Source organism: Limanda limanda, chromosome 8 (genome assembly GCF_963576545.1).
Source record: "Limanda limanda chromosome 8, fLimLim1.1, whole genome shotgun sequence".
Classification (NCBI taxonomy): domain Eukaryota; kingdom Metazoa; phylum Chordata; class Actinopteri; order Pleuronectiformes; family Pleuronectidae; genus Limanda; species Limanda limanda.
In genome coordinates, this window is record NC_083643.1 from 24326438 (window position 1) to 24398526 (window position 72089).

General features: G+C 42.2%; 4 protein-coding genes across 4 annotated transcripts; 2 read left to right on the top strand and 2 right to left on the bottom strand.

The window, feature by feature from the left end:
- Positions 1-405: 405 nt before the first annotated feature.
- Positions 406-39107, bottom strand: mon2 (MON2 homolog, regulator of endosome-to-Golgi trafficking). The gene is made up of 34 exons (XM_061075957.1): positions 38619-39107; positions 30443-30506; positions 27951-28078; positions 24741-24872; positions 24402-24531; positions 23965-24062; positions 23462-23587; positions 21956-22150; positions 21426-21550; positions 20723-20862; positions 20137-20290; positions 19027-19217; positions 18249-18330; positions 17750-17931; positions 16783-16895; positions 16522-16626; positions 15611-15691; positions 15430-15503; positions 15028-15118; positions 14667-14768; positions 12529-12639; positions 11969-12144; positions 11640-11802; positions 10879-11172; positions 10373-10571; positions 8940-9583; positions 8053-8196; positions 6452-6580; positions 3857-4047; positions 3703-3763; positions 3189-3312; positions 2728-2935; positions 1492-1574; positions 406-1083 (listed from the first exon to the last, which is right to left on the bottom strand). Exons 1-34 carry the CDS (start codon positions 38724-38726, stop codon positions 920-922), a joined length of 5112 nt encoding a protein of 1703 aa, XP_060931940.1. The 5' UTR covers positions 38727-39107; the 3' UTR covers positions 406-919.
- Positions 39108-47554: 8447 nt separating this feature from the next.
- LOC133009731 (lactose-binding lectin l-2-like) lies at positions 47555-48044 on the top strand. The gene is given in 1 exon segment (XM_061077266.1): positions 47555-48044. A coding segment is annotated over 1 exon segment (477 nt). The 5' UTR covers positions 47555-47567.
- A 9389-nt stretch (positions 48045-57433) lies between these two features.
- Positions 57434-57989, top strand: LOC133009496 (lactose-binding lectin l-2-like). The gene has a single exon (XM_061077009.1). The coding sequence runs from the start codon at positions 57498-57500 to the stop codon at positions 57987-57989; it is 492 nt and encodes a 163-aa protein (XP_060932992.1). The 5' UTR covers positions 57434-57497.
- A 4041-nt stretch (positions 57990-62030) lies between these two features.
- Positions 62031-62603, bottom strand: LOC133009732 (lactose-binding lectin l-2-like; the record flags this gene model as incomplete). The annotated part of the gene is made up of 1 exon (XM_061077268.1): positions 62031-62603. A coding segment is annotated over one exon (504 nt), but the record flags the coding sequence as incomplete, so codon positions are not given.
- Positions 62604-72089: the final 9486 nt, after the last annotated feature.

A 72089-nucleotide genomic window follows, 5' to 3' on the forward strand; every position in this document is an offset into this window, starting at 1 on the left:
CTACATATTCTGATGCAGTACCGGTCAGAAACAAGCCTCCTCCATGTTAGAGGATGGGACATAGACAAACTTAAAAAATGAAAGTATACAACAAATACATTTTCCTCAGATGATTTCTGTCATTTTAGGTTTTTCATATCACACTGATGTATGTTCAAGTGTTATTTTTCTGGTATGTTTGGTTTTAATTTATTTGGTTATTTGATGCTTTAAAAATGGGGTTTAATTTTATGATTGACAGTTGAAATGGACTCCCCATTGCTTGGGAGCATGTACCTGCGGGACCTCGATATAAACTCATCCTTTTTTCATCAGGACAGTCAAGAATAAATAGATTTTCAATGCATTTTTGTTGTATGTGAGGAACTTAACACACACTAATTGAGCACACTCACAGCACACAGCTGATTGTAGAATTGTCCCATTTATTTTACACAGACGAGTACATCCCCTCTCAGATGGCTGGCTAAAGGTGACATGGAATGTTACAGTTAGATTTGTTGTCTTGCATAAAATCCTCACTGTTGAAAATGTTGCAAAAGTCTAAATATTAATTTTTACGATCATTATAGCCCCAGTTTGTCTTTTTTTTGTTTTCATCAACATCACCACCACACACCCAGAGGCAACACTGCAATTTATTTTTATATCTCCGTAGTTAACACAAGATCGCAGTCATTCTGTATGAGAGTGGGGCGGGCAAAGGCATAATCAGCTCACATGAGAAGCATACGATGATGCAAATGAAGGGCGGGGAGCGGACCTCAGATCTCTCATCACTGTGTGGAGCTTCATGTCACCGTAGATGGGTCTCGCATGGAGTTCATGTCCGTGCACTTGTGAAGCACGTGGGTCGAGAAGACACATTCAAAGACTTCTTCATGATAAAAAAGGACCAAAGAGCTCAGAGGCTGCCTGGTCAGGACTCCCCGTTCTGGACCCTGGAGACCGGCGGCTGCATGAAGTCTTTAAAGGGCCCAAGGGCCTCTTTCAGGGCCGAGCTCACCTCAGAGGAGGAACACGTGATGCACTCCACCAGGGTGGGGTACAGGGCAATTACCTGAGCCCACGTGTTGCCATCCACTGCAGGGGGTAACCAAAAGAGTCGTAGAACAAGAGGAGCAAGAAATAGAAAGGAGGAGCGGGGATGGGAGAGAGAGAGAGAGAGAGGAAGAAAGAGAATATGAACGGTGACAGAAGGCAATCAAAGAAATCATTTCCTTTATGAAATTCCCACAGGCGAATGGAAATGAATCTTCAGAAATGTAATTTCCCCACGTCTCCTTCCAATCTACTGAGGATAAATAAATCACTTCTTGTAATTGACCTCGCTGGAAATATAAACAGTTCTTCACAGATTGGAAATAAAAACAGTCCCAACTGTACTATGACACATCCTGCGCTGGTATTATTGTGATTTTAAATCTTTTTTCCCCTTTGCGTCTCCTTTATCCAATTTCTATTTAATCCTTGACACAGTTTGATACTCACCATTTTCTGGCTGTGTCTTTTTAAGCGAGTCCATCAAAGTGCTGATCGCTTTCAAGACGAAGATGATCTCTGTCACTTGTTGCCTAAAATGCAAAATAAAAGACAAAGATATCATTTATAAAAACTGTAGATGTTACAAGGGCATCAGTAAATACAACAAAGAGAGAGTGAACATCAAAATCTGTTATTGTTTCTTTTCAACACGCTCTTATGAGTGAAATGACAGAATACATTAGGAAGAACAAAGGAATCATCAGTTTGTAAAAGCTGATGCGAAGATGTCTGAGGAAACTGACACAACACAGAGGATTTAGATCTGACAAGTAGGAAAAAAGGACAGAGAAAAGCATGTTGCTGAAACGATTCAATGAACTAAATGAGAAGATTATGACTTAATATATAATATAACTTAACATCAGAGAGATGAAATTTATATTAAAGTGGTCTGGTGAAATTAAAATTGAAAAGGAATCTGCCAATATTAAGATCAGCACAGTGTTTACAAGATGTCTGATTTATGTGAACAAAAATATTATTCGTATAATCAGGGTTATTTCCATTTCTACAAGCTAAGTAATTTAGGACTTTTTAAGTCATAATGAACCAAATGTGAAGTACGACACATAAGAAGGAATATCTGAGCTCAGCCAGGCTGATTGTACTAACATCGAAACAATGCTTTATAACAATGCTGATATCTGTGTCATTAATAAAGAACTACGAAACAGAGTCATTACAAACCATACATAGACTAATTTGAAAGGATGATGGAAAGAGTTAAATGAACATTACAATAAGTAAGACCTACCTCAATACATTGAAAATCGAGTACATACTGCTTTAAAGTATTAAGACTTTCAGATAATCTAATTTTTCACTTTTAAAGACCCCGCATAAATACTCATGTTACCGATGTCATTGTAAAACAATTTTAGTTTTCATATCTTCTTATTATGCCCTTTGAGTTAAGCATTACACTCTAAGACTGCAACCATGATTTTCTCTCTCTCAACATTTATATATAATTATGTGATTTTTCTGAACAACCCCCATCATCTCATTTTCTGTACTAATGCTGCTATTTCCCTCTGGACATCACTTAACTCTGTGTCCCTGCAGTTAAGAGTTACACCAACACTAAATCACAGAGGAGTACAGTGGTTTTGGGTTAAACATATTAGTGCTAAATCCTGGCGCTTACAGTACCAAGTGCCACAGTTCTATGGAAAGGCGTACCTGGGCAGGGGGCAGCGTCCACTCAGCCTCTCATCCTCCACGTAACGCCGCAGGACGTCCTGGGACCTCTTGAGGAGCACAGAGAGCGCCATACGAGAGATATAGCCCTCCTGGGGGGTGGACACCTTGTTGCTGAAGGAAAACTGCAGCAGCGTCTCAAAGCACACTTTGGAAAACTCCTCCCTCATCCGCACATCTATTTCTGCCTCTGAGGAAAGAGGGAACATTTACACTTTTAGACATTTAGCAGATTCCACTCTCTGGACTGATCTGTATTGACAGGACAGACTTCACTCTGTTTTTTAAAAGTGCTATAAGTTTATTACCTTCCTCACAGGGAACTTTTTTGCAACGAAGCCAAAGACTTTATCAATTGCTGTCTCCCAGGTGTCCCAGTAATGGCAGAAATACAAGTAATTAACATAGCGGCAATAATTTGAGCTGCCAGAGTCGCATCTTACCTGTGAACGAGGGAGACTGAGAGTGAATGGAACCTTTATTGAGCATAGTCATGATCTGGCCAACAAAGTCTTTGGGGATGAAATTGGCAAAAGGTAAAATCTCTGTGCTGATCAGCTGGACTACCTGAAATGAAGGAAACATAAAACAATAGTAAATCAGATAAATTCACTTTTCGTTTTCAGAACGAAAGAGGATGGGGTCTGGACTTTCTCCAGAGTTTGCCCTTCCCACATGGACGGCACAGCAGGAGACTCTCCACTCAGACCTGTTCAAAACAACACCGACATTCACTACGGACCCTTCAGGTGAGGGGTGGTACAGCAGGCAGCGGCAGGACGTAATGGTTTAATTCTGCTGCGGAGATCCCATGCTTCTATTTGCATCAAATCGATCTTATCACCAAAAGCTCTCTTGACATTTTCGCCGGTGTCTTGGACGTGTATGACACTGCCTTTTCATTATAAGATAAAACAATACATGTTGCTTTACTGGATGTTCAGAAGGAGAATTTACCTCTACATCCACGGCTTCATTCTTCTGAAATTCCTGGATAGACAGGTTGTCTGGGGATGTGCTATAGAAGCAAAAAAACAACAACAATAAGCCTCGTACATATACAATTATATATATACAGGCAGACTTGGTGTTAAGGCTTTCTATTCCGTACCTTTTGGTAAAAAGAAAGTCTTCAAAGGCATTGGCCAGTTCAGGCCACATGGTGTCGAACTTCCCAGATGAGGCATGCTGGCGTGCCACCGGCAGTCCAATAGACAAAACCCTTAGCAGGGACGAAACAGCAAGCTTCCAGGTGCTCTCTGACGGACAGGAATACTTCAAACCCAAGGGCATTTTTAAAGTCTTGAGGATAAAGGAGATAAACAGAAAGAAAGAGACATAAATTATAAATCATGAGCCTGTAACACAGAGCGAAGCCTCAAGTGAAAATCTATACAAATCATTGAGGTTATTGTGAAAGCCATTGACCTCCTCTTTCAAATTGGAATTTGGAGAGACTTGAATTCATAGAGTAAACATCAATGCAGTATTTGAATCGGGCAGAGGTCCAGTTCAGGTTTCATTCCTCCAAACCAGAATATGTAAGAGACCATCTTTTTAACAGTTTACTATTCAGAGAGCAGCTGGGTTCCCAAAGGCTTAGGTTTTTCAAGTGTCACTTTGTTCTTCGGAGACAAATAAAAAAGGATGGGGGTGAAATGATGTCTGTCCATTAGCAAACCTTCTGAAAAACATGAATTTTCAAGACCGTTGATGGCCCTTAGGCTGTAAGTATTTCTGGCTGTTAAAACACTTGTTGAAAAGCATTGGAGTCACCGGAGGTCACGTGTTAACAAATGTTGTTTGAGGAGTCACATGAGGCCAGGACATACTCTGACCTTCACCACTCACTGGAACAAAAGCACTGAGTAATCAGAAGCCTGCAACACAGAGTTGATAATATGCCAACAAGGAGCAAAAACACTTGAAGGAAGAACTTCAAACTTGTCTGTACCCGAAACGGACAAAACACTAACTCATGCTTCCAAATCTAGTTTGAAGAGACTATTTTCACTGAATAACTTCTCCAGGGACTTGTGGACAATTCTGCTAACGAGCCATTTAAACCATTTACCACAGTCACACCCCACACCAGTGCTCCCACTACAATAATCCTCCCTCAAAACTGTTAGCTTCATCTGTCGGCCTAAAAATAAAGAGACCTACACAGAACGGAACAAGCAATAGACAAATTAAACTTATTACACAGAATGTTTCTATAGAATTGAAATACTAATGAATATTATAGTTAATATATAAGAAAATGTATAAAACTAATAAAATACAACACTGATCTTTGGCTCTGTGATTAATTAATCTACAATCATTGTCAATACATAATTTTCCATTTTACAATAATCCAGAGTTGTAAATTGACTGAATCATCGCGTAGTTTTATTATTATGTGTAATCATGCTTATATGTTATAATTTAAAGTTCTAACAGCTCTTACAACCATCATTAGAAAAGTCAGGAGCATTCATGAACCAAGTGACATAACTGGTCTTGACAACGAGCCCAGAGAGTGAAATACCCGAGGCTACATCTACCCTTCAACTGTTCATACGTCTGCACATGATCGACACAACTACAATTACCGCACTGTGGTTGACACTGGTTGTTATGGGTAACTGTAACCTTTACATTTGACAACTGAAACACAGTGACATGAGGTCATTGTGACCTTAACCTTTGACCTCCAGGTACCAAAATCCAATCAGTTTATCTTTGAGTCCAAGTGAAAGTTTGTACTAAATTTGAAGTCATTGCCTCAACTGATCTTAAGATATCATGTTCAAGAAATGAATAAACATGCTTTTTGAAGCCACTGTGAACCTGACCTTTGACCTTAGGCTACAAAGATGAAATCTAAGCTCAAGTGTTCTGAAAGACTTCCTTCCAGTCGTTTCAGAAGAGCCACATTCATCAGGCAAAACTATTTAATATGTGAAGTCACAGTGACCTTTGACCACCAAAATTGAATCAGTACATTGTTGAGTACAAGTTAATATTTGTACATAATGTGAGGAAATTCCGTCAGGGCATTCTGGAGATATCGCGTTCACAGGAATATTACAGACAGATGTAGGGACGGGCGGACAACCCGAAAATATAATGCCTCCGGCCACTGGCTGTCGCCGGCGCCTGGTTTTGATAACTGTCACATAGATGTTGGTCTCCCAACAAGTAATTAATAACTAAAAAAACCTCTTTCTTTTTCAAACCTGTTCCATCGTGAGAGATCCAAACACAGGTGGACAGCCCCAAGCACATTTTTTTACATCTGGCTACATAATGTTTTCTAAATGAGTCTCCTGGGACCTTTTGTGATCCACGTACATCAGTTATGTTCCGTAAGAGTTACAAAGAGGGGAGAGAGCAGAGCCAACAGGGCCTGAGTGAATCAAACATCGAGAAAAACAAGATTTAACTCATTTGGAAAGAAAAAAATAACATCATTGTTGATATTGTATTTGGCTACATGCATCTCTGACCACCTTTGAATGTGGTCTGAGTGATTGCACCTCAGATACGTGCCCAATGCCTCTGGGTATGTTTCACACCAGAACTCAGAGTTGTCCACCTCTGATGTCACTACTCAGAATGGATGTTAACTCCAGAGATCAGAGCCTATGTCAGTTCACACCTGGCACCAGGAGTTATTGAACCTTGGAAACAGTGAAAAGCCAGTTCTAGTAAAACACACCTTGATGATGTTCTGCAGAACTTTCTCACTGATGACAGCTTTGTGGCACGCTGTTTTGTGGTACAGGTCCACCACTACCTCCAGGGAGCGCTCAGCAAAGGGCACATAGTTTAAGGCAACCCATTCCGCCTGGAAAGGAAAGAAGATTTAACAAAAGAAAAAGAAAACATTGATCGACATTAGACAAGGAAATCTAATAAAAACACTATCCATACCTTTTGGCAGAGCCACACTGAAAGCAGTTTTTAAAGACACACTTTGTACAAGTACCACACGTTCATTTTAAAGTTACATTGATATTAAGTCCGTGTTAAAATTTTAATATGCACATGAGTACAGCTGAAAAATTAAAGACAAACAAGAGTGAAAACAACAAAGTGTGTCTTTAAGAAATGATAAAACAAAACCACACGCGTGTATACGAACATCCAACAAACACTGAATCAACTGAAGATGGAACTGCACGGGGGCTGTGCACAGAGAGGCATCACCACCGGTTAGGCAGGCAGAGAGGGGGAGCATGGAGTGAGTGAGAGATGCAGATGAGACATGAGAGCCTACCATGCCATGTGATATCTGATATACCGCAGAGGGTAGGTAGGTCGTCACCATTCAGCACGGTTTAGTACAACTATAGAGGGGGCTGAAGGAGATTATGGAACTCACCGGTGCAAACAGCTGGATCTAAAAGGGTTATCCAATGAGTCGTCCCGAGAAACAGAACGAGAGAAGATTGCAATTAAACATGTGCTTGTTTGTTTTTTTGGGGATTAAATTGGCATTTGGTGGCATGTTGGCTCAATTAGACTCAATTATCAGGACGGATTCAGGGCAGAAACACTCACTCCCAGCACCAAGGACATTTGAGATGATCTGAGATCAGCAGATAAGATGCAAAAAGGCAGCAAATAGCGCACAACCCCATCTGTTGGGCTGGTCTGGGGATTTAGTTTGACCCTAAACAAACAGTTCAATGAGTCTGAGGCCCACGTATAAGACTCACAGACTGAGGGTCAGGATTTGAGATTTGTTGTGTGCAGCGATAACATTTCCTAGCATAATTGTACCAGGCTGTCGGTTGGATCAAGAGAATTGGAATCATCCCCCTGAAGGCAGAGCACACAGCAGCAAGGAGTGAGAAAGACACTGGTATCACGACGATGGTGCAAACGTCGGCTCCTCTCCACTTGTTTGCGGAGTGAATGTTAAACGGTGTTTGAGCTGCAAAGTAGTGAAACAAATCTCTGCCGTGTGGCCAGCATGATGAAGCATGAAGAAGGGGTAATATGAGGACAACATAGCCCGGGACTGCTGATGGGGGGGGGGGGGGGGGAGTCCAGAAAAGCCTGTCAATCTCATATGGCGCCATGATGGGGCTTTATAAGGCCCAGACAATAGGGGGGAGGAAGAAGAGGAGGAGGAGGGGGTTGCTTCATGAACATAAAAGAAAACGGATGATTTTGTTGAGAATGACCCGCGGAGAGAAGGATGATGGATAACAGTGAGCATCAACCAACGTTTTAATGAAACAAACATTAAAAAGCAAATAAATAGCAAATGAGAACTGAGCTGTTAGAAAGGGCCAAGTCTACACCCCCTACCTGGTTGTATTTGGCATTGGCCACGTGTTTGGTTTCCATCCTGCCATACTGAGGAGGCTTGCAGGAGAACTCCACGAAGAGTAGCAGCTGTTCAAAGATGGCTGGGTACATGACCTGCAGGTTCTCGGGGCCCACACAGATGGCCTGCAGCAGGGAGGAGAGAGAGGAACAAACACTGCTGACATCCACCGCACGACTGTGTGTTGCATAATTTAGCAGACTGACACGCTGCTTCATGGGCTGAGCTGACACAAAAATAACTTACACGTACAACTTCATATCTAGAAGACACAGTATTTATGACTGGAGTGGCAGTTTCCATTAAGGTGTTAAAAAAGGTAAAAAAAAAAATCTGTACTTAAGTATTTAAGCCAAAAGAAGGTCTGCTGGTTCCACACTCTAAGATTTAAGAATTTGCTGTTTTTCTCGGTTTGAAATTATTTGAGAACCAAATTTGATGTCACACTAAGGTTTCTGGTAAGACTAATGTATTTCCTTGATTGAGCCAATGTACTGAACTAAATGCCATAAAGCTGTGCATCTTCGAGTGTGCAATAATAGTAATAAAAACCCAGTCAACAGAAACACTAGAGTGCTTTTACAGGTACAGGAAGTGTTACGTATTGCACAGCTCATGTTGGCCCTGGGGTTGCTCTAACTTGATAACACGGCGCCGAAATGAAAAGCCGCACAAAATCAGAGGGTCTGTAATGCACATGAACCACTCCGGCGTCATTTGTGGCCTGGTTATTTGACCCCTGGGCCACAAGACAGCTCAACTGACTCTCATCTTAATGCTTTTTCAGATTCTGCATAAGGTTAAACATTTACTGTAAGAAATTCTTGTAAATTCTTTTTGTTTTCACTTTTCCATTTCCTTTGCCCACCTTCTGCAAAATATCCAGTGCGGTGAGCACAGCTTCCTGCAAGCTGGTGAGCACCGCCTCAGTGTAGGAGGGGAGGATGAAGGGTGAGGCATCACTGCTGATAGGCACAGACACAGCCCCGTGAAGGATGACCCCCAGCTTCTTCAGATCCTCCATGCTGAAGTTGGCCTTGATGTGCTGGTAGAGCGCTGGGAAAATCTGGATCAGCGCCGTGAGGAACGGCTGGCTGGGGATAAAGGAGAGCTTCTCTGTCGGGCCACTGGGGGGCCTCGTGCTGTCCGTTCCCGTTCGATACCACGTGTTCCACGCCGACCACCACAATGCAGAGTCCTCTAAGGCCGACTCCTCCCCTGGGGGAGGGGCCTGCAGTTCAGCACCGTTGTAACGCGTCAGCCGCTCGACGAGCGAATCTGAACGCACCAGGGGTCTGCCAGGGCCGGACGCCGAGAGAGGGTCTATGAGCACTGGGGGGACGCCCATAGCAGCGAGTGCATCGCATACTTTGTCCGAGTCTCTCACAGGTGTAACGATCTGCAGGATCTCTTGAAAGCTCTTGAGGGCGGCCAGGGAGACCTCGTTGTTTTTACTCAGAGCAGCCGACTGAATGTGGTTCAGCAGCACCTCCCACGCCTCAAAGAAATCACCTGTAGATACACAAGACGGGAGAATATGCGAATATCAGTTTGCTATAGTGTTACAGCTGTAGATAAAATGTGACAAACTTAACTAACCACATGGTCGGAACGATAAGATAGATCGATGATAAGAGAGAAAGAGATAGATAAGAGAGAGAAAGAGAGAGACTTCATCTTAATCTCCCCCTGTTTCCAAGTGTGCATCCTGTCACCAAAATACCAAATGCGCAGTTAGAATTTGACTGCACTTTGCACCGAGTGCTGTGGCTCCCAAGTTCCAAGTTTGACAGGTTGCTATTAAGGAACAAATTCATAACTCGTGGCCATGACTTATCTCGTTCCATGCAGACATGTGTCCCCCCCCAAACACTGATATTATATTACCAGCAGGTTATTTATTTTACCTGGGTTGTAAGTAGGAAGGGCAGGTTGGATTTTAAGTATAGCAGGTTGTTAATATGCTGGATATTAATCACCTTAAGCACCGGCTAAGATGAAGTTCGGGGCAATGAGAGGAATTAATAAGGAGCTCATGTTCTATCAGTTCTATCTCCCTGGAATGTTAATCCTTTCGGCAGGGGGCTTAATGCGACTTGATAGCTGGTAATATACATGTACAAACAGTCAGGGTGTTTGTAGAACTTTTCTACACTTGGCACAGATTTATGAATATTACTCAATATATCATTTTCATTGTTTACCATTCTTTGACAGCTGTAATAAAGTGCAGCGATGTGTCCCAGTATACTTTCTGTGCAGCTGCATTAGACACTGTCAGCGTAGATAATGAGTGCTCACCTAATTGCTGGAGGAGATACCGCCGCGTGTTGAAAATGCGCGCCACCCCGGCAAGTGTCAGCACCCACGTCTCCGCCCACTGCTTCTCTGCCGTGTCGCGTGAGTGGTGAATGAGGATGTTGCCGCCTCCGGACTCGATCTTCTCCTTGTCCGCCGTGCTGGAGGACGTCCTCACGCAGTCGAGCAGCGGGAACAGCACCTAGTGGAGACACCAGAGAAGTTAAACCAGGAGCCAGTTTTTCCTCAAAGTGGAAACTGGTGCATGATGAAAATGGATGAGTAGAGCAAATTTTAAAAAAAGGATAGAATTCACAAATATAGATTTAAAGTCGTCATTCACACGAAAATGTGATAAATAATATATATCCTAGATTTTGTCAGCCCGTAAATCTTAAATGAAATCCCGTTTGTAAATTTTAACAAAGTGACAATGTAGATGATGGCCTCCTCTTGTAAATTTAAAATTGTGTATCAAATTAAAATAAGAAAATATTCCTGCATGCTACCTTCCAGACGACAATATGCCATGTTGGCTGCTGCAGCAGGGTCCCGTGGGCAGCGATGGTGGAGAACAATGTCTGCCCGGCGCTTTTCCGAACAGCTGGCCGGGGGTCAACGCAGAGCTCGCCCAGCTTGGCGTAAAGGCACAGCCACAGGCAGTCGAAGGGGGGGGCGGGGTGAAACGGCCTGTTCAGGGTCTCTCCTTTCTCTTGCGCCTGCTTCTGCAACGCTTCTTCTTCCTTCTCCAACTCCTGCGTGATGACTTCGCCCCTTTGGAAGAAGTAGTCTGAAATGTTCCACTGTGGGTGAAAAAGGCAAGAAGGGGCAGAGAGTGGAGAGGGAGGTTGGTCAAATGCTTCAGGTAGTTTGTCTTTTTCTATTATCATAATGTAATCTTGTCAACTCACAGGAGCCGACACACACCCACAGAAATTATCCAGCAAACAACAGATCAATAAATGGCTTTGCATGTATTGAATACTGAATAAAGTATCAATGAAAATCAGAGCTGCAGTTTAATGCTGTTCAATTAGATACAATAATGTAAAATGAGACTTGTATGATGCTATAACTGTTAAAACCTATTCAAAAATATGTTTCAGCAACCTGACCACAACCTGACTCCATAGTGAACACTGGAATTGTTCAATAACAAAATGTCTCCTGGTCGCAAATCCTACTATGCGACAAGGAGCTGATAATGTACAACTTCCCTGTGGCTTTAAGCGCACAATTTTAAAAGTAAAGGCACAAGACATTATCTCACCAGTAGGCCGATGGAGGTGAGGCTGATGTTGAGCTCCTGGTTCTGCAGGCCGAAGCTGCCGGCTACATCCACCACTATCTGGAGGCACGTGCAAGGCATGGTGGGCAAAAAGTCTGTCACCACCAACTGCAGGCACTGAAAGGCTGTTCGGATCAATGACTCGCTGAAGGAGAAGAAGACAACATGACATTTTGGTCGAGTTTAGTTTTCTTAATTTACTTTTATTGCAACTGTGATTACAACATGAATAAAATATTAGCAATTTGCCGGAAAAACAAACTATTTCATCCATATAATGAGAATAAAGCTGTTTTCGTTCGGGCTCTTACCCTTGATCATTGCGGATGGCTCCTATAACCCCCAACACGAGGGGCCAGCCGGGCCCCAGGCTGTCACCCTGGCTCTGAAGGATCTGCAGGACACTCTCTAGCTGTTTCTGGCGGATGTCTGCATGGAGCACGTTGGACAACTCCTTCAAGGGGTTCAGCAACAGAAGCTGCAGCCGCTTGGGAATCAAGAGAGGGAAACAGTGACTGATGTGTCAGCTGTCAAACAAATATCTGCACATTGTTTTGTGGACTGTGCGGTTAAAGGGGCTTCTGCAATTTATGAATACATGAAGATCTAGGTTTTTTATATTTTTGAAAATTGTCATTCAATGTAAAGGGTATATATCATGTTTATATCCTTTGTGAGGGTTGAGACAAATCTTATATGCCAAAAGAGAGTAGCCTGGCTGGCACCTCGAATACAAAATATATAAGATAAATACAAAAGTCAACCTGTAACAGTGATTGACAGGATAAAGTGAGTTTTTCAGTGTAAGAATTTGGCCCACAAGCTATTCTGCTACTTGTGTTCATGAACACGTCCACTTAGTGTTACCGACCTGATTCTGGGCCAATGGGGGGTCATGTTTGAAGGCCAGTCCGGCTTTGATGAGCGCCGTCAACGCCTCAGCCCCCCACTCTCTCATCCTGGAGTTCGGGTGCTGGCACACCTGCAGGACATGACATTCATGCACACAAATGCACACACATGCCAGGAACAACGGAGATGATACAGAGGCTGTTCACAACAGTGTTTCCCAGCAGTGGTCACAGTGGGTGGGCGTGTGAAACAAGTGGGTGAAATAAACCATAGACTGTGTTTTAGAGGCTGGGATCCCCTTTGATAACAGGATATGCTGCGACAGGCCGTATAATCATGAGTGTGAGTACACACACAGAGAGACGAGGCGCCACAGAATGAATACTCTAGTTTGGTACAAAACCTGTCTTTGGCTTGAATAATCCCAATAAAAATTATATATTTAAACTCATCTGCAATCATAATGAATCATATTTAGTTTACATGGAAGTTCAAACTCTTATTTTATGAGAGTCAAACTGAATTCTAAGAGGAACCAACATGGTTAATGAAAACCTATTAAATAATTTATCATCCATAGATCTACATAATAATACATGCCTTATATTTGAATCTTTATCAATGGACATCTGTACATAGAGACACTATTTGAATTCGAAAAAGCCCTCGAGGAAAAATAAGCAGCATTTGATCTCGGCATGCAGTTCACTGTGCAGGTGCAGCTTTAGCTTCGGTGACAAATCAGAGCTTTATATTGCATTCTGCGCACCAGAACGTGAAAATCAAACACTGACAGCAAAGCAAATTCACTGTGGACACATTCTGACAGAGCAACCTCTCAATTCCAAAGCCTTGTTGCCAGACTGCGCAGGAAAGAGAAAAGATTGGAACAAATAGAGGGACGAGTAAGCTGATGATTATGGAGGAAGACATCTGAACTTACCTTCTGTAAAACAGGATTGCAAAAGAGAGAGAGAGGGGAGACAGACAGAGAAAATGTGAAGGAAACCTCAAAACACACCGTTACACACACATACAATATATAAAAAGACAACCCCACTGAATGAAGACAGGAGGAAAACAAATATGGAGTGTAGTAAAAACCAGTAAGTGTTAGTAACTGCTGTATCAGGTATTATCCATCCTACAGCAAGTATCTCCAAAATGTAGAAAAAAATATTTTATACTCTGCAGCCACAATGACACTGGTAAATTCATCAATATTAAATGTTAAGACGCAGGTATGATTCAAATTTTACTCTACGGGCTCATGAGCTACAGATTGAATGGAAAAAAGTTGAATTGGAGCCTCAGTACTGAGTAAAGTAAACAAACAGAACAGGACAATTATGTTGACATTCATTGAACGTCTAGCATTCATTATTTAAAATCATTCATGAAATCATCAGCGTTGAAAAAAGTGGCAATTTCTGTTGCAGCTTTTAGAATTAAATTCAAACAAATGTTTCTCTAGTCCTAATTTATTTATTTATTATTCCTAAATTTCCCTTGAGATCAATTAAGTATGTATTAGGGGTGTAACTATACAAAATCATCACGGTTGGGTACGTTTTCAGTAAAGTAGAAACAAGAACAGAATTTTTTTTTTATTATCTACTTATATTTTATTTATTTTGTTCAACCCTTACTACAAAAGTAAAATAGTAAAATAAATATCCATTAAGGTGCAGCATGTAGAAAATTAACTCTACTTAGACTTCACCGTTATTGTATTGTACGATTATCACTGGTAATTGTATTTGAAATTTTAACACACACTCCTGTTTGTCTGCAGCCGTTATGACCACAAGCCGACAGCACATCCGGTCCTTCACTAAATTTGTCCCTTGGAATTTGAGATCCGTCCGCACACATCTATGTTTGGCACGTGGACTTGTTGTCCCGAACCGAAAGGAGAGTATCTTGCAAAATATCTCGCAAAATAAAATGCCTTTTTTAAGTATTAGCAATAATATTCCTGTAAAACCTTGTTTGGACTGTATCTTGTATAGTACAGTGTATAGTGATGAAACAGTGATTTTAGAACAGATATTTTATCTCTACACTTAATGGGCTTCATATTTCTTTATAAGCTCCTTGAGTAAATCAGTGATTGTGATGTTGGGCTATATTAATAAAATGTCCTTGACATGTTACCTCAAGTAAGTGGCCAGTCAGAGGCCTCCACAAGATCTCTATACGATCCATGTTGACGAGACCAGTCTCCAAGAGCTTTGCCACCGCGAAAAGAGACGGCTCCTAAAACACAGACAGGAAAATAGAAACTGTCGTTGAACACTGGTTGAATTCATATAGAGAGGGTGTGTGCAAGTTTATTAACATGTTCCTTTAAGTCAAGTGCAAGGAGTGCAGTCATAGGCATCGGCACAATGTTAAAAGTTCTTAAAAAGTAAAGAGAACTATCACTTCTCAAGATAATTTCAGCAAAGTAAAATTATGCAGTATAAAAAACAACAAACCAAGTTTAACTTAATACTGAACTACACTAAGTCTTTACCTTGTTGTTTCCATAAGCCATTTCCATGGCTTCCACGGAGAGTGAACACAGAGCGTTTATCAGGTGATGCAGGGACACATCATCTAGGTATCTGGATTACACAAAAAATAAATGTTCTATACAGACTGATTTAGATGTTTAACAGGAAACACTTTTCTTTTTTAGAGCACAGTAGTTATTCTTTAGTTCATCCAATACTTTCGTAAGTAAATGAAGCGATCTTTTCAAAATAATCAAACTAATGTTTGTTCATTCATTTTACTACTTTGCAAACAAGAAATACAAATATTTGTATTCGCCAGATATGAATCACAGCACAGGCAATATTTCTATTTAGGTTAATAATTAGACTTTTGGTTTGTTGGTAGTGTTAGTTTTCACAGATAAAGCACTGGTCCTTACTGGGAGCTCTCAAAAAGTCTGGACAGGATGTTGGAGATGATGGGCAGGTCTGTCATCACTGCTGTGGTCAGCACCTGTTGAGGTAAAAGACACAAACACAAACTCGACAGTTAGCTCAACGCAAACAATGAGATGAGAAACTCACAGTAGAATGCATGTTAGGTTTCTAAAAAACACTCACTGTGCTGGGTCCCTCCACAGCTCGGCCGGGCTTCAGGGCACCGCCCACCCCCGGCTTCAGTCCCAGGATCCAGACCAAATGCTGGGTGAGAAAAGTGAGAAGCTTAAGGAAACTACATCAACATAATAAAAAAAAAATAAAGTATACTGAAATACTGTTGAATACGGCTAATTCAATTAGGAGAAATATAAATAGATGTCTAAACCTCCTCTTATCTATTTCATATAAAAGTACAAACTAAATAAAAGCTTCAGAACAGGTCAAGTAACACGCTTTGACATCTTGTTTATACTGAAAGTGCTTTCAGACATGCACTTAACTCTGGATGGTCTCCTCAAATGAGGAGCTGTATGTGGGAAGCACAAAAGTCAGTTCCTCCAGAGTTTCTCCTGCCAGAACCATACTAATAACGCAGAATGAGCCGTTGTGAAAATACAGAAGGATATAATCTGAAGGATTCATGAGCGAGTGTGCACGCTGCTGACATTTCTAGCACATTACGGACGCAAAAAAGAAAAAAGGAAAAAAATAAAAATATCTCAGGAGGATTAAAAAAGGGGCCAAACACTGAGAAGACACTGACAAAGATGTGAGTTTATAATCTCTGAGGTGGAATTTAGACCTTAAGTCCTAACTCCTCCTGCACCCATTGCCTGAACTCTCAACAGAAGATTTTCTGTTGTTGTAAACGTGTTTGAACGAGAATCTCCTGCTGCCTTGTTCATGTGTGAAAGGCAAACTCAGGTCAAAGTACAGACTCGATTGTACGGACATTTTCAGGAGTTCATGTCTAACATTTTGCCAGATTACCGGAGGGTGTGCACATATCTGAGAGAGATAATGGAGTGTCTAATCTGTCTTCTCTAGTTAGATAAAGATGTGTGCATTGATGTGTGTGGTGATTGTTGTACCTGCAGGGTGGCCAGTACCAGCTGCCAGGACGTGCCGAGCACCGCCCCGTGGCAGTGTGCGAGGTTCAACAGGGTTCGCATACACTGGATGTTCTTTGCCGTCAGCTGCAAACACAGGAACAAACAGTTACGCTATATTTTTGTGCACAAGCCATCAGGAAGTAAGGTGCTTCTACACACCAAGGTGAAATATATGAGCAGTAGTAAATGTCAAGTGTACCAACAGTGTGTTTATAACTGTGTGTGCATGCGTGTCCTTACCATCACCGTGCCCTGGGGCTGGGCGTTGAGCGGCTGCCCAACAGCCACCACCTGCTGATGAGATTCACTGGAGGGGCTGATAATCTGCACGGTCTGGCCCTGGATGGAGTAGGCTGCAGAGAATACACACATACACACACACACACACGGGAGTCAAGTCTTTCTGTGAGAGCCAGTACTACACACAAACTGGTTTTGTAACACGCTTACGACATGCAAGAAAAGCTTCCTTAATTAACTCCAAGGCAAACATCACAAGTTGAGACCCAATTTGCAGACTTAATCTCTACAAGCTAATATGCAAATAGTGAATCTCTAAGTGGTTGATTTGAGAGCAGCTGTGTGTGTGTGTGTGTGTGTGTGCGAGTGTGAGAGTGTGTGTCTACATTCCCCAGACACATTCTCCTTGGTGTTCCTAATTAGGAGCAACAGTGAAAAGTTATGGATTAATGCAATAAGAGCAGGGCTATAGGGACGGGCAGGGTGCCAGCAGTTTACATGCTAAGCTCAGTTTAACAGAATGCACGTCGAAACATATGGGAGCCGAGAGGTGCTCATTAATTTAACATAAATATACATGACCAGAGGCCATTCTCAGGGCTGGGAGAAGGAACTGGAAAGGATGGTTGTGTATTAGCATTATTTTTTTTTCTGTCATGATGCAGAAATACAAAACTTAGGCCTGAATAGTTTTTGTTTTCCAGAAAAGTAGAGAGAAAGAGAGACAAGTGGAGTCCCCGTATATATTATAAAGTGCACTTGTGTATTTGTATGAGGCGTCTGAGGCACTTCAGGAACTGTGGGAGAGAAGGACTCTCTTCGCACACAGACTTTGCCATTAAAACACAAACTAGAAGCCAGTTCCCCTCGACTCGGCTCATCTGGGATATTTCTGTTTCTGTGTGTGTGTATGTATAGGGGCAATGAGGTATTTCGTAAATCTTTGGGTCTCTATGCAGAACGGTACCTTTACTGGAGAGGTTGGCGGCATTGCAGCTCAGAAGAGTCAGAGCATAGTGCGGCGGCAGTGAGGCCTTGCAGATGGCTGTGATGAAGGCATCTCGGGGCGTCACCAGTCCCAGACGACCACACAGCGAGGCCATGGTCAGCTCCGCCTTCAGGATGTTCTCAGTTGCTGTCTCATCAGTGCTGAGAGACAAGAGGAACATGAGGATGGAAGACAGTGTGGTTTGATACTCACATTACATTAATAATATTTTTTGGAACGCATCAGCTTAACTCACATAGCTTTCACGTATCAGCATTGACTTACACTAACTGAGTGGGAATGTCCCAAAAAAATGTAATCAAGGCTGATTTTAATCATCATTAATGGAAGGTATCAGTATCTGTCATTATCTTTGTTTTGGGGGAAATTTTCCCCGACTTGAAACCCTGATGTGAAGAAGTCACATGACTGCTGACTACAGAGAGCACATCTATCAGAAGGCAACAGGCAGAATTACCTTGCGTCCAGCAGCAGAGAGAGAGCAGCCAGTAGACCACACCAACAGGCACTGACCATCTCCTCCCACACCAGGTGGGCTCCTGACACACACACACAAACTTAATGATATATCTTATTTGAAAAAGGTCAAGTTAAAGAGGCACTATCATGGCCCCCAGGGGTCATTACAGTGTTTTGAACAAGTGGCAATATATGTTTAGTTTCCGGAAGCAGAAGTAACCATATTTGGAGGAGGGGGTGGAGCCGCAGTGAGAGATTGGGGACACTGCACATCCACCTACACCTGTGACCTGCACCCAAATTGAAAGATGAACCTATTGAAGAAGTCTTAAAACTAGAGATTGAGGCCATAAGCTCCAACTGAAAAAGTTAACTGATGCTATAAATCAAATGAGAATAAGGTTAAATTACTCTTAGATTTCTAAGCGACTCGTTTGTTTTTGCTATCAGTGGAGTCGCCCTCTGCTGGTCATTCAAGAGAATATAGTCTGTGTCCATTTTTTTTTTTTAAGTCTATGGTCCCACCAATAATCTTTTAAGGGTTTGGTAATCATGCAGTTAAGTAAAAATACAAAACGTGTTGTAATTTCTCCTCAAGATCTTGCTTTTGAGTGAGATGCTGTAGCTCTTAGTCATTTATACAGTTAATATCTTTAACACACCACGCTACTGTGACTCTTAATTAAATTTAGTATGTACCCTCCTCTGAACAATACACTGCATTACGAGAGCTTGCTCGTCTATCGCCTGACTCTGGGCCACTTGCTCTTTCTCACCAGGTTGTGGCTGCCACTTCTGGTCAGGGTTAGCCTCCCGGAATTCAGCGGCCACCCCCTCCTCCGCAGCCAGTTCTCTCTCTATCATGGAAGTAATGCCTCTGACCAGGTCCAGCAGGGCACTGAAGGCCACAGACATGGCGTAGCCCTCGGGGATGGACGGAGGCTCCACCTTATCCAGCATCTCTAGACTGGTGGTGGAAAAAAGAGGGACAGGACAAATGAGATAATGGTGAAGTGGGTGTATGTGCTAGAATTAACAGCATTGTATGCATTAATTGTTCAAATGTAAGTATGACATTTTTTTTTTAAAGAAAAACTATATTTTGCTTAGCCATAAACATCCTGTACTGTCTGTTGATGGGTATACATCAGTTACTACATTTAAACACCACCGTCCCCTACAATAAGTACTCGAGTATGCCAGATGTCCCAAGTTTCCAGATTTATTTCATAATACTGATGTGCATCACTGTTATTTGAGCAGTTTGTCTACAAAACATGTCCGTTGCCCCTCAGCATCGTCTGACCCTTCCTGTCTGACCTTAGTGTCGGGAGAAATGCCTGAAGCTGTATCACGACCGCAGCTTTTTACCTGGATCCTGCTGCTTTGTCTCGTACAGAAAAAGCTGCCGCAGTGTTTGTCTAATTCTCCTTCATGCTGAGTCTGCTCCAAAATCACCACCAAGAATCTTAATTACAGTAAACTGACTATTACTGTTGGACAAGACAATTTGGAGAACACCTACCCTTTGTTACAAGAAGGCCTCTGGCAAAAACGTAACTCTCGAAATTTTAAACCTTGCTTTCCTGTGAAATATCAAAGCCTAATTCCAGCAGTGTTTTCACTCCTCGAGCAGGTTAAAGACCTTGATCATCTGTGGTTTGAAAAACATTTTGTTCTGCTGGATTACTGCTTCCAGGGTGAAACTAACTCAATTATTATACTGCAAACTCCATATACCCATGAGAAGCACAGAGGTGGTGTTTCCTACAACTTAACATATTCATTTGTTCTTTGTGTCTAAAGTCTCAAATTACACATGAAAGACTATGAATGAGGACGGGCAGAGAGGTGAATTATTAAGTATATGTGGAATCATGACTTACTAAGTGGCCTTGGCGCTTCCCTGGACACTAACAGTCATGAGGGGGATCCAGGTACCGCGGTATTCAAATGCAGCCTGGGTCGTCAGGTTGCCTCCGACTCCTCCTGTCCCTGGGCCGCCCTGTGCGGTGCCCTGGGCCCCTGAACCAGAGGCTCCTTAACATAAATTAAGATGAAATGAGTCCAACCATCATAAGAAATACATATATAAAATAGAAGAACACAAAATATCCACAACATCTTCATGACTTCGGCTGCTTTCAGATAGGCGCATGAAATTATCCGGAGGGGTCTGTATGTGAGGATGCAAATATCTGAGTTTCCTGACATTGTTTATGACTGTACTGGTAGCCGCTAGTAAAAACTCTGGCAAAGAAAGATGTCAGGAGTTCTTGTCTGAAACAAGAATTATTGTACCTGTACAGAAGTGTGCATTTAATATAAAATGTTTGAATGTTGTATTTAATTATCAAGATCTGAATTTAAGGCACACCTGAACACATTTCTTTGAGATCTACAGAACTTCATGATCATCTGTTCAGCAGGTCAACATAAGAACTTTGTTACTTGTACAATCAGTGAACTGACCAGCAGGTGCACTGGCGACAGGAGTGTTGCCTGCATTGGGGACGATGAAGAGGGACTGGATGAAGGAGCCCAGGGCATTGACGATGTCTCTGAATACCTTGGTGGAGTGCTGCTTCATGTCATATGACTGGCAGAATGAACTGGAAAGGAAAACAACACAGAACATTTGACAAGGTTAGGACGTCTCAGAGTTTGTTCGACTTGTTCAGGCTCAGATCTACGTTTTTATACCTTGCTCAGCTGTCATTAGGTTTAGCTGTACATTTAAGCTGTTAGCATGCTAATGTGTTATGGTTGAATGTAAATAAACTCCTCATTTTATGGAACCAAAAATCTCTTCAAAACATTTGATGGCAATCTAACACATGTAAAGACATTACATTCTAAAGCAAAGAGATCAGCAGATTAATTGGACCATAAAACTGCTGCTCCTGGAACCACAGTGGTGGCATGGGTAAAACAAATTTATACTATTTAACCTATCGTAACGTAGAGATTGCGAACATAGAGATAATTTATGTTATTTGTATGATAGTGGAACGTGTGCGTGACATGTTACTTGACCTCTTGAGGTAGATAAATCTGAAATTACATAAACATTTAGCTGTCATGAAGGGGGGAAAGTCATTTTCAAGTTGTTGTGCTCATTGACTAAAAGGCGTATTTTTGTTATTGAGTTTTTTTAGTTCTTAATATTCCTCACCGTAACAAATGTGGCTGCACACACAGCCTATGGACTGATTCTACAGCCACTGCTCTCAGCCACTGTGGCTTCTCCCCGTCCAGAAACTTCACCAGTAGAGACAAAAAAATCTCACACTCAGTCACCTGCAAAACAAACACACACAGATCAGACTGGGGCAGAGTAGTGGCCTGTTATATAGACAGTCTGTCCCGTTACTGGAAAACTGTCTATGGCAACATCTCTGAATCCCTTCAGGCTTTGATGAAGGTGTTGACTGGACACGCCTCTTGACATGGGTAAAAATACAGACTTCTACCTCAGGGTTTGATACAATATCACTAAATAAAACTAATTAATCAGATGCAGCTATGCTCATTGAGGTACATGGAGCAGAACTAAGACAAGAAGTACAGCTACGCTAATCCAATGCTAATCAGACCAAATCAAGTTAGTGTATCAGCTCTGTTTTGGGGAAAATCCCTCGCTCATAAACCATCCATCAGGCAGCAGCTCTGGCCAGTCGACCGTCACTCAGCTCGGTTCCTCACCAGTAGGGTGTAGAAGTGCTTGATGAGGACTGACACTACGCGCAGGAGCCTCATACAGATGGGAAAGTACGGTTTCTCCACAGGTGCCGGCGAGGCAGCACTGCTGCTGCCCTGACGGAACTTGATGTTGGGGGAGAAGAGCTTGATCACAAGTGGACACACTCGTTCCTTCAACAGGAAACTGAACTCCTGGTGCTGGATATGGAACAGAGAGAGAAGAACATTAAGATCAGGTTTGAGATGCAGAGACACACAACTAGGGGTGCAATGATTAGTCGGCGTCGTCGACAAAAATTGCTGACCAAAATAGTCGCCGATGAATTTACTCGTCGATGAATCGTTGGTTACGTCATAGCGCGTGTTTCTCATGCCACGCAGCGGAACTAAACGTCGTTTTATAGGAGGTGCTGATGGAAGTACCTGAGGAGTGAGCCATCTCGCTTGCTTCCTATCTCTGAAAGTCGCGCATGTGCAATAGCGACAAAACGTGGACCAATGGCGGCGTCCGCTGCCTCGTGCACCACGAAGTAAAAAGTTCGGGAGAACTCCACTCTTAACATAGCCCGAAAAAAACTACCTGCAATATCTGTGCGGCGGACCTGTTCTCCATGGAAGCAGGACACGTGCATGTGAGGAGGAGGCACGTGTGACATCGTAACGGAGACGATGCAGACTCGCCTCTGTCAGATGTTATATATACACGTTTATACCCGTGCGCAGGATTCTAGAATCCATTACAAAAATATGGTTTAAACTTTTTTTTAACGAGTTTAAAAGTGAAATGTTATCCTATTGCCTGACAAACGTCTTTTTTTAATCACAATTATTTAGTCCGAAGAAGACTGTAGTTTCGTTTGTTGATGTTTTTATTAATGTTACTTTCCCTGTCATTTTTGTTAACTGGAAAAATGGAGACTTGATTTTTAATTTATTTTTAGTATCAGCACTTGGCCTGTTCTTGGTTCACAGTAAAAAGGGAAACTTGAATTTAAATATTTTTTTTAATTAGCACTTTACTTTGCCTGTCCTTGGTTTTAAATGGACAAAAACTTGATTTCTTTGCTTTTGTGTCAACAGTACCCTTATATGCAGCAAAGTTTATTAAAAGACATTTTTTTGAATGAATTATCGATCTTTATTGTCTTTATTTTCAGTCATCACATGCCTTGAACAACCTCAAGCTAAATTTAAAAGCTGCTTGCTAAATAATTGCAATTGAGAATTTGTGTCATTCATAATCCGATTAGTCGATTAATCGTTTCAATAATCGGTGACTAATCGACTATCAGAATAGTCGTTAGTTGCAGCCCTACACACAATTGTTACGAAACATTTGTTTCACTACACAATCTCTGACATTAAGATATTTAATATATACAAGAGGTGGATAAAATAACAGAAATATCTGATTAATTCAAAATAAAGAATCGGTCTGTATTTTTATTATCCATCTATTCTAGGTAGATTTCTTAACTAATAACACAACAACAAAAATGTGACACATACCTGTAAGAATAATCCCGGGAAATCATTGAGAACAGACTCCAGCAGCTCCAGGCCAAATGTCCGTGTCATCTCTGTCATCCCTACCAGCCAGTAGGGGGCATCAGCGTTGACAAGCTGGCACAAGTCCTGCACAGAGGCACAGAGCAGCATTCACAACAATGGATTGTTATGTCCTACACTCATCACAGGAGTTGAAACAGTGCAGTCACTGAGTTCTGCTGGCAGACCAACCCTCATCACACACAAGTATAGTGTGGGTTAGGAATGACGAGGGACTTGAGGACAAGGGACCTTTGACTTTGTGCAGATTACATTTAAAAGCAGAGATTCAAGAAATTACTAGGTAGTGATGAATATTTTTAGCAGAAATGGGAACTACTCTGATTTCCTGTCTGTAGTCCACACATGATGAGGTCATGAGCCACGTTTCAAAGCCAGCTCCTTTACCAATGAAAGTAGAATGCAATGCTGTGTAGAAGGCTGCTGCCCCCTTGTGGGCTTACCTGGAACAGCATGTATGCGTCTTTAGCACTGGGTCTCAGGGTACTAACAGATCGTCTGTTGGTGTTTCCCTGGACTGGAGGAGGATGCTCCACAATGCCTGAGGGGGAGGGGGATAATAATCTTAGAAATTTAAGAAATGTATTGCATTTCAGTAAACAGTAAATGAATATTTTGTATGCATTGACTCATTGAACTTCCATTCAGACCTGGTACATAATGTCCTGAGTGATCTGATCACAGTGGTGATTAATTGCATTCGGAGCGGGAAAGGGAGATGTGATCACAAGTGGTCACAGGAGACACGTTCAGGATGCATTCAGGTGCGAACTGAAGAACCTGATGTTGTCCACTTGTGATCAGATCTCTCAGGACAGATGTTAATACCAGGCTTATATCCTCTCCCCATTTCATCCGAATAGCAGCGCCAGCCTCCAACCTTTGAAACGCTCGTCCTCTGCCACCATCCTTTCGAACACCACAGTGACGACCTGCCTGACGGTGGCGGCCGCTGTGTTGTTGGTGATGGGGTCCTTGGTGAAGTGGAGACGGAAACACAGCACAATGGCCTGGATAGACAATTGCAGGAATGGAACCTTAAAATGCATTGTGTGAACACAGTGGGACAGTTTGATAGATCATGTAATTTGGCACCGTGTTACAATGCTGCACATTCTATATTTAATACACAAGTCCACAAATACAGTACATAGGAATAGATTCAATGGAGTGATGCATGTAAAGAGTTGTGAGATTTAGGAGTGTGTTGGCCTGGTACCTTGGAAAGTACTTCATCATGTACAACTGTGTTGGTGGTCAGCAGGACGAGGACCGTCTGCAGAAGTTTCAGCTCCTCCAAACCATTTTCCATCAGCTGCCACAACATGTTGATGATGTTCCCCGCTGCTCCCTGTTACACACACAAAAAAACCTTCAATTACAGCACTCACGTAGATTTATAGTTGCAAATCAGGAGGCAGTATCACAGTCACAGGCTTTTAATAGACAAAAAGCAATGAGAAATCAACCTGAGCTCACACACACAGCTTATAATCCCAGACATGCACAAAAACACACTTGAGGGAGCAGCTGGTGCTGCCTGCTCCCGGGTCACGATATCACCGAGTTAAAAAACACCAAACTGAGCTGCCAGTGGATATTACGTTGCTTGATGCTGACTTTAAGTGACGTGGTGTCTCCTTTCTTGGGTCAAGCTGTCTAGTTGACTGCCTGGCTGGAGACACAGGAGCACGCTTTACTAAACTGCAACCAACATCTTGTTTCGATGAAGTCTAAAATGTCTTTTTAGGATTAGGGTTAACCTCCATTAAGCATTAATAAATAAAATTTAAAAAAATCAAGGAGACTATAAAGCCAAAAGATAATAAATTTACAAATAATTAAAACGAAAAATCTGAAAATTCTCACGTTTGAGAGGATTGAACACTGATAGTGGATTAATCACGGAAACAATTGAGTTATTATCAAATTGATGTCTTATTGTTTTCCATCCGGAGATTTTATTTTTAGCTACATGTATAACGCATGGGGGTTAGGCATGTGTCCCTGTTCAAAGAGTTTAAGCTTTATTACCACTCCCAAACATTCCTACAGGCGTTGAGATGCAATTTGTGAACGTTTTGCTTCATCATCGACTCCCTTAATGAATTTTATTGAATCAACAACAACAATTATGTTTCATGACACATTTCTCTATGTAGATGAGTTCAGGAGAACATCTGTTTTCACTGCAGGGGGTGATACCTCTTGAAATCGTGTTACCACAAGATGCCATCAGCAATTCAGTGTCTCTACTGTCCTTTTACAACTTGTACTTTCGAGACATTTGAACTTCCCCAAGGAAACAAAATGACATCAACTATCCGACAAAGTCACTCTGTCTGAGATGTTTCTCTGCAGTGAAGCCTCAATAATCAATACTACGGTAGTGTGAGGCCCTTAGGTAGCTGTTAAACCTTCAATTTGCTGTTAAAGTGGCATAAACATATATTTTTTTAACATTTGAAATATTTTTTCATGTGATTGTTAATCAATTATTATAAGGCTTTGAACTGTTCAAACTAAGCAAAACGTGAAGATTTTAAATTGGGCCTTTCTTTTTAAATGAGCTTCTGATATGGTCCACTGCATAAATTAGTCATGATGATTAGCTGCTACCCAAATGTGCATAATATCGACTGAAGAGAAGAAAGACGGTGGTTAAAGAAATTTCACAGCACAGCCCGTCATGTCACACTTCTCTTGTGAGAGTATTTATTCTGGGATTGAGCACTTAGGCTCCCCCACCAAAGGCAGGAGCTTTGAAACGTATGTAAGCCTAATTAAAAAAAATTGCCTGACATCAGAATGTGGAGAGCCTGGGATGGCTCAATAAAGCTTTTAATAACAGTCTTTTTATGGTGTATTAACAAGGCGCTTGTGCTGAAGCTCCAGGGTACCAGCTTTGAAACAGCTCTGATCTCTGGTCTGACTCCAGCGGAGTTCTTTGAAAGGTTGTAGACCTCTTTACTTATCAAGTGGAAATTATACAGAACCACACTGATTTTTGAGAAATTATAACGGTTACATATATCCTGAGATGGATACCTTGCTGCATGTAATCCTCACGAGCTACTAGGATTGGGTTAAACTACTGGAGCATCCTAGGTACAATTTTTCTAGGCCAATGGTTTCACAGAACACACAAACTCTGTAGATGACCCAATGAAAATCAAAAATATGGACACAACTGCAGGATAGAATGAGGAGTGGAGGGTGGGAGGTGGGGGGGGGGGGTGCACAGCCAGCAGTGAGCAATACTTTCAGACTAACCATTCAATATTTTCAATGGCTGATTGGGTATTGATGAGTTGCACTGATTTCCGTATTGATCTGAATGAGCCAGCCTAAGATGGTAGGTCAATGCCAATTTGTAAGCAGATGTGCACAGAATATTTCTTTAGGTACATTGAGGTTGATGTCAATATGTACATATTTGATAGTTCAAGAATTGGTAAGCAGAAGTCAGTTCAATTGATAACTGATTGAAAAACAGTGGTCCGGTTCTAAGTGTGACAATCCTTAAGATACAAGTAATGCCAATATTTGATTTAGACAAACCTAATATAACTGAAAAAAAAAAAAATGTATACTCTGAATGATAAGTGGATTTTATAATTTCATGCGTGGGTGCGTGCGTGTCTATATGAAGACTAAATAATCTGATCATTTACCATTAACAAAGTTATAACTTATTTGACTGATATGAACATTTTGATAGCAGTTTATTGTCCAGCATTGTCTGAAAATGTTTTCTCTGTATTCATTTTCTTCAGAAATGAAAATTTCTCGAATTACTCAAATTTAGCATCTCACACAACCTAATGGTAGATGACTTTATGCAAAATGACATACAAGTGAGGGACCACACTCAAACTTGAGTACCGAGGGAGTCCTTGAAACACATACAACTAAAGTGCTGAATCTATTTAACAAGAAAGTGTTGGACATCAGGTAAGGGAATGCACCAAAGTAAGTACTAGTCAGGCAGGTAAGCATGTTCGAGGTTAGAGGAAGTGCTCTGAGGAGAGATGAGAAAGATGCCCCTGCACTGATTACATTCGGCAGCTCAACAACAAATGCATTTCCTTAAGGACAACACAAGAAAATCATTTCCCAAAGGACACAGGTATTTGCTTGTCCCTCAGAAGATGATAATCACCAAGTTAGACAAACATACACAACATATTTTGTTACTGTGAAAGTTTAACAGTATTTTACAACTATGAATCAAGAAAGGCCTCAAAGTGTTTTATATTTCCAATAGCACAACTCTGTTATTTTTTTCTTATACCATATTCGATAAGGCATTAATTAACAGATCTCTATTTTGTGCATATACATGAGTCAACTATGAACATAGGCCTCAGGGTGCTGCATTTATACATCAGAGTCCATTTAAAATACCGAGCCAGCTCACTGTCCTCACCTCAGATACCACCTCATGGGACATGAGCCTCTGGATGGCAGCCAGACACAGCTGGGTGATCTTTTGCTCTTTGGTGCCACAGCCCATCAGGAACGGCTGCACCACCTCGGAGCTGTTCTCCTTCAGAGCTGCAGGGACACAGATAAGGATGAATGTCACGAAGCATTTTCTGGATATGTGTATACAGATATATTTTGGGAATAAATCCACATTTCATTTCAGTATTTAATGGAAAATGAAAAGAAGTTGTCATTTGCTTTGCTAAAATAAAATGCCTTACAATGAATTTGAAATAAAAACAAAATGTTGCACGCCATTCAAAGAATCCAAATTTTACAGCTTTTTTTTTTTTGACCTGAAACCTTTTGATTCATAAAAACAAACACTGGTACTGTAGAAGATGGGATGGAGAACAAAAGCCTCACAAGAGTCATAGTTAACATGGAAACAACAGCTTCAGAAAATTAAGAAAATAAACAATTTATATTAATACAAAATGCAATCGTAAATGCACAACTAGATGGATTGTGAATCGTGGTAGCATCTGATCGTTGTGGCAGCTACTATGATTAGAACAAGACTGCTTGACATACAATACACCTACTCACATACTCCATAAATCCTCAATTCATTTGCAACTCTTTCAATTCCTACTAACTGTTTCTTCAAATCAGTATTGAAAATACTGTTATATTGCTGATGTGCTCAGTTACAAGTGTCAACTATTGCACCTCTGACGTTCCTGAGAGAGGGATCCTAACATGTGGCTCTCTGAGGTTTCTATCTTTTCCCCCCGTTAATGTAGTTGTTCTTACTCTTGTTGAGGGTTAAGAACAGAAGATGTCGCACCTTGTTAAGCCCTAAGAGACAAATTGTGATTTGTGAATATGGGCTATACAAATAATATTTGATTGATTGATAGATTATGCAAAAAAGATCATCCAATTACTTTTACTCTAAAATATGAGATATATTTGTACTACATTCAAATCAATAACATTATTATTATCATTAGTTAACATTAGTTCATGTAAAGACTATGAAATGAAAGTTTACTTTTTGTACATGTGGCCCATCTATTCAGAACTCAGTGTACAGGATTCAGTCTCTTCAATGATTCAGATGTGCACAACAAGTTTCACCATCTTTCCAACAACAAGCAAACATAGACAAAAAATGCTGCAGTGAATAACAGTGCAGTTACTGTGGGGGCAGCTGGAGCTGGACAGTCGTCAGTGGAATTCAGAAAATGTTGGATTTGTGTCAACTCTGCAAATGTTACAAAAAGCAGGAATTTGTTTATCTCTGCAGCACTGACACTATTTCCTATTCAAGTGATGAGACCAGTCGACATGAAACTGCTCTACAGCCTCAATCAGGGCAACTAACAAACAAAGTCAATGCCTGAACACTAATATTCATGAAAATGCAGCTTTTTGTTATCTTACAGTTCAATACGCGAGTAACGAATATGATCATATTATGTTGTGAAGGAATCAAAAGGGTAATGTTCTTACTGTAAGATGTGCATGGCTCACCACAGACTGACTTCATTAAGTAACAAAGTAAATAAACATATATTAACACATTCATATTATTGTTTGTTTGTATATTTTCATTCATATTGGATAGTGTTTATTAATTAACCAACTAAAATTACATGAACAGTATCAATAAAAATCTCATTGACACGATCAAATTAACCACCACCTAGGGCTGGGCAATATGGAAAAATGTTTTATCATGATAACTTTTTAAACATCAGTCAATATCGATATATGTCACGATATAAATCAAATCAGCGTCACTGCATTAACAAGTGACTCTGCTCCTCTGATGTTTTCTAATCACTCACATGTAAAACTGATCTTAATAAAAAAAACTGTTGCGTTAATATTTATGTTCCTGGATAAACAAGGCATCGCTTCCTCCGCAACAATGAAGTTAAAACACAGCGTTGAGTCATAATCTGCTGGAAGAACTTCTCTTCTGTCTGCAGGAGAGTGTGTGTCGGTTCATGACTCTCGTCGGTTCTCGTGTTGTGTAGCAGGTTGATACATGTGTGTCTTAAACTCTAGAGCGAATCAATTAAACTAATCAAGTAAACATCAGTCCTGTACGTGTCTTAATAACTTCTGATCAGTGATGGTGTTTATGGTTACAGTGTCATGTGAGTGCAGGTCAGAGGGGGAGTGAGGAGGAACCACACTCCGACAGAGACTCTGACAGAGGACGAGCGGACCTATAATGTGTGTCCGTCTGATCCTGAGGCAGCTAAGGTTAGAATTATTCAACTCTATTCCAGACCCATGATTGGGTCGGCGGCGCGCTATTGTCATCATCATTGGCTGTTCGTGTTGTCGGTCAAAACATGAGTTCTATCGACGTTGTATCAACCACGTCTTAAACTTCTATCAAGGACAAATTATATTGCGATAGTTAATGGTTTCATCGCCCAGCCCTTCAACCACCCATCTCTCCTTCTCACTCACCTGCCAGTATGCCTGTATTCCTGGCTGCAATGGTCTTAATCTTCACAATGCCAGACTCTGCAGCCTGCAAGAGAGGGAGAGAGGAGACATTTAGGTAAACTCATGAATATTATGCATATTAGGCGGTGCTGATGGTGAAGCACCGCTATGCTACTGGTAGACAGCACTTGTGGTAATACATGGCAACTGGGGAGAAAGAGAAAGGACAGAGGGGGGCAGGTGAATCTACAAAGAAGGGGCTTCAACTTGAGAGGGAAGCAGCAGTCGAAAAGTGATTTCCCCAGTGAGGTGTCTGGCAAGGGCATGATGCTAAGAATTAGAAAAGGGGGAAAGGAGGATTGTCAAGAGAGATAGAGAGAACGGGTAAGAGGAGGGGATGACATGGACACAGACTAAATGTGAATCAGTGTGTGTGAAAGAAAGAGATTTTCAGCATTTACCAGTCAAAATAGAAGCTCTTATCTTTCTACCACAAGCTTGTCATATCTCTGGAACCTCTTTTCTCTCCTCAGTATTAATCTCCCTCTCAACTGATTCAACCACTCTCACTCTTCCCTCCCCAAACAGTGTTCTCTTCTGACTCTTTTTCCCCCTTGTTATACAAGTATAAGAAACTGTCAATTTTCATCTAAAAGATGCAACATGTTACCCTGAGAGGAAGAACTCACAGCAGAACTCTAATCTGATGAAGCTTACAGTAGCCAAAGGCGGTGTGCAAGGAATTGCACACCGCCTTTATCTATTTATCACTATGCAGTAGACATTTTATGGTTTGATTTTGTTTATTTTTTGTTATTTGGTTGCAAGTTACTTCAATTGTATTGCATGTGGCTGAAATGCCGTTTAGCCCTGAAACTCCAAAAGTGTTTTGTGGACCCTTACTCTTCACCCACCCATCCATCGGCATAGTGGTGAATGAGTGTATTTTCATTTTCAAAAGTATTCAGTATGATTTTGTCATTTCCGTGAGAATGGCACTCACTCAACAGTCTCCTCAAATTCAACCAAACTAAAGTACCTCTCTGTTTTTTGGTTGATTCATGACCAGCGTCACAAGAGCGGCAGAACGGAAACTGTCTGTCTTGTTCACGTGTGTTGCATCTTGCACGACACAAATCACTGTTGCACGTCATTCCCAAGATGTAAACACAATAAGTAACCAATGTTCATGGCTATTTACATGCCAGAGCCCAGAGGTTCAATACACGTCATAATGTCGCCGAAATAATAAAGAAGAAATGATCACCTATACCTGGGTGTTATGTTTTCCAGGCTGCCAATTGGTACACGAGCCGATAAAGACATGTGTGTATTGCAGAGTCACTTGACTTAATTGTGGCCACATTGAAGGAGCCAATTATTAGTTGGGTTTTGTTATTGTTAAAAAGTGGCTATATCTGTCTTCTAAATGCACCTGATTCCAGAAATTAGTGGTCTTTTCCTTGACCTGTACCTAGCCCTAAGTTCAAATACAAGTGTTTTTTGCATAGTCCTGCAAAGACAAATAAACAAGCAGCAATGAAAACAAGCCTTTCTTGGCGGATGTAACAACATTCATCAACACTGTAGATATAACTTCATATGCACAAAAAAAACATGCATATTGCAGCATCTAGTCACATCAGGTATATAAAGTACCTGACATCAGTTTGCTCAACCGAGCAAGCAAAGCACGCAGTCAATGAGCAAATATTACCTAGATGTGTTTATTCAGGCAGCCACTATGTGGTCTGACTGCATTTCAAGCATGAATGTGCTATAACTGTGTTTCCACCTCATTGTCATATGAAGTCTGTGGTTACATAAATACAGCATCATTTTGAATTACAAACCCTTTTTCTTAATGACCACTAAGTGACAATTTCCAATTCAACATGAGGAAAACAAAGCAGTAAGGCAATTTTACCACTCCCTTCTCTGTGTATATAAGATAAAGTTATAATGTAATTATGCTCAAACCATTTTGCTTTTGATTGAACAGCCCTGATGGTGAGAAATACTGCCCAAAATATTTGGCCAACAATGCAACAGTCACTTTAACAAATGATTTGAACAGCCACAAGGTCAAGGCCCTTTTAAAGTCAACAATTCAGAACCTTTTGAATCGCTGGTTCACAAGCAGCCTCTGGCAAATACAAACTGAGAACTGGCCTATTACCATACAGCTCCTTAAAAAGTTAATCTTGAAAAAAATGCCAGGCTCCCTCGGCTCCATTGTTCCTCACAGAGGCCAAGTTCATTACAGGGCAATGAGGCGAACACAGAGAGCTTTTTTGTCCCAAATAACGGCCACCCTGTGGAGGCTGCTATTAATATAACCAGAGATTGAGTTGAGACATTAAGATACTGCAGCTATGATGAATGACTAAAAAGTGGCAGAACTGCAGAGTCTGGGAGAGAGGTGAGTTTTTTTTACAACTTAACAAACAACTTAAACAATACTTTATAATAAAAAGCTTTATAATAAAAAGCTTTATAATAAACCCCTGGGAATTTTTTTCTCTCTCACTGGTCATATTAATTTTAATATATCCTATTTAGATTTTAGCTGCTGTTTGATGAGTTTAGGGAATAGGCAGTGTTGGGGAGTAACGGAATACATGTAACGGCGTTACGTATTTAGAATACAAATTATGAGTAACTGTATTCCGTTACAGTTACAAATTAAATAGATGGTATTCAGAATACAGTTACATTGTTGAAATCAGTGGATTACATGACGGTACTTCTCTGTTTCACGAGTTTATTCACTCTCTCGTAAATCCACCGGCGGCAAAGCCCCCAGGAAGCAGCTGGAGACCAGGGCTGCCGTAAGAGCGCCCGGGCCCCCGGCGGCGTGAAGGAGCCTCACCGCGACCGGCTCGGGACCGTTACAGGCCCGGGACCTTGGCTCTGAGAGAGTTCCGTCACTACCAGAAATCTACGGAGCTGCTGAACCGCAAGCTGCCCTTCCAGCGCCTGGTGAGAGAAGACCGACCTGCGCTCCCAGAGCTCCGCTGTCATGGCTCTGCAGGAGGCCAGCGAGGCACGCCGGGTTCACACCGGAACCCCCGCCCCCCCCCCCCCTCTCTTTTTATCTTTATGACTGGTTGTGTGTCTGTAGTGGATGGGCAGAGGGGGGCATTTAATAATGTGATCGGTCAAATTGGTAAAATTAAAACTCCAGGACAACAGAAGGGGAATACAAACTATGGGATGCATGCTTTATCATTTATATCATATAAAATATGTCATCAATATCGTTTAAAATCATTTTTCAGTGTGTTTCACGGAGCGATACGCTCGCGTCAAGCGCAAAAAATAGGCTCGACGCCGAAACGATCGCTGCACGACGCGAGGCAGCCTTGGCGCAGGGGGGGGTTCAGCCTCCGGTAGGACCCGCACAGAGATGGGAGAGGATGGGAGCCGGACATCCAGCTTGCCCGCCGCATCAGCCGAGAGAGAGTTTAAACTGCTGCTGCTCCACTGACTATAACAACGCCGCAATCATACACTTAAAATATGCAATACAAACCGGAAGTATTCCAAGTATTCAGAATACGTTACTCAGATTAGTTAATGTAATGGAATACGTTACAGATTACATTTTTGGGCATGTATTCTGTATTCTGTAACGGAATATGTTTTGAAAGTATCCTTCCCAACACTGGGAATAGGGATGCATAAAAGGATTATTTAAATAGATTTTTAATCCAGTGGAAATTTTAATAACATTTTTTCTTCGTTTTTCATCATTGTTAAATCAATATGTTTGGGTTCTGCTCTTTTTTCTAATCACAGTGTTATAAATAAAACTATTTATAATAAAGTTCTAAACAGGGTTTCAAGTCCCCTTGTAATACTTGTGACAATAGCCTCCTTTGTCCCGAAGTGGCCATCTCTTTATAAAAACAGCAAGAATAAATTGGCATTGAGGAGGGTGGTCCCAAGTATGTTCTTATATGAAGGTGATTTAATGGGATTGAGTCCTCTTTGATTGGCTGAGGATGTTAACTGCACATATCCCTCTGTTTTTTCAGCAGACACAGTGTGTCAGTCCAATAAGAGAACATGGAAACCAATAAATGCTTCAAATTATAAGCTGTGTGTTTGAGTTCCCTTTTCTTTCAGCCCCGAGTGGAGCAATCATCCAGTGACAATAAATCTCTGCATATGACACATATTAAAAATTTTGTGCACAAACATCTCTCCGCAGTGAAAATCCATCTTGGCCTACTGGCTGATGGAGTTCGATGACAACTAAAGGCAGTGAAGTCTCTCTTTTTGCATGTTAAAACACTTTCCATCTACTTCCTCATAGAAAGTACTGTTTATGCTTTCCGTTGAAAATTATAGACCTCACTTGTCTCTGAAACCTGTCTGCAGTGTGAAGTCATCACTATGTGGTGGGAAACACTCTCCTCTACTGATGTCCCTGTAAGAGAGAGCATGAATAACAGACATATCCAGTTAATGGTATATCTGATGATAGATTGCTCTAATCCATCCTTCTGAAAACCTAAAAACCTGCATCAAAAGTTTTTTTTTCTATATACTAGGGTAGATGGGTTGCTACAGTAATAACGCCACTAGATAGTAGCATTAAAAGTTGTAATTTTGACCAAGTTTGGATGACGATCTTTGTGTTTGCATTAAACAGAGTTAACCAGTGACGTTTAGAAACTGGCATGCTGTCAAGGCCTCAATGGTTGCTATAGTTGAATCATTGAATGTTAACAAGGTTGTTCTTTGACTTGGCTTTAAGTCTCTAAGGCTTGAAAATGTGTTCAGTGCCAGCTAATATGTATTCATAGAATCGGGTGTACGTATAGAAAATTGTAGCATAACATAGATAAGTGCTTAAGACCTTTTTTTTGTGGAGATGCTCAAAGCTAAACTGACTCACGTCTGAGTGCCAGCTCATTTCTTCGCAAATCCACATTAGGGAAGCCCATCACAGATTGACTTCCTCAGAACACTGCAAGAGTCTCTAAACTCAGCGGTTTTTTGGACCTGACGTTGCATATAATGGAGAAAGCTTATTCAGTCTCAGAGCTTCAGAGCAGAAGTGTCAGTTCACCAAATCCTTGAAGGGTGTTGCTTGTTATTTCGTCTCTGTACAGCCGTCATGACCTGTCTAGCAAATGAGTTGAGGTAAGTGAGCCATACAGAGGTTCCCCGTGGTGCTTTGATTAATTCTGCAGGTTTTCCTCTGACAAGCACGCAGTCACATTTCACTGTGAGACACATCCAGTTGACAGCACCCGACTCATCCACAGAGAGAGCGGAGGGATGTCTGATAGGTGGGGTTTTTTCAACTATGCAAAAGCCATCAGAGCACAACCAAATGTGAAAGCCCTGATGGTTTCACTGACTGCTGCTCAATGAAAAGATGGTTCTGAGTGTGAAGTTATGATAAAAGACAAAGAAAAAAATCAATGAGACATTCTTGGCTCCTCTTACCCCAGAGAAAACATTGGCTGTGGTGCAATGACACTGTGGGACATGGACTGGGAAATGAGGACAAGGCTTCCTTGGGCTTCTTTTGCAACAGGGATACAATGCTTTGGTATTAATATTATATATCTATATTACTATAGATATGCTTATAGTTAAGGATCAAATAAGGATCTTATAGTTAAGGATCAAATAAGTTTTACCTCAAATTCTTTATTTAAATCTCGAAATTTAATAAATTTAAATTAAATATTTGATTGATTAAATAAATCACATTTCAGCACTGAAGTAAATGAGGACCACACGGTTGTGCTGTAAAAGGCGTACAAATAACTTTAATTCAAGCAACACCTGGTGATCCTCAGCTTGTTTTGTTGGGGTATCAGCCAAGCTAATATATTATCATGACGGCCTAAATTGGAAAAAGGACGTTCCAATCACACAACACTATCAACCATAGCGCTGGTGAGCTCAGGTTGTGGGTGATATCAAAGTGGTTCGCTGCCCTCCTGTGAGCCCTGAGGGAGAGATGCTTGTACGGACCAGGAAACCTAGGTGATGAAAAATCGATATTTAAAAAAGATGTTTCTCAAGGTCTTCACGCCAGGGCCAGCAAGCAGCCTTTTGAGGTGAGACCAGCTGTGTGCTTTAAAGGTTCCGTGCGACACCTCATTTCAAAGCATACAGCTCTCAAGTCAAGGGATTGAATCAATTTGCAGTGAGAGGAACACAAAGGCACGAACCTTTGCTGAGGTACTTCTCATTTTTATTATTATCTTTATCCAAGGTGGAGAGAGACCTGAGAGAAAACAAACCAAGCTGGCAGTTGATGCATATTTCCATAACGGCAAATGCCCCAAATACAGAGGAACATTTCATTTTAAGACCTGTGTGACCTCTGTAACATATAGGAAAGCTAACAGAGTGCAGGCTGTACATGGGGAATTACAGGGAATCAGGGTAAAGGGACTCCGGCTGAAATGGTGTCGGTTGACCTGCATAACTTTGGCAAACACAAGCTATACCCTGTGTGCATTATAGTGACAGGAAAATGACACAACAGCAGCCTTCTGATTCGGAAGCACAGCGCTGTCAATCCACTAAGCAACAAAGAGTGAAAGGAGGTTGTGCCCAAGATTCTATGTCACCAACCTCATATCTATACATACATCTATTACTCTTTTATTATTTTAATTCAGGGGTAATGAAATAATTCCAGATGTTAATCAACTCTGACCCTGCCCTGTGGAAGCAGCTGAGAACCAGGCTCATAATAAGTTGTTGATGGAGGCACAGTGGTGTCATATAAAAGCTGGGTTTACTGTTTTCTGCGTGTCACTCTTAAAAAAACACACGTATGCTATAAAAGACCTCATGTCCGTCCCCCTCCCACCACTCTGTGCCCACCAAGCCATGATGTCAGACAAAATGTAACCAGTGCTGCTAAACAAGGAAGCCACTGAGCTCACGCAGACAGTAAGTCACTATGACGAATGAATAGATTAAACAAAACCAGCAGTCAGACATGGCTCTTGGTTCGGTCAACACACCCACAACGTGCAACATGAGATCCTTGACAAACAACCTTAAGCAAAGCATTGTTTTTTAATGACAGAAATTAGAAACAATAACTGGATTGGAATTTTTCTTAGCAAATCAATGCTACACTGCCACAGTATTAGAATGAAGAAATAAAGGGCTGCTTCTCACACGTCACAGTGGAGTTCTCCCTAAAGGTATTGATCCAACCATGAGTGTTTGGGTCTTAGCTGGGGTATTAATCTCTGAGTTCTGCAGACACTCAAATAAAATGATATGCCTGAGGTACCAAAAGTAGTGGCAGATAACAGCAACATCTTTGTGTACATGTCCACAAACAGTATGCGTATATCTTACTTAAGCAAAGATCATGATGGGGTTTATCATTTCTATATTTGCAGGGCTCAACACTTATGTGACTCCACCACACAGTCTCTTGCAGTCAATAGTTGCAAAGTGGGAAATAAAGCTGCAAGCTACAGCTGTCTAATGACAGACGGGCTGGCATTATGAAGAGGATCCTGTGATTGTGTTCAATATTGTCGTTGTGCTTTGGCAACACAGGTAAAAGTTGTGCCAATTAAGCTCACTGAAAAAAATGTAAAATGTAAATTGCCAGACTTTCAACTATATCAACAGTAATAGTGACCCACTATACGCTACTTCTGCATTGAAGGATTGGTTTACCTTAATAAGTCTTATGTCTCTGAGAAATAATATTAAGTAGTAGGTGTGGTCTTTTTTTCCCCCATTGGGTAATTTGGGGGGATATTACCTTTAAGCAACTGCACCTCAATTTCAATAATGGCAGAAGCATATTCACGTTGAATTAACCTCGCAGTTCAAATGTTAATGAAACAGTGGAGGTCGTAAGTTTCCCTGCTCTCTGTGGAGGCTCCGGTCTGACACCAGTGACCAAACCGTGTGATACAGGTTATTAAAACAGCGGTATGTTGATTTACTGGAACTCCTGGTGCCTCGGAAGGAGCAGCAGCGGATGGAGCTGAGACTCCAGCCCACACAGTGTGAGGACAGCCCGGTGTCCACATCCAGAGGCCTAGCGGGGACCGGAGAGCCGCTCCACACCCACTACTGTGGAAGCTGCACATGACGACGTGTCTGACGTCTAATTGACAAACGACACCAGCGGCGCAGCACCGGGGTGGCGGCTCGGTGCAGCTAGCTAACCGGGGGGGCTCACCTCTTTGACGGGGGGGAATTTCTTCTTGCACTCCATGGACAGGGAGCGCAGGTCCGTCTGCATGTTCTCCAGCAGCTTCTTCACCGCCTCGGGGCTGCTGACCGACATCTTGGTCGGCGGCGCCTTCGACCCTGTTCCTCGAGAAACTTCACACGACGAGGGAATGCGGGAGAGCAGTCGCCCCCCCACCGCCCATGCACGGCGGGGGAATTATAATCCGTCGCTACGTGATATTATTTTCTCCCTGGAGCGAGACGACGAGCAGCGCCGCGGTCCATTGACACCGTGTCCCACGTCTCTGCTTCGGGCGGCCGTCCGCGGCTTAGCGGCGCTGACAGCGGCACATGCTCGCCCCCGTCACGGCGCGTTCACACCGGCTGCGTGAAGCAGCATCGTCCGGTCGGGTGTGTGTTTTATAAGAACGCTGCAGATCGAGGGTCTCTGGCAGGCTCGGTTCAGCAGCCTGTCATCAGATGCCGTCAGCTCCACTTCCCTTCCCACAATGCTCCGGTGCACAGTGACACGTCACGAGCACTTCCGTAAACAGAGACCGAGGATTCAGAGTCGTGGCTACAGCGACCCCTGCCGGAAGAGCTGCAAACAGCCTCCAACACAGCCACTAATAGAATCGAAATCAGAATTATTTTTATTGCCAATTATATTTGCATATATTGGAAATTGCCATGGTGTGGTTGGTGCATATTACATAAAACAAAACAATAATATATACAGTAAGACAATATATACAGTAAGAGACAATAAGTTATGGAGATAAATTATGTGCGAGGTGGGGGGGGGCAGAGTCAATGTGATGCAGGGGGTTTGTTTGTGAGCTCCACTGCCATGGGGAAAAAACTGTTCCGGTGGCACGAGGTTTTAATCCCCCCTACACCCCAATATCACTGACCCGCAGAGCTGGAGAGCCGCTGTCCAGCCCCCGGTCAACACATGCGCATGCGAAAATGTGTAAAAATGGTGGTACCACAAATAACAGTAAGCTCTGAATGAGAACGAATATAGTGTAATTTAACAAAGAAGCAGAATAAGAATTATTAATATTTATGGTTTAGGACTAAGGCTAATGTATTGGGAACACATCAATGAAAGTTCTATTCTGTAATAAACAGTGCCTTAAAGGCATAGTTCACTGAAAAATGATAATTCACTCATCATCAGGAGTTTCAGAAGTGAACTTGGCAGCAGCCGAATCCAGGATCAAATTGAAGTCAATGGTGACCTAGACTCCGGACAACTGAGAAAACATAACTTGCCTCCATACTACTCGTGCTGTGTCATCAAACTCAGGACCAGGAAAAAGAAAAGGTGTTTTCCTGGCTGATTTCTGATAGTAATTATACCAATATAATAGCAGTATATAGTAATAATGGCAGCAACAGTATATATAATAATTATAGTAAATATAATAATAATAATAATAATTATATTCTCTTTATACAAGCTCCCCCTTGGTGAAATAATACGCAAACATATGGTCCACTTTCACTGCTTCGCCGATGATACACAGCTCCACTTTCCCATCAGTCCAGACGACCAACACTGCACACATACATTGACAAAAGAAAACACTGGATGGCAAATAACTTATTTCAGTGAAATCTCACAAAATCTGATGTGATTGTTATTGCTCCCCCATCGGCCACAGACGAAATCACAGCCAACCTGGGGACTCTGGCACCCTTTATTCTTGTTTTTATTTGTTACAATAAAAAAAGATCAGGTTTTTTATTTCAGTGTTAGATATAGAGAAATAAATCCCTGCTTTTATATAATCTCGCCACGACTACTGAAATGCACTTTGTAATGGCCTGAATAACAAAATAATCAAACCATTACAGTTAGTCCAGAATGTTGCAGCACAGTTTTTTACCCGTTCCAGAAATGTGATCATATCACCCTGATTTTAGCATCGCTACACTGGCTACCTAGGATTGATTTAAAAACATCATGAGCTGGCCCCTGGTACATTTCTGATCTTTTATCTCCCTATGAGCCGGGATGCCGTCTGAGATGCTCTGGTAGGGCACTCCAAGGTGTAGGCCAAAACCAAGGGAGGCAGAGTATCAACTGTGAAGGGTCCTACACTTTGGCAAAATCTAGTTCCCTGTTTTCTTTTAAAAACACATTTTACAAATAAATATAAATAATAAAAATAAGAATAACTACAAATAAAAAGAAATAATAAAATTTCTAGGGCTGCAAAGCAGCCCTGAGCGGGCCCGAGCACATGCATTTTGAAGCGTTGCATGCTTTTTGCCTGAAAAAAATATATAATGACTGAGGAAATATTGACACATAGAGCTGTTCTGGCTTGGACTCTGATCATGAGACAGAAGTTTGGTGGTGATAGGACAATGCACAGTGGAGTTATGACAACATCGTCTCCTTTGGCGAAGGATGAACCTACGCCGCACATCAATGTTTACACGGTTTGAGGAAATGTCCCAATTCTGAGAGAGAGATAGAGAGAGAGAAGTCACCTTTGTAAGACAAAGATTCCTTTGATATTTGACCACTGTCACTGCAGGAGTGGAGTTGTTCGTTTACGGATTAGGGTTAGGGTTAGCATCAAAGGATTCATGGTCGATGTATGTACAGAACATCGTGTTTTATTGGCCAGAACATCGTGTTTTCATGGCGTGTAATCAAACTTTGACGCCACGCCACGGTCACACCGTGTGACGAAAAAAAAAATCCCTCAGTCAGTTTTTATCTCCATCTTGTTGTGATGACACTTATCTCAATTTGAAGTTGATTTGATGAAAGCCCTGGTACAAGTACATCAAAGTAAAAATGTGGAATATGGCCAAAATGGCCACTAAATGCAAAATAGCAGGCTTCCTGTTGTGTTTTTCCAATAGCACCTAAAGACTTTTTTGTTTGTCTGGTCATGATACACCTGTATATTGATTTTTGTGAAGACCGGTCAATGTGAACACATTCCAGGGGTCTCGGGGGGCACCGTTGAGCCATTTTGCGATGCCCATTGAAAATTCCTTCAGAATACGTAAATTTTCACCACTTTCTAACTTTCTGCAAATTTTGGTAAGAATTTGAGCATGGTAAAGCCCTCAAAAAGCCAATTCATTTGCCTGAATAATAATAATCCTTTCAATTTCAATAGGGTCTCACCTGACCTTTGATGTCAGTGCTCGGGCCCCTCCCTGCATCCTTATTGGAGCATCATGATTCAACACCAACGACGAAGCAGTTCCTTGAACTTGTGTCTGTCTATAAACATCTGTATGAACCTCTGGAAAACACTCAGCTTCATCACTGCTTCAGCAGAAGGATAAAGGTCAAAGGTCGGATGAGTCTGACATGAAATTCTGCACAACTGATTTTAACAAACCCTGAAAATACCCGACAGGATGTAAAGCTGTTGTTAAAAACACTCCATGGTTATACAAATTATCCAGTTACTGTGAATTGAAATGTGTATTTTGATGCAGATCCACGAGCAGGAAAACAAAGTAAATATATCTTCACTAAAGTTCACTAGAGTTCACTAAATATATGATCCGTCAGTTTCTCTTAAGATAATAGATTTAAATCTAGGGAAAGTGCAGCTGTGGAGAACGAGTGTTTCTCAGTTTAAATAATAAATATATGTATAAATAATATATTCAGTATTTTTTATATATAAATGTTGGGTTTTCATCATTTAGACTGTTTACCAACCATCTTCTGAAATAAAAGAGCAAACTTTCATCTCAATGAAAAGTCTTTGTTATTTATTCAATAATTTATTTTGTAAGAAAAGTCAGTCTTGGAGGGAAAGAAAGGGAGGGAGGGAAGAGGTGGGGGGGCAGGGGTAAGGGATGTGATGATTGACAGGTCAGAGGGAGGGGGGATTAGGATGAATTGAATCTTTGAGTAGAAAACTAGAGAACAACCCCCTCATCGTTCCTTCTCTCTTTCTTTCCTTCTCTATCTTCTTAATTTCTTCCTCTCCATCTTCTTTCCTGTTTCTCCTTCTTCTCCTGCTTCTTCTTCTCCTTCTTCATGGTCTGCTTGTCATTCTTCAAGGCGACTTCCTGAAAAGACAGAGACAATATGAGTTTAACTCTGTTTCTTTTTCAAAATCTAAACCTCAAACAAACCTACGATCCATAACATTCAAATCACAATGAGCTGATGGAACTTACTTGAAGCTCAATGGGCAGCTGGATCAGGGGACATTTTTCTTCCTGCTTGTTTTCTCTCTTGAGTGACAGCTCCTGCTCGATGAACAACTTCTCCTCCGACTTTCTCATCAGTTTCTGCAGTTCCTCTCTTTTCTCGAAGCTGGCCCAATGTTGGAGGATGCTGAGCTGCAGATTTTCCTCACAGTTCTCCAGCAGAGATTCAAATTTGTCCTTCTTCTCAATTTGAATTTCCTCTGTCTCAACCAGCTCTTCCTCCTTTACTTTGATCCTCATGTTCATCTCTCCGAGCTCCTTCTCCAGGGAGGCAGGAGACTCCATCTGCTCCACCATCTTTTTCTCTGTTTACCAGGCGATTTTGTTGGTGGCGGTCTGCTCCTTCAGGGCAAAGTAGTCATCCACCAGCTTCCTAAGACGGGGGTTTTCATCCATCAGCTCCTTCGGGGTGAATTTTCATCCACCAGCTCATTCAGGGTTAAGTTTTTATCATCCAGCTCCTTCAGGGCGGTGAATTGAGCCACCAGCTCCTTCTGGGCGGAGTATTCAGCCTCCATCTTCCGCATCTCCCTCTTCAAAACCAGGAGGGTTTGGCCGGGGTCCTGCATAGTTCTGCTGCGGGTGCACTTTTGTTCCTGGGTCATGCCTGTTGAGCATGCATGTTGAGTAAAGGCTCCAATATGCTTCTACGTGTCCGTGGCGCGGAGAGGGACGCACTGATACTACGGACTCTTTTTGATTTATGCTTCTCGGACAACTCTTCAGCGCCAGAGCAGTAGGTGGTGCAACGGAAGACGAGCTTAGAGAAGCCTACCTCTATGTGCAAAGAAGAAGTCCACGGCTGTTTACCTCCGGTCCTCCGGGATTCCCTCACACACAGTGAACGATGGCAACTGTCAGGCGTGTTCGTTTATCCTTTAAGAGAAGATGAGCCGAACTCGGTTTGTTCAATCAAATATTTATTTAGGAAGCACTGAACAGGTTACAGCAAAGCAATGGGCAGTCGGGTCGTATCAGAGCGCAACCAACATCCGGCGCCTGTCCATTTTATAACAGTAGATCTTCGTTCCTCCTCCTCGAAAGCGTGCAGGCGCAGGACATCCTCCTGGCATTTGGAATACGGAAGTAGCAAGGAGCCACTCCCAATGACGCTCCTACTTCTCTGATAGTTGCTAGGCATCCTCTTCATGAAAGGCCTTGACCCAGCAGATGCCATGACGGGCAAAACTGTTGTCCAGCGAAGCAAAGAATATTATGTTTCTGCTATATCAAAACAAACCTAACTGTGTAAACATTCGCAACAAACTGAACCCAAAAAAATCTGTTCCGTTCCGGGTGACGCTGGAGTCGAGTAGCTTGCTGGGAGACGTCGCAGTGCCCATCTGAATAATCCCCACTCTTCCAATGTTAACTGTGGCCTGTGTGGTATAGCTGATTGGTGCTCCCATGGCACAGGTCGGACGCTTGGCCAGTTGAGCCCAGAGCAGAGACATATGGCAAGAGGGAAGCGTTTCACAAAGCCCAGAGCAGAGACGGACGGCGAGAGAAAAGCGTTTGACATAGCGAGCACACAGACAGAAACACACAGGAATCAAATTACTTCAAAACAAGACTATAATGCTTGTGAGTCAAGTTTATTCACACACACATTCACGCTACTTTGCATACAAAATAAAATAAAATATATTTTTGCTACAAAGTTCAGATATGCAGTATTTAGCTTTCTGCACAACAGCGCCATCTAGTGGGGCTGCCCCTAGTGTAGAAACGCCAGGGCTACTAAGTGTTCTAGGGTCTCAGGCAGTGAGCAGAAAGGACACCCCCCCTCAGTGCTTGTGTCCAGGTGAGCTCTGTATCTGTTTGTAGCTAGAGCTCCATGTATAATTCTCCACTGGATGTCTGCCATCCGTCTCTCCACAGGAGGTTTATACAGGACCCGCCAGCTGCTACTAGGGGAATAGTCCGAGCCAAAAACCTCAGTCCATTTCGACTCCCTGACTCCTGCAAGAGAGCGACAGTTCAGGACCTTCACACAGCTATAGTACAGCTGTTTCCCTCCAGAGGTGTTGAAGGTGCCCAGTGCTGTGAGTCCTGAGGGTTAGCAGTCGGCCGCTCTCTTCTCTCCACTCCCCCACTGCAGGACTCACATTCAGGATAGGAAACCTGTATTCTTGTGTTTTTGTCCACTGGTCAGCCTGACTTTGGTTCTGGGTGAAGGTCCGCAGAGCCTGGGGCAGCGCCTGCCACACCTCCTTCACGAGGCTCCGCAGCACTCTGGTGGATCTTATTCCCGTCACCTCCGCCAGCCTCTCAAGTGACGTCCGTGTCAGGTGGCCCAGCTTCACTATTCCTGCCTCCCTGAACTTGTTTTTTACCGTAGTTGAAGTGGGTGTGGATGTCAGGACTGAGGTGACCAGGAATCCATTATCGAACAGTGGCTCCTCAAAGAGCCACATCCCAGGCGCGGGGTCAGGAGGCCTCGTGAAGTTTAGAGTCCTCCAGGCATCTATCACTGAGGTATACAAATGCGTGAGTCCAGTCAGTTTGTGCTGAGGAGAGTTCAACAGGAACAGCTGTTTGTCATAACCAAGGCCCCCGGCTCTCCAGAGCAGCAGGCGTGCCACAGCCGACCAGCACAGTGTGGAGCCGTACAGCAGCCTCTGGGCTGCCTGCAGTCTAAAAGCAGCAGTCCTGACGATGATGTCGGTTAGTCCATGGACTCCCTCTGCCACAGGGAGGTACAGAACAGACGCCCGCACCCAGTGATGACCCGACCCAAAAGAAGTCCACCAGCAGCCTCGGCAGTTGCTCCATGAGTCCCGGTGGAGGAGTAAGCACCTGGAGTCTGTGCCACAGGGATGCTGCAACCAGGTTATTGACTATCAGAGTTCTTCCCCTGTAGGACAACTGGGGTAGCAACCATTTCCATTTAGACAACTTGACCTGCACCTTCCCCAGCACTCCCTCCCAGATCTGCCTCTCTATCTCTTCACTGCCAATAAACAATCCGAGGACTTTTAACCCTTTTATTCCCCATGTCAGGTTCCCAGGGAGACGGGGTATTCTCCCTGCGTCCCACTGACCAATCACACAGGCCTCACTCTTTCCCCAGTTCACTTTTGCTGTCGAAGCCTTTGCATACAACGACAGACTGCCCTCTAATTCTTGTATGTAATTTAAAACACAATTTTATACAATATATATAGTAGGGGGTCCCTGCTCCATCTCTCCACCTGTTTGGGGGTCCTTGGCCTGAAAAACATTGAAGACCCCTGGGCTACAGGATCAAGTCGAGAAGTTATGAAGGCATAAGACGTAGAGAGGGTCACCCTCTCTACGTCTTTAGGTGAGAGATAGACCTTTACCTTAGCTATAAGTCTGATCTGAAAGAAGCTACTAACAACAGATTGTCAAATTTGAAAACATAGTCCAAATGAACACCAGGACTCTTCACAGAGGAGTGAATCATAGCAGGTTAGGGTTAGGGTTAGGGTTAGGGTTAGTTTTGCACTTTTTGGGCCATATTAACTATTTACCACTTGGGCCACTATAGGTTCTTATCCAGATTACAACTTGCCCAGAGCACCACGTGTTTGGCAAAAAAGGCCCGCATTCGTAGAAAGTGCAGGTATTGGCTGATATATGTTGTGGAGTAAAAGTGAAAAGAGACAAAAATATATCTACTTAAAGTACAGACACATGGAAATGGTTCTTAAGTACAGTAACTAAGTAAATGTACTTTTTTACATCCCACCACTGTGGCACTGTTATAGAGCAATAAATATACATAAAATACAAGGCACATAGAAAACAAAGAGCAGAGCTCTCCTGGAGGTTCCAAAGCTAAACTGTTGTTAAAAATTGGTGAATAATAATTTTCCTCCCTTTAATTTTCTTATTGTGTTTTGACAGTGTTGTGTGATTCTGGGGAAAATACTTCTGATACACGTTCGTTGGTTGACTATCATGATTAAATCATTATGTATTTATTGACAGCACGTAACCATCAGAGTTCTTATTGGGGAGATCCAAGCAGTGGGGAGATGCTGTTTATTCAGAGCACTAATAACAATTAAACCTTTATGAGATCATTAGGAGTCACAGCAGTGATCCAAATATGATCTATTGTATTTCATGTATTTCATTAAAAGTATTTTTTCCTTATTTATAAACTATCTGTAGGTTGTGACAGTGGCCAGCAGAGGGCAGCAGAGGAGAAAGTCAGTCTGATGATGCTGTGCTCAATCACTTATTAGCTGCTGTCATGTCTGCGTGAAGTCCTGTTTAATTAAAGCAATGCTGTTTGCATGTTGGAAAAAACACAAAGTTCACAATACAAGGGAGGACACATTAAAGACTTTTTTATCGTAACATTGTCGATGTGTCAACTTGTGTTTGGCAGTTGTTTACCTGGTGTGAATGAAAAGATGTCAACCACAAAGTGACATATGACCTTGTGTCGTCTTTTCTAGAGCTGCGTTTTACGAGGTCAAAAGGTTTAACTGAAAAGTCATGTGAAAACTTATGTGACATCGAGGTGAGCTGTTGGTTTTTCTTCCTCGTGCTATGAGAAAACACTTTTATCAGGCAGCTGTTTATAAAACAAAGTGTTTGCCAAGTGCCTTTGACCAATAATATCACATCAACCGTGCAGACACCCTCTCTGAAGAGTATAAAATAACTCAGCCTGCCCACCTGTCTCCTTCAAACTCTCATTCTCATCCAACACTGCAGATCATCTCCAACCCCTCGTCCTGCTCCTGTGACACAGAGAGAGAGAGACGCCAACATGATCCTGCTTCTCCTTCTGTTCGCCCTGACCCTGGGTGCTGTGTCTCCTTCAGATGGACCTGAGGTCAAGCTGCAGCGTGGAAACTGTCCCATGTTCTAGTTCAGCTTCAACAACCGCTGCTACAAGTACGTGTCCACACATATGACCTGGGCTGATGCAGAGCTCTACTGTGTGTCACAGGGAGCCAACCTGGTGTCTATCCACAGTCTGGAAGAAGAGAATTTCATCAAAGCCCTGATCAAGGACTTTAGTCATGCTGAAGGAGGGACCTGGATCGGACTTAGCGACGTCCACAAAGAAGGCAGCTGGATGTGGTCTGATGGTTCTGCAGTGAACTTCACCTATTGGTCACCAGGAGAGCCAAACAACGGTCGAAGAAGGGAACATTGTGTTCACACCAACTATAGCAACGATAAGAAATGGAATGATGCATATTGTACTTACCATCTTCCGTCTGTTTGTGCGCTCACATAATCTATACTCAGGCATTGTTAAGTCTGATTTAACCTGATCACTGATCACCTGATGCTTGTTGACATGAAATAGTCCTCAGCAATAAATATACAAATGCACACTTCTATTTTTGCACTCATTTCACTCAATTACTTTTCATACGTGTTGTCAGGTTTTTGTTTTTTGCTCATTTTAACAATTCCAATCTTATTGTTAAAATCAATGATAAATATGAATAAATATTAAATGATGATGATGATGATGATGATGATGATGATGATGATGATGATGATGATGATGATGGGTCAAATTAAAGGATCATTTTTTAGAGTGAATGCAGACAGAGGACAGAATGGAGTGGATGACTTGAAAAATTAACCATGAAACTAAACGGCTACTTTTATTTGACTTAAACCATTTTGGAAAATCACTGAGTCGGTGGTGGAAGCAAACTGCACATAACATGACGAAGTTGAAATGATATTTATCTGACGAGCCCGAAAACAAGAGGAGCATTTGCCTTTGCTCCTGATGACTTGAGAGAGGAGGTGGGAATAAGGAGGAGACTGTTTCAATGTCAAATACTAAATAAGGACTTAAGAGTTTCTGTAAAACACAATATTTTGGGATGTGTAAACAGCTGCTTCTGTCTCATTGGAGCTGGTTCCAGCTGGCATGAAATGTGCGCGTGCGTGTGTGTGTGTGTGTGTGTGTGGTTTATAACTAGGGATATGTGCATATGTGTATGTAACACCTGCGGCACTTTGTGTGAGTGTTACAGCCCTAGTTCCTGGGGCATATCTGACACCTCTTCCTCTTACTCGCCGCGAGCGGGGCTGCCACGGAGGCTGCGGCGGCGGCGGTGACGCCCAGGTCTGGACAGGAGGCTGGACCCTGGGGTTGTTGATGCTGTCGTTGATGTTGCTGCAGGGCTAGGGCCAGAGGGTCGCGACCAATGCCTGTCACGGATGGACGATGACCGGTTTGCCGTCGGCGCGGTCGCTGACGTCGGCCGCCGAGCGCTGTTATTTCGGAGACCCCACGGACAGCCCTTGGCTGTGATTGGTCTGTGAACGACATCATTTCCCTACGACGTCATTACCGCACGACGTCATTTCCGGATTTCACATTTCCGGACCTCAAACTTCCCGCTCACAACAAACACAACTACGATTCTACGATTAATGTGACGTGTGTGCTAAGCCAGCGGAGTTGTCCGTCTGACGGTGGCTCGTTAGAGCACTGACGGCATGTGTGCACGGTCACCAGTGTTAGGAAGGATACTTTCAAAATGTATTCCATTACAGAATACAGAATACATGCCCAAAAATGTAATCTGTAACGTATTCCATTACATTAACTAATCTGAGTAACGTATTCTGAATACTTGGAATACTTCCGGTTTGTATTGCATTTTTTAAGTGTATGATTGCGGCGTTGTTATCAGTGGAGCAGCAGCTCTTTAAACTCTCCCTCCGCAAGATGCGGCAGGCCAGCTGGATGTCCGGCTCCCATCCACTCCCATGTTAATCCTTTGTGCCGGTCCCACGGGAGGCTGAGGGGACGCACTGCGCCAAGGCTGCCTCGCGCCGTGCTGCGATCGTTTCGGTGTCGAGTCTATTTTTTTCTGCGCTTGACGTGAGCGTATCGCGCCAGGAAACACACTGACAAATGATTCTAAACGATATTGATGACATATTTTATATGATATAAATGATAAAGTATACATCCCATAGTTTGTATTCCCCTTCTGTTGTCCTGGAGTTTTCATTTTACCAATTTTACCAATCACATTATTAAATGCCCCCCTCTGCCCATCCACTACAGACATGGGGGGGGGGGGGGGGCTACCCATTGGCTTGAGTGGAGAATACGTAATTTACCCTCAACACCCGACATTGAACGGAGCAATCAGCGGAGAAGTTCTTGAAGATGGATGACATTAAATTGGGACGCTGTTGCAGTTAATGTTGGAGCAACAAGTGACCATATGTGACTCCACGGTTCGACTCCACGGAGTTTCAACAAAAACTTACATAAAAGACGAACCTGGATCTGTCCAAAAGATCAAAAGACTATTCTCCCTACCCTGTAGTGCCCCTGAGCAAGGCACCTTACTCTCCCAGCATCTGCTCCCCGGGCGCCGTACATGGCTGCCCACTGCTATGTGTGTCCTGCACCAGATGGGATAAATGCAGAGGACTAATTTCCCCATTGCATGAGTGTGTCTGTGCATGTTTGTGCATGTGTGTGGGATAAATCAAGTGTATCTTCTTCTTCTTCATATGCTTTTATACTACTGGGTCAACGGGTGATATTATTAGAGCTGCCCAGCGTAAACAGAGAAGTATGGAATGGAATGGATTTGTATTTATATAGCGCTTTTCTAGTCTGATGATGACCACTCAAAGCGCTTTACAGTACAGTTTCACATTCACCCATTCACACACACATTCATACAGTGCATCTACTTGCAGCACTTTGTTATTCTATGGGGGGCTATTGAGGGTTCAGCATCTTGCCCAAGGACACTTCGGCATGCAGATGGTTCAGACTGGGGATCGAACCGCCGACCTTCAGGTTGGAGGACGACCACTCTACCCCTCAGCCACAGCCGCCATGTAATCCACTGATTTCAACAATGTAACTGTATTCTGAATACCATCTATTTAATTTGTAACTGTAACGGAATACAGTTACTGATAATTTGTATTCTAAATACGTAACGCCGTTACATGTATTCCGTTACTCCCCAGCACTGACGGTCACATACGGTTATAACGAGCTTTCAAAACGGCGCTAGCGGGCTAGGCTAGCAGGCTAGCAACCATGCTAACTGCGGTGGTAACAGTGCAAAAACCCGCTGTCACAACTTTAATTCCACTGCTATCATGAGACTGTTTCTATAATACCGTCAGGTTAGAAGCAAACAATGGGTAGTAGTTAGTGTCGGGAGTCCCTGCTGACTGTGTGTGGAAGCTTGGGGGGAGCTAGCTGGGGGGAAGCTAGCTAGCTCCGTGTAGCCTCAAGCAGATTCAAGCTGTGGAATCAGCAACACAGTTCGGAAACAAGACCGGAGAACCACTGCGCAAAGAAACAATAACATCAGCATTTTGACCCGCTGGGTGTCACTTTATTTAGTTCTGTTAGATATGAAGTTTCATATAATCGCTCATCATATTATCGGTTATATTGTATGGTTTCGAAGTAATGCAACTCCTCATTTGCAAAAATTTCCAAAAATGATCTTTTCCCACCAAATCAAATTTCTGCAACAGCTTATCATATGACAATAACACTCCATCTTCAAATATATCATTAATGGTGTTTAAACCTCTAGCGTGCCACTGTTTCCAATACACAGGTTTCTTCCCAATGCAAACATCGGGATTATCCCACAATGACGAATATCTTTGTAGAGTATGTGTAAGTTTAAACATTTTATGTACTTTACTCCAAACATCCCTTGAATGTAAAACTATTGGATTTGTGATGTTAGACCTTCTTTGTGACAATACTTCTATAGGTTGGAAAGGCGAGCATATCTCCTTTTCTACCTTCATCCAAGCTGTCTCACCCTCTGCAGCCTGCCAGTACCTTGCTATTTTAGCCAACTCAAAAGCTAAATAATACAATCTAAGATCTGGCAGGCCCAACCCTCCCTTCTCTTTATGTGCACATAACTTTCTCAATTTAATTCGTGGTCTTTTTCCAACCCATAAAAAATGTTTTATTATATCATCCAATTGTCTAAAGATGGTGGATGGTATATTGATCGGTTACATCATTGCCACATAACTGAATTGCGGGGCAATTATCATTTTTATAACATTAATTTTTCCCCATAATGTCAGTTTTAGTTTCCCCCACTTATCAAGGTTTATTTTCATCTTTTGAAGTAAAGGGTCGAAGTTAAGTGCCACTATTTCGTCTATATCCTCATGAAGTTTTATGCCAAGATACTTCATTCCCTGTCGTACCCATCTAAAATTAAACTTCTCCACCATAGATGAAATACATGACTTGGAGAGAGGCATTGCCTCAGATTTGCTCCAGTTGATGGAGTAACCTGAAAATTTTGAAAAAGATTGGATGGTGTCCATCAGATGTGGCAGCGAAGTCAGAGGTTCGGATACTACTGCTAAGATGTCATCAGCATATACTAATCATTTATGTTCATTGTCTCCTCCCCTTACACCTCTTATTCCAGGGTGTGCTCTAACAGACACCGCTAAAATCTCTAAAAAGATGATAAACAGTAATGGGCTCAATGAACATCCCTGTCTAGTTCCCCGGGTCAGATTAAAGAAGGGAGAGATTATTCCATTTGTCATCACTGCCGCCTTGGGTTCTTTATACAGCATTTTTATCCATTTAATGAAGTTGGAGTTGAAACCAAAATGAGATAGGGTGGAGAACAAAATTGCCACTCCACCCTATCAAAGGCCTTTTCTGCATCTAGGGAGATGGCAGCTATAGGAGTATTTTGGGATTTACTCAGCCACATAAGGTGTAGCAACAGTCTAACATTATCAGTTGAAGTTCTATTTTTTTAAAAACCAACCTGACTGGAATGAATGATGCTCGGTAAAACCAATTGTAAACGTGTCGCTAAAATTAGATAAGATTTTTGTGAGATTCTTACAATCAAGATTGAGCAGACTGATGGGTCTGAAATTGGAGGGATCTGCTGCATCTTTACCTGTTTTGGGAATTAGTGAGATTACCGCTTCATTAAAAGTTGGAGCTACACGACCCTTATCAAATATCTCTTGATATACCCTCTGTAAAACCGGTATAACAATATCTGAAAATGTTTTATAATATTCTACTGGGAGTAGATTTTTCATTGAAAAAATTGCCTTCCTTATTTCATCCTCGGTTATAGGTGTTTCCAAACCAACTGCCTCCTGAGGTGGGAGCTTGGGTACGTCTATTTTAAGGAGAAACTGTTCCATATCTTCCTGTGGGGCACTAGGAGACATGGAGGATGTATATAACTTCTCATAATATTGTTGAAATATTCTATTTATATCTTTAGCATCACAAAATTGTGCACTCCCCTGTTTTATAACTGGTATGGTATTAGCAAAGATTTTTTCCTTCAACTGTCTGGCTAATAATTTCCCCATTTTTCCCCACCTTCATAAAAGTTTGTTTTCAGTCTATAAAGAGCATATTCTGCTTTTTTATTATAAATATCATGTAAAGAGTATTTAAGCTTACAAAGTTCTTGAAATTTCCCATTAGAAAAGTGTTTTGACAGGTCTAATTCCTTCTCTTTTATCTCCTTCTCCAAATCTTTAATCCTGGCAACATTCTCTCTTTTCTTTTTAGCGGCTTGTGCTATAAATTTTCCTCTCATACATGCCTTTGAGGCTTCCCACACAGTAGTTATATCTTCAGTGCCACCAATATTGATTTCAAAAAAGCTTTTCAAATCTTCTCCTATTGTCTTTTTAAAAGTTGAGTCAGACATTAAGCCAATGTTTAGTCTCCATCTACCTTTCCTTTCAGTTTTTAGATTGGCCTTAATTAACAACTCGACCGGTGCATGATCTGTAAGGGAGATTGCTTTTATGTCACAGTTAGCCACATTATGTGCCAAGGAAGTACTTTGTAAAAAAATCAATTCTAGAATAAGTTTTGTGGCAGTGGGAGAAGAAAGCAAAATCCTTCACATTTGGATTTATCAGCCTCCATATATCCATTAGTCCTACATCTCTACTCAACATATGTAAGGCTTCTCTCTCCTTGGTCATGAGGGGAGGTCTGAATGAGCTCCTATCCAGTACTGGATCCATAACTTCATTGAAATCCCCAGCTAGGACAATTTCACCCTCAGTATCTCCTAGTATTTTATTTACCTCGTGGAAAAAGTTGGGATCTCCCCTATTAGGTGCATATATGTTGCATAATACAAGAGGCACCCCCTCAACCACTGCTTACACACAGATAATCCTTCCCTCTTAGTTTGTTTTAACAAAATGAAACTTACATTCTTGTGAACCAAAATCAAAACACCATTACGTTTACTCGAAAATGAGCTATGGAATATATGTCCTACCCATCCCACTTTAAATTTCTCCGCCTCCAGACCCTGCATGTGGGTCTCCTGTATCAGCACAATGTCTGCCTGATTATTTTTCAAAAATGATAATATCTTCCTCCTTTTAATAGGGCTGCCACATCCATTTATATTCCAAGAAATAAACTTAACTGGTCTACTAGTCATATTTTTTCATTCAAAAATAAAATTAATACAATAATAAAATCAATAGGAAACAAAAAGAGAAAGGAGGAAGATGAGATAAGTACTCTGTGCTTTAAATGTATGTCTGCAACCATTCGTAATAGAAAATGTTACCATTTTTGGCTCCTTATAATAACCACTCATTACCCTGTACCTGCCGGTTTTTGAACACATATAACAAAACCACAGTATAACAATGCCAACTGGGCTTGCACATAAAGCTGAAACAAAAGGTGTCCGGCTGCTACAACTCAGCCGGAGTCCGAGTGCTGAACGCTCCTCGCTGCTGAAAAGAGAAAAAAGAAAAAGAAAAGAAAAGTAAAAGGATAACACGCGTAAGGTCCGTGGGATTAACGCCGCTCCCATGAAGACCGGTCCGCATCAGGAAAAGTCTCTTGTTGGCCTGCACATGGGTCACTTCAGTTCAATACAAAACGCATAATCTCACATCGGGTTCAAACAGTAACTCACCCCTCTCCATTCATCTCAGTCCATAGCTCCTCCCGATCATTGCTCATTAATGACTCTCTCCGCGGCTTCGACAGTGTTGCAGCTCACGTTTTTTCGTCTCCATTTAAAGTGCAACGTTGCGGGGAAAGCCAGTGTGTATCTAATGTCGAGCGTCAGCGGCCTCGAGGTCGACTTCATGCGCCGGGCTTTTCCGGGTAGACGAGTGTGGAGGGTTTCTGAAATATTTTGATGTCGCCATGTCTTCTAATCCTTTCCCTGACCGAGAGTATTCTATTTGAGCAATTCAAGTTCTCAGGGTGAGCGTTAGATTACTTAAATATATGCATTTTACATTAATAACTCCAAAAATAGCATGTGCAGGACAGGAGCCACCCTAACATGCGACCATCCCGGATGCTGCACCCACGTGACTCGGGAACCCGTATTCTTGTGTTTTGGTCGAATGGTCAGTCTGACTTTGGTTCTGGGCGAAGGTCCGCAGAGCCTGGGGCAGCGCCTGCCACACCTCGTCCACGAGGCTCCGCAGCACTCTGGTAGATCTTATCCCCGTCACCTCTGCCAGCCTCTCAAGTGACGTCCGTGTCAGGTGGCCCAGCTTCACTATTCCTGCCTCCCTGAACTTGTTGTTACCCTGGACAAAGATGTTCACGTCGTCCGCATACGCTGATACTACTATCGGTGGGCTGTGAGCCAGCTCAGGCAGACGCAGGCCTTTCATCCGAGTCCTGACACAGGAGAGGTTCGATGGCCACGCTGAGAAGTTGGCCTGAGATGGGGCATCCCTGCCTTATCCCTCTTTCGACTGGTACAGGTCTGCTCAGCCCTCCCCCCACCTTCACAACACAACAGGTATCATTATATAATAATTTCACCCAGGACAGAAAATGCTCCCCAACACCAAAAGCCTGCAGTGTGGCAAACAGGAATAAACGATCGACACGATCAAATGCTTTTTCCTGGTCAATAGAAATAATGCCAATATTAATATTATACGTTGTACACAATTCAAAAATGTCTCTCATTAAAAACAAATTGTCCTGCATTGACCTACCTGGTACACAATAAGATTGGTCAGCACCAATAAACACTTCCATAAAAACCAGCAACAAACAATAGTAAAGATAAAATAACATTAAAGAAAAACAAAAAAAGGGTGGATACTGCAAAGGCTCGATCGCCTCTGGTTATGATGAGCCTCGGTTTAGGTAAGTCCAGGAGCAGCGGAGTGGCTGAACTCAGCTCTCTAAGTGGAGAGTGGACATGAAGGAGTTCAGTAAGGCGGTGCCAGTCCATTAAGAGGTTTGAAAGTTAATAATAATGCTTTAAAATCAATTCTGTGACCAAGAGGAAGCCAGTGGAGGGAGCTAAACACTGGTGTTATATGGTCCCTCTTTTCCTTTACTGTAAGGAGGCGAGCAGCAGCATTTCGGACGAGCTGCAGGCTACAGGAATCAAGTCGAGAAGTTATGAAGGCATGTGATCACCCTCTCTAGATCTTTAGGTTGGAGAGAGAGTAAAAACACTGTCCCAATGAACACCAAGACTCTTCACAGAGGAGTGAACCATAGGGGCTGGAGGGCAAAAATTGTTTTTTGGGCCATATTAACTATTTACCACTTGGGCCACTATAGGTTCCTATCCAGATTACAACTTGCCCAGAGCACCACGTGTTTGGCAAAAAAGGCCCGCATTCATAGAAACTGCAGATATTAGCTGATATATGTTGTGGAGTAAAAGTGAAAAGAGACAAAAATATATCTACTTAAAGTACAGACACATGGAAAATGTTCTTAAGTACAGTAACTAAGTAAATGTACTTTTTTACATCCCACCACTGTGGCACTGTTCCTCCCTTTAATTTTCTTATTGTGTTTTTACAGTGTTGTGTGATTCTGAGGCAAATACTTCTAATACACACTCGTTGGTTGACTATCATGATTAAAACAATATGTATTTATTGACAGCATGTAACCATCAGAGTTCTTATTGGGGAGATCCAAGCAGTGGGGAGATGCTGTTTATTCAGAGCACTAATAACAATTAAACCCCTTTATGAGATCATTAGGAGTCACAGCAGTGATCCAAATATGATCTACTCTATTTCATGTATTTCATTAAAAGTATTTTTTCCTTATTTATAAATTATCTGTGGGTTGTGACAGTGGCCAGCAGAGGAGAAAGTCAGTCTGATGATGCTGTGCTCAATCACTTATTAGCTGCTGTCATGTCTGCGCGAAGTCCTGTTAAATTAAAGCAATGCTGTTTGCATGTTGGAAAAAACACAAAGTTCACAATACAAGAGAGGACACATTTAAGACTTTGTAATCATAACATTGTCGATGTGTCAACTTGTGTTTGGCTGTTGTTTACCTGGTGTGAATGAGAAGAAGTCAACCACAAAGTGACATATCTGCCCTCGCGTCGTCTTTTCTAAAGCTGTGTTTTACGTGGTCAAAAGGTTTAACTGATAAATCATGGGAAAACTTCTGTGACATCCAGGTGAGCTGTTGGTTTTTCTGCCTTGTTTCCAGAGAAACACTTTTATCGGGCAGCTGTGTATAAAACAAATTGTTTGCCAAGTACCTTTGACCAATAATATCACATCAACAGAGCAGACACCCTCTCTGAAGAGTATAAAAGAACGCAGCCTGCCCACCTGTCTCCTTCAAACTCTCATTCTCATCCAACAGTGCAGATCATCTCCAACCCCTCGTCCTGCTCCTGTGACAGAGAGAGAGAGAGACGCCAACATGATCCTGCTCCTCCTTCTGTTCGCCCTGACCCTGGGTGCTGTGTCTCCTTCAGATGGACCTGAGGTCAAGCTGCAGCGTGGAAACTGTCCCATGTTCTGGTTCAGCTTCAACAACCGCTGCTACAAGTACGTGTCCACACATATGACCTGGGCTGATGCAGAGCTCTACTGTGTGTCACAGGGAGCCAACCTGGTGTCTATCCACAGTCTGGATGAAGAGAATTTCGTCACAGCCCTGATCAAGAACTTTGATCATGCTGAAGGATACACCTGGATCGGACTCAGCGACCTCCACAAAGAAGGCAGCTGGATGTGGTCTGATGGTTGTGGAGTGAACTTTAGCTTTTGGTCCCCAGGACAGCCAAACAACTATGAAGGAAGGCAAAACTGTGGTCATAACAATTTATACACCGAAAAGAAATGGAATGATGGATTGTGTAGTGAAAATTATCCTTCTGTTTGTGCATCTCAAATAATCTGTCCTCAGTGATTGTTAAATCTGAATTAACCTGGTCACTGATCACCTGATGCTTGTTGTAATGAAATAGTCCTCAGCAATAAAGATACAAATACAAACTTCTCTGTTTGTTCTCATTTCACCTTCTTACTTTTTTTTACCTCTTGCCAGGTACTTGTTGTTTGTTGATTTTAACATGTCCAATGTTATTGTTAAAATCAATGACAAATAAACACATTTAGTGTTGAGTACAAATAAAATGGTGATGATGATGATGATGATGATGATGATGATGATGATGATGATGATGATGATGATGATGATGATGATGATGATGATGATGATGATGATGATGATGATGATGATGATGATGATGATGATGATGATGATGGGTCAAATTAAAGGAGGGTAGAGAGAGTGAATGAAGATAGAAAGAAGCATGAAACTAAACGGCTACTTTTATTTGACTTAAACCTTTTTGGAAATTCAGTGAGTCGGTGGAGGAAGCAAACTGCACATAACATGACAAAGTTAAAGAGTTTCTGTAAGACAGAATACTTTGGGATATGTAAACAGCTGCTTCTGTCTCATTGGAGCTGATTCCAGCTGGCATGAACAAAGTGTGTGCGTGTGTGTGTGTGTGTGTGTGTGGTTTAGAACAAGGGAACAGTAACATCTGTAGTGGAATATATACAAAAAATATATTTTATTTTATTTTATATGCAAAGAAGTGCGAATGTGTGTGTGAATAAACGTGAATGACGCTCCGGTCCGGCGTAACCTGAGCTAACAGGCTACTACCTCCGTCAGTGGACACCACCCGGGTCTGTGGAGAGGTTCACTCACATCGGATGAATAATACGTTTTGAAGCTCAGCTTGTTCTCCTGGCAGAGAGGCTAAATACGTGTGAGCTCCCGTTTCTGAGGTTTGTCAAGTTTAGTATTGTATTTATCTGTAAGAAGGGCTTCGCAGCTACCTGTACCTGGTTTTTAGCTTAGCTCGGCTTGCCCGCAGGCATGCCAGCAGCAGTAATAGCGATGCTAACGGGACCGTAGGCTACGGAGTTATTGACCGACATGAAGCCACATGATCCGGGCCACCCAGCAGAGAGAAGCGTTAGTTTATGAGGATGAGTGTGTTTGGAGAATAAGCTCCCCCACGTAAGATATCTAATTGAATGTAAAGCTATTTCACTCGCCAACTTCCTTTTTAAGTGATCGGTATTGGTGAGTCAAAGCTTGTTTTTTTTGGAGCTGAAGGACATGTACAAAGTTTTGTTTAATAAATAATAAAAGTTATTTGAGCTAAGTTATTTGTCTAATCTTTTTACTTTGTTGCAATCATTTTACTTTAATGCTGTATTATAGGCAACATCTTTGTGTTGCGCTGAGTGCTAAAGCATGTGAAATGTATTTGAAATAGGATTTCTGCTCCCTGCTGGCACTTAAAATGCAGCCCATAATATATCTTACTGGTCTATATAGGCCTACTGCTTATAATAATCAGCTACCCTCTATTTTTGTGACAGTGACATGACGTCATACAAAATTGCCCCACCAGAAATTTCAGGCTAAAATCGCCACTGCCTCTGGTTATGACAACAGCTAATAAATGATTGAGAACAGCATCATCAGGCTGACGTTCTCCTCTGCTTCCCTCTGCTGGCCACTGTCACAACCTACAGATAGTTTATAAAGAAGGCAAAAATATTTTTAATGAAATACATGAAATAAAATAGATCATATTTGGATCTCTGCTGTGACTCCTAATGATCTCATTAAGTGGTTAAATTGTTATTAGTGCTATGAATACATAGCAATTCCCTACTAATTGGATCTCCCCAATAAGAGGTATACTGGTTACATGCTGTTAATAAATACATAATGATTTAAATATGATAGTCAACCAACAAATGTGTATCAGAAGTGTTTGCCCCAGAATCACCAAACACTCTAAAAATACAATATGGAAATTAAAGAGAGGAAATAATTGTTCACTAATTTTTACCAACTGTTAAGCTTTGGAACGTCCAGGAGAGCTCTGCTCTTTGTTTTCTATGTTCTTATATTTCATGCATATTTATTGCTCTATAACAGTTCCACAGTGGTTGTATGTAACAAAGTACATTTACAGCTAGTTACTGTATTTAAGAACATTTTCCATGTGTCCTTACTATAAGTGGATTTATTTTTGTCTACTTCTCACTTTTACTCCACCACATATATCAGCTAATATTTGCACTTTCTACGAATCTGGGCCTATTTTGGAAAAAATGTGGTGCTCTGGGCAAGTTGTAATCTGGATAGGAACCTATAGTGGCCCAAGTGGTAAATAGTGAACATGGCCCAAAAAGCGCAAAACTAATTTGGCCATCTAGCCCCTATGATTCACTCCTCTGTGAAGAGTCTTGGTGTTCATTGGGGCAGTGGTTTCTAATTTGACAATCTGTTGTTAGTAGCTTCCTCTTCATAACTTCTCAACTTGATTCCTGTAGCCTGCAGCTCGTCCAAAATGCTGCTGCTCGCCTCCTTACAGGAAAGAAAAAGAGGGACCATATAACACCAGTGTTTAGCTCCCTCCCCTGGCTTCCTGTTGGTCACAGGATTGATTTTAAAATGTTATTGTTAACTTTCAAACCTCTTAATGGACTGGCACCGCCTTACTGAACTCATTTATGTCCACTCTCCACTCTCCAGCTGAGGTCAGCCACTCCGCTGCTCCTGGACTTACCTAAACCGAGGCTCGTAACTAGAGGCGATCGAGCCTTTGTAGTAGGGACGGGAATCGGCAGGGACCTCCCGATATGATACTATCACGATACTTAGGTGGCGATACGATATGTATTGCGATTTCTGTGGGTATCGCGATTCTGTAAGTATTGTGATTCGATATTACGATTTCCTGGGATTTATTTTGGTTATTCTTTGTTTTAAAATACTGGACCATGGAAAAATGTTGAATGATTCCTTCAAATACAACACAGTCAAATTCACTTAGAGCTTTACCAGTTTTATTTCAAATATTAACATTAACTTAATGACTGCCGGGCAGCCAATAGAGAAAATAAATAAAAATGTGCCCTTTTATTGTATAGCCCCCTTGCAACTGCACACAAACTGACAGATTAAGAAATGTATGCCACTTAGGCTACTTTTTAACAATAAATAAAAGATAAATTAAATAGAATGAATAAAAGTTTACTTAAAATATAAACTTTGAAATAAACAAAAAGTAGGCTATTGTTGTTTGCATGTAAAAATCGATTTGGGAGGCAGCATATCGATTTAAAATCGTCATTCACAAGAATCGCGATTTGTAACTGAATCGATTTTTTCCCCCATCCCTACTTTGCAGTAGCCGCCCCTTTACTTTACTCTATCTTCTATATATTCCACTACAGATTTGACTGTTCCCTTGTTATAAACCACACACACACGCACACACACACATGCACACACAGACTTTGTTCATGCCAGCTGGAATCAGCTCCAATGAGACAGAAGCAGCTGTTTACACAAATCCCAAAATATTGTCTTTTACGGAAACTCTTAAGACCTTATTTAGTATTTGACATTGAAACAGTCTCCTCCTTATTCCCACCTCCTCTCTCAAGTCAGCAGGAGCAAAGGCAAATGCTCCTCTTGTTTTCGGGCTCGTCAGATAAATATCATTTCAACTTCCTCATGTTATGTGCAGTTTGCTTCCACCATCGACTCAGTGATTTTCCAATAGCGTTTAAGTCAAATAAAAGTAGCCGTTTAGTTTCATTGTTAATTTTTCAAATCATCCACTCCATTCTGTCCTCTGTCTGCATTCACTCTAAAAAATGATCCTTTAATTTGACCCATCACCATCATCATCATCATCATCATCATCATCATCATCATCATCATCATCATCATCATCATCATCATCATCATCATCATCATCATCATCATCATCATCATCATTTTATATTTATTCATATTTATCATTGATTTTAACAATAACATTGGAATTGTTAAAATGAGCAAAAACAAATAGCTGACAACAGGTATTAAAAGTAATTGAGTGAAATGAGTGCAAAAATAGAAGTGTGCATTTGTATCTTTATTGCTGAGGACTATTTCATGTCAACAAGCATCAGGTGATCAGTGATCAGGTTAAATCAGACTTAACAATGCCTGAGGATAGATTATGTGAGATGCACAAACAGAGGGAAGACAGAAAGTACAAAATGCATCATTCCATTTCTTATCTTTGCTATAGTTGGTGTGAACACAATGTTCCCTTCTTCGACCGTTGTTTGGCTCTCCTGGAGACCAATAGGTGAAGTTCACTCCACAACCATCAGACCACATCCAGCTGCCTTCTTTGTGGAGGTCTCTGAGTCCGATCCAGGTCCATCCTTCAGCATGATCGAAGTTCTTCATCAGTGCTTCGATGAAATTATGTTCATCCAGACTGTGGATAGACACCAGGTTGGCTCCCTGTGACACAGAGTAGAGCTCTGCATCAGCCCAGGTCATATGTGTGGACACGTACTTGTAGCAGCGGTTGTTGAAGCTGAACCAGAACATGGGACAGTTTCCACGCTGCAGCTTGACCTCAGGTCCATCTGAAGGAGACACAGCACCCAGGGTCAGGGCGAACAGAAGGAGGAGTAGGGCCGGGTCTAGGCAGGGGCAAGAGGGGGCCTGGCCCCCTCAAATAAATGTTGTGCCCCCTCAAACTAAATCCCAATTTATAATAATAATAATATAATAAAGCACAATGCCCCCTCAAGATTTGTGGCTGCCCCCTCATACATGCCTGTCTAGACCCGGCCCTGAGGAGGAGCAGGATCATGTTGGCGTCTCTCTCTCTCTGTGTCACAGGAGCAGGACGAGGGGTTGGAGATGATCTGCACTGTTGGATGAGAATGAGAGTTTGAAGGAGACAGGTGGGCAGGCTGAGTTCTTTTATACTCTTCAGAGAGGGTGTCTGCACTGTTGGTGTGATGTTATTGGTCAAATGCACTTGGCAAACACTTTGATTTATACACATTTGCACAGAACAAAGTGTTTTCTTTGAACACGAGGCAGAAAAACCAACAGCTCACCTGGATGTCCCATAACTTACCTCTTGACCTCGTAAAATGCAGCTTTAGAAAAGATGACACGAGGTCAGATATGTCACTTTGTGGTTGACTTCTTCTCATTCACACCAGGTAAACAACTGCCAAACACAAGTTGACACATCGACCATGTTACAATTACAAAGTCTTTAATGTGACCTCTCTTGTATTGTGAACTTTGTGTTTTTTCTAACCTGCAAACAGCATTGCCAACGAACGTGTATCAGAAGTGTTTGCCCCCGAATCACCCAACAGTGTAAAAAGACAATAAGGAAAATAAAGGAGGAAATAATTGTTCACGAAATATCAACAACTGTTAAGCTTTGAAACGTCTAGGAGAGCTCTGCTCTTTGTTTTTAGATTCAATGCATATTTATTGCACCATAATAGTGCCACAGTGTTTTGTTTCTTTTAAAGTCATTAATAATGAGTGGTCCATGGTCCAATCAGAGTTGGCACGAAACATTACACTGGTGAAGAAGCATTTTGAGAAATCCAGCTAACAAACAGATAAACAGCTATGAAAAAGACTATCTGTCAATGATCCATCTGATATCAGTGCCATTTAAATACCAGTGAGTCAATGTTCCCTTTGCCCTTTCTGGGAAGCTGCTGAGATCACTGGACACCAGCAGCTGCCATAGATCTACAGATATGATAATTTACTTTTACCTTTGTACTGAGCTTTTCCTTTGGAAATTCTTGACTCACTTTGATACAGTTGGAGGCTTAGTAAAAGATCCAGTTAAATAGTACAAATTTTCTAAAAAAAAATAAGAAAATTAGTTTTTCCAGCAGTTTAGATTCATGATTCAAACATCTAAATATAAAAACTTCATCATTTCCTTTTATTTTCTCACTTGGCTTTAATTTGACAAGCCCAAAATGCTTGATACCACTGTCTTCAATGGATCCAGATGTAGATTTTCTTTCTTTTACTTAATCATGTTCCTTAGAACTGTGCAAATCTGGTTTCGGATTTAAGGAGTAGGACATCAAAATTAATATATTTATAACCTACCTGTCGATTTACACTTAATAAACCAAGGGATACACCGAGTTCTGAATATTTTGGTGTTGTCTATGGAGTTTCTTATCGTGTAAGTGTTAAAACAGAAAAGACAATCTATCTGTCAATGATCCATCTGATATCAGTGCCATTTAAATACGAGTGAGTTCAATGTTCCCTTTGCCCTTTCTGGGAAGCTGCTGAGATCACTGGGCATCATCAGCTGCCATATAGATCTGATAGTTTACTTTAATCTTTGTGTAATGGGGTCAATTCTTGGTGACATTTGATACTTTTAGTGGGGTTATTTTCCCCGTTCGGGATTGGTTAAATTTTCCTGACATGAAAGGTGATGCTCATAGGCTGCGGGGAGGCGGAGTTTATTTAGGGACGTCGTAGCGCTCCCCCTCTCCCTCTCCCCCTCTCTCTCTCCCCACTGCTGGTCCTGAGTGTGTGTATGAGGAAGTGCATCGTGAGCGCAGCAGGTACGGACGCAAATTGTTTATTGCGAGCTCACGCCGGTTTCACACCGGACGCGTGAGCGTCGCGTGAGCGTCGCGTGAGCGTCGCGTGAGCGTCGCGTGAGCGTCGCGTGAGCGTCGCGTGAGCGTCGCGTGAGCGTCGCGTGAGCGTCGCGTGGATCCCTAGCACGCCGGGGCCAGGCTGCACACCGGACAGGCTGAACTCCGCGGCGGTCATCCTGCGATTCCTCTCCGTGATCACACATACAGCTGATATTTGTCATTAACGGCAACGGTGTCCCAGCATTTGTCCTTTTTAATGTACAACACAGCCGAGGATCGTACAGCTCACTGTACTTCTCCACTTCAATTATTAAATTAATGTCATCCTTCTTCAAGAACTTCTCCGCTGTTTGCTCCGTTAAATGTCGGGTGTCGAGGGTAAATTACGTATTCTCCACTCAAGCCTATGTGGAGAGTAGGTAGACAACCCCCCCCCCTCTCTCTCTCTTTTTATCTTTATGACTGCTTGTATGTCTGTATCCGGAGGGGCAGAGGGGGACATTTAATAATGTGATTGGTAAAATTGGTAAAATTAAAACTCCAGGACAACAGAAGGGGAATACAAACTATGGGATGCATATTTTATCATTTATATCATATAAAATATGTCCCCAATATCGTTTAAAATCATTTTTCACTGTGTTTCCCGGAGCGCTACGCTCGCGTCAAGCGCAAAAAATAGACTCGACGCCGAAACGATCGCTGCACGACGCGAGGCAGTTTTGGTGCAGCGCTGCACTTCAGCGTCCGGTGTGGCCGGCACAAGGGATTAACATGGGAACGGATGGGAGCCAGCTGTTATTTAAGGCTTGGCGCTGCACTTACGCGACGGCTACGCGACGCTAACGCGTCCGGTGTGTAGCCGGCGTCAGCGTGCAGCCGTGTCTCTGTTTTAGTAATATAAAATCACAATGTGAGTGAACACAGGTGAAATAAACCACCTGCTCACCTGGATGTCGCATAAAACAAAAAAATAAACAATATATTACAATAAATAACTCATTCAGCACATTGTTCTGCTCCGTGGACGAGGTGGAGCAGAGTTGTGCCTGTGCACGTGTGTGTGTGTGTCATGGTTAATAGCAAATATGACGACCACAGGGCCTCTCTATCGTGAGGAAAACCTCACTCATCAAGAGGGTGAATGCACCACACCAACACAAACATTTATCACAGAAGTAATAGAATTTTTAGAAAAGAAAGACAAACTAATGATAGGAACACATGTCAAATATCAATCAGATGCATAATGCTAATATGCCAACACACACACTCACAGTGCTAGGGAAAGAGATTACATTCCTTGTAGTTTCAGGAGCAACACATTCAGTCATCAAGAGTGATGTGTTTGACACACATCCTAAATTAAGCGGATGATTTGTCAGATCTTTGGGGCTTCAGGAAACACCGTGGTTGAAAAATTCACAACTCCCTTAATATGTAGTGATAGCATCACAGAAAAATTCAAGTGTTCCTTTTTGCTATCCTCATGTTGTCCAATTAATTTGATGGGAAGAGAGGCAATGTGTCTTTTGGGCATCTCTGTCGTTTCCACCCCATCAGGAGTCGTAGTGGTCCGAACGGCTGATCTGTATCCACCACAGATTTACACATGCATTAAGTGTAATGCTGATTCACTGCTATATATGTATGAGTGGAAGCTCTGTTCAGCTGTTGTCACATCCATCAACACTGATCTAGTGGATCAGGCCCTTTCAGTCACACTAAGAACAGACACCACGTGTGTGCATCCAGAAGATTAACACTGCACTGCACACATACACAAAGGGAAAGATGCAGGTTTTGAAAGAAGAAAGTTTTAAAGAAAGTTGTGTGAAACATAATTTAACACTAAGTTGCATTCTGGAATGAACATAGATGTGCTGTTTCTGTAGTCACCCTCTCTGTTCCTTCGCAGATGTTCAGAGGATGCTTTCCTTTTTTGACGTTCCTGGACCACACTCACATGTCTTGCTGTCAAAACACAAATTATAATGGCAAGTTTTGGGACCGTGGATTAAAAAATTTGTCAATGCTGACATTTGGGAAAATACATCAGATCCTGTAGTTCAGTATAAACCTTTTTTGAAAGTGTATGAAAAACTATTTGCATCTGTTGTTCACACTTTCAAGGCTGTTCAAATGGTACCAGACACACATAGAGACACCCAATATGCACATGCATATTTACATTATACAAACAACATTGCAAGGGCTCAAGGCAATCATGATGTGGGTTTAATTCGAAAACATGAAACCTGTGATCATTAAACCAGAATCTGGCTACAGACCACATCAATCACAATATGCACTTGAACAGGAAGCCATCAATGGTATTACACCAGTTTTCAGCTCTCTTTTGAGGGCAGGTGTAATTGTTCCTGGCAAGGTTTCACTAGTGCACGCTCCGATTTTTCGGCACTCCAACTTAGAGCCACAGTGGATGAGCGTGTACTTTGGAGGAAATGTGGCTGCACATGAACTGTACTTTTCCTCCTATCAATAACTTGTCCTAATCATCTGGATATTGGGCCGTCTCCGCATGTCAGGTCTTTTGACTCATGGTTGCTTCTACAACCTTTTATGACCCCATTCAACGCGAGGGTGACATAGGATTGTACATCTACATGTCAGAATACCTGTGTCCACAACAACAGCAGAATGCTTTCTCCTACAGTATTGGTCATGATGCATTTAGAATCCTTGTGAATTGATGTATTTCATGTTTTACTGTAGTTGTGCATTATCTTATGTTGTCATAAATGACAAAAAAAGGGGGGATATGTAGTGGAAAAATAACAAAGTATGGTTGAAACCTATTTGGTAGTTGAAAAGTATGTTTTCGCAGACCTGTCTTAATACTTTTATGACCTGCACTGTTTATGATCTGAACTGTGTGTGACCTGAAAACTTTATCGGCAAAAGAAACATATGTAAATCAGTTTTCTGTGTTTTGATTCCTGTTTCAAATTGCGCCTACAGAACCAGTCTGAACCAGCTCAGACAAACAGCCTTGATTCTCCTATATAAGATCCTTGCATTTGACTGTTCTGCATCTTCACTCTTTATCCCTGGGACTCTCTCACACGTCCCTTTAATTTATCTTCTCAGAGCAGATGTTGTCTGTGTTTAAATTTCACAATCATGCCATGTCTGTGGTTTTTCCTCACAGAGCCCTGAGTTTGAGATGTAGAAAGTGACATCATGGAGGGTTTGATCTTAGTGTTCATGTAAAGGTGTTGGTAACATTGAACTTGACAGTAAATCCTGTTTCCAAGAGAGACTGGAAGCTTTCATGCTGCTCCCACCCACATCACAGTGACGTCTATCAGGGTTTTTATTAAAAACATTAAAAATGTTCATACATTCACAATAGTTTGAGCAATGCACAAAGGTCCTTATGATCACACAAGTGTCCTTGAGGTTACATTGAAACATTAAACCAGTGTTGGTACCAAAAATATAATTTTAACTTAAAATGTGATTGCTTATACTTCATTGATTTTAACAATAACATTGGAATTGTTAAAATTAACAAACAACAAATACCTGACAACAGGCATGAAAAGTAAGTGGGTGAAATGAGTACAAACATAGAAGTGTGCATTTGTATCTTTATTGCTGAGGACTATTTCATGTCAACAAGCATCAGGTGATCAGTGACCAGGTTAAATCAGATTTAACAATCACTGAGGACACATTATGTGAGATGCACAAACAGAGTGGATTGTCTCATACTCCTCAGCGGGATGAACGTCGTGCTTCTGCAGGGAACGGCTTTGTGGAAGCCGTTTGTGGATCGTTGGAAAAAGGGAAGTCTATGGAAGTGTCGGAGTCCGTCCAGCGGGGCACTTCCTGTTTCGATCTTTCAAGTTAAAACCGGAAAGGTCCTATCAAGATAAAACTTTGACTGAGATAAGAAGAAAATGAAACGACTTCAAATAAAAATGATATTAAACAAACGTCTAATCGCCTCCTTAGTTACTGAGTCGTGTGGTTAGACCTCTTGAGGTCAGAAAACAACTTGAGCAGCGTGGAAAAGAGAGCGAATTTCTGGGAGCAGAGGGGTTTTGTTCTACCTGGGAGGTACCTGCCCCCCTGGAGGAGGGGTCAAGGGTCAGTGTTGCCCTCAGCCAATTAGATGTCAGGGTCCCGACCTTAGTGGGCGGGGATTCGACCTCAGTGGGCGTTTCAGAGTCTCATTTGGGTTTTTGCAGAGCGGCCTGCAACATCTCCCCACCAGGGCCTGCTGGAGGGGGGGCACAGTGGGGGTTCAGGACATGCTTCCCCCACCAAGGCGAGGCTCCAGGCTGTCTAGAGAAGGTGTGAATTAAGACTGAAACTGGTTGAACTGGTTTCAGCTGGGCCTTGTAGGCCTCAAGTATTTACAACCTATTGTTTGATGGTCACTCAGGACCTCACCCCCAACAATCCCCCTTTGGCCTGGGAAGTGGGTCGTTACCCGGTTTCCAGGGCACGCTAGGGTCGAGAGTCCAGTGATAATCCATGAGAGGTAATCCTTGAGTGGAGTTGAAGCATTGAAAATTAGTTCATCATGAGGCATAAATGTCTTTGAGGCATGAGTCTAAACAGAGAGAGGTAATTGTCTGGGCAGACAGAGGCTAAACAACATATATTCTAAAACACGGCACACATTTTCAATTTCACATAATGCTTATCGGCAGTTATTGTTAACATACCAATGAATTTTGGTGAAGAGTGAAACGAAAGAAAAGTGGAAAAGGAAACAGAAGAAAATGTTTGAGTAGGTGCTGGTGTTTTGAGGTAAACATGTGTGTTATTCTGTCAAACCAAAACATTTAGAACGGCGAGTCACGTTCTGTTGTTCGCTAATCTGTGAATATATGGTAAATCCTATTTCTAGGTTTGCAAATCTACAGATATTGAAATTTTACTGCCAAGACTGAATTGCCAACTGTACCCGTGAGGGCTGCACAACCGTAGTGGTAACGACTTCAAGATCCTCAACGAGGTCTAAGGAGTTCACTACCTGAACATACGTTATACAATTTACTGACAGAGGGTCTAAAGCATGCAGCTATTGATGGAGTGAGTGGTTTGAGCGGTTTTCTGTTTTAAAATTGGGATTTCTTCCCCCCCCCCCCTTTCAGGTGTGGAGGTGAGAGGGGTTTCTGGCAGCGCCTTGGTCCTTCCCAGTCATTGAAGTCATCTTTAGGAGTGGAGAAGGAGGGCAACTGCTTCTAGTTTCGCCAACGGGGTTCAGTGTCTGGTCTCTTAGGGGAGCCTGGAGGAACACGTGGCACAATGTCTCTTATTGCTTCATCCACACATCTCCGTATTAATTCCTCTGTCCCAGGATGCATCCCATGTGTTGGATTTCGGTCACCATCTCTATACTCCTGGTATTGATGAGGTTTCCTTTGGTTACAGCCCCTACTTCTCTGTTGAGAGGGATTCAGGTGCTGAGGTCGAAACTGTTTGTGGGGCTGGTTGAAATCCTCACCCCCTTGGTTTTGAGGGGCACCCTGTTGGAAGGGTCGTTGTTTCTGGTTCTCTTTGCTGGGGTTCATCCTGGCGTGGGGAAAGTTGTCATCTTCCAGCGCCGGGTCCACATTGAGTTGGACTTGAACTGCCAGAACCACGGTGTCGTCTTCGTTACACCCTCGGTTGTCTGGGTCGAAGCGATAAATGTCTTTTTCAAGGGGCTCTTGCCGCCGGTTGCGGATTTCCTCTCTTTGAGGGGGTGCTGAGTCATCAGTGTCTTTTGACTCGAATGTGCCACGGTACTCATCTTCGTGGCCACCATCTCTTGCACCGGGGTTGGCGGACCATCCAGGACGTGACCGTGAGTCATGGTGCGCCTCTGCCTGAGTGGCAGACTGGGAATCTCCTTCAGCCCTCCAGGACGGAGTCCTTCCGTCGTTGTGATGTGGATCAGCATGGCTCCGTGCAGGATGTGTTCCTTCTGGCTGGAGTGGATGCTGTGTGTCCGCTGGACAGGCATTTGATGTTGCCTCATAGCGGTCGCAGGTCACTGCACGTCTAGGGGTTGAGTCCTGCTCCCCCTTTGGTGTTGAGTGGGTCGGAGCGGTGGACTGCTGGGTGTGTCTGGCTCTCCAGAGCAAAGCTCCCTCTGCATGAGGGTTGTGGAGCTGTGCTCGCAGCTGTTCTCCCAGTGTCTCTGTTCCGCTGGCTCCACCGGGAATGACGTCAGCTCCTGGCCCTGTCATCAGGGATCTCAGCTGGAGGGGGGGACAGCTCTGTTTGACTGTGCCCCCCTTTCTGCTGACCTTTGACCTGCGCATGCTCCTGCACCGCCTGGTCCTGTTCTTTGCGGGTCTCGATGATGTGCCGCAGGTGGGAGTTTTTTTTTTCCTGCTCCGCTCGACATGCTGCTTGCATGGCTATGAGCGCCTTCGCATGTTCTTGGGTCTGCAGCTCGGCTCTCTGCTGGTAGAGGAGTGTCAGTTGACCCAGAGCATGGGGTATTTTTGGATGCGGGCCAGTGGGGTTGATGAGTGCATGGACAGTTCTTGATCTTACGATCGCAGGTACTTATTTCATACTCACTCAACTCACTCACCGCATCATTAGAAAAAAATTACTCAGACTGGCTACAGTCTCTAATAGGACCTCTGGTCCTGAGGGAGCACTTGCCCCACGGTGTTACATGCTACTCATCTTCTGAGTGCGAAAAGGCACCTGGTGGACTGCTCACGCTTGCTTAGAAAAAGTGGGTAAAACACTTAATTAAAAAAACTACACAACAAGATGCACAGGTGAGCTTCACCCTGTGTCTATAAAGTGTCAATGAAGGATAGCTCGGTGGCTCAATCCTTAAGACCTAGTTGTTCAACAACTAGTCTTCTCAAAACTAGTCTCTCAAATCTAGTTTGTCTCCTTAAGATCAAAAAGCATGCAGAAAATCTCCAATAAAAATTACCAACTACTGAAACGCAGTCAGCAACCAACCAAAGTTACACAAAAGTCTGCTTAGCAAAGGGAATTAAGAATAAAGAAACTTCAAAGAGAAATTAGTTTCGAACCTATGTCTCTCTTCAAAGATTAATCATAATTATTGTGCATTGAGATGACACAACCACTTATATGCTAGAAGCAACCAACCACGGATACACAAGGCACTAGTATACCTGCTTGGGACAGATGCAAAGGGATTACAATAAAAATTTTCAAAGAGAAATAAATTCCTAGAATTATTTTTCTCTTTTCTTAAATTATTTATGATTCTTGTGCCTCGAGAACACAACCACCGATTGCAATCTGCAGCCAATTACGGATACACCAGGCACCGGTATACCGGTTTGGTAAAAGTTCAAATGAATTAAAAATAAAACTTTGCAAAGAAGAATAAATTTCCAAAATTATTTTCTTCTTCAACAACGAATCATGATCAATACCAAATGAGAGAAAGCAAAAGTTTTGAAAAAATCAAATTTTCAAAAAAATTTAAATTTTTCAAAAAAAATTAAATTTCTGGAAAAAAAAAAAGAATCTGGATTAT

Bases quoted from the DNA above. Each gene is read 5' to 3' on its own strand.
- mon2 (XM_061075957.1), bottom strand. From the start codon at position 38,726: ATGTCGGTCAGCAGCCCCGAGGCGGTGAAGAAGCTGCTGGAGAACATG. The intron at 18,331-19,026 runs GTGAGAAAGAGC...TGTGTGTGTCAG, and splicing joins GAAGTGGCAGCCACAACCTG to GAGCCCACCTGGTGTGGGAG. The intron at 14,769-15,027 runs GTAAAGACTTAG...TCTGTGTTTTAG, and splicing joins TGGCTTATGGAAACAACAAG to GAGCCGTCTCTTTTCGCGGT.
- LOC133009496 (XM_061077009.1), top strand. From the start codon at position 57,498: ATGATCCTGCTCCTCCTTCTGTTCGCCCTGACCCTGGGTGCTGTGTCT.